The sequence below is a fragment of the Petaurus breviceps genome, unplaced genomic scaffold (genome assembly GCF_028583685.1).
Source record: "Petaurus breviceps papuanus isolate PSGF00001 unplaced genomic scaffold, PetGlider_PUasm1.0 90895, whole genome shotgun sequence".
Lineage (NCBI taxonomy): Eukaryota > Metazoa > Chordata > Mammalia > Diprotodontia > Petauridae > Petaurus > Petaurus breviceps.
Genome location: NW_027187372.1, coordinates 29,860,762 through 29,932,850, shown reverse-complemented (window position 1 = coordinate 29,932,850; position 72,089 = coordinate 29,860,762). Strand labels below are relative to the sequence as shown.

At 41.9% G+C, this 72,089-nt stretch overlaps 2 protein-coding genes across 3 annotated transcripts in view; both read left to right on the top strand.

The window, feature by feature from the left end:
* The first annotated feature begins 22,377 nt into the window (after nucleotides 1-22,377).
* Nucleotides 22,378-51,847, top strand: REN (renin). The gene is made up of 9 exons (XM_069074340.1): nucleotides 22,378-22,481; nucleotides 28,421-28,553; nucleotides 29,489-29,612; nucleotides 30,283-30,401; nucleotides 31,833-32,029; nucleotides 41,190-41,309; nucleotides 42,125-42,266; nucleotides 43,288-43,386; nucleotides 51,474-51,847. The coding sequence occupies exons 1-9, from the start codon at nucleotides 22,408-22,410 to the stop codon at nucleotides 51,633-51,635; spliced, it is 1,170 nt and encodes a 389-aa protein (XP_068930441.1). The 5' UTR covers nucleotides 22,378-22,407; the 3' UTR covers nucleotides 51,636-51,847.
* A 5,036-nt stretch (nucleotides 51,848-56,883) lies between these two features.
* The window catches only part of ETNK2 (ethanolamine kinase 2), a 30,384-nt gene continuing 15,178 nt past the window's right edge, over nucleotides 56,884-72,089 (top strand). For both annotated transcript variants that reach the window (XM_069074645.1, XM_069074646.1), the window contains exons 1-5: nucleotides 56,884-57,564; nucleotides 60,415-60,674; nucleotides 64,994-65,116; nucleotides 69,494-69,636; nucleotides 70,802-70,885. In XM_069074645.1, the coding sequence (XP_068930746.1) occupies nucleotides 57,295-57,564; nucleotides 60,415-60,674; nucleotides 64,994-65,116; nucleotides 69,494-69,636; nucleotides 70,802-70,885 (880 nt within the window). In that variant the 5' untranslated portion in view covers nucleotides 56,884-57,294. The remainder of the gene's footprint in view (nucleotides 57,565-60,414; nucleotides 60,675-64,993; nucleotides 65,117-69,493; nucleotides 69,637-70,801; nucleotides 70,886-72,089) is intronic.

Here is a 72,089-nt window from a genome sequence, read left to right as displayed (position 1 = left end):
AATGGCAGAAAAAGGACTTCCTTGGGGCACTGGCTTCCACCTCCCCCAATTCATGTTAAAGGAAACTCTGAACAAACTTTGGAGCTACATAACCCACAAGATGACACAGAGAATCTAACCTCCCACTGAGGAAAGCCCAGCAGGCCGGCAGGAATCAGCTAGCACACCACTCTTGGAGCCAAGTCCAGCCCCCCCACAGGCCAGAGATTTTAGCCCCAGGGTGGGCCTGACCAATCACTGGCTGGAGGGACTCCAGATCACCAACAGCTGTGGTGGTTTCCAGAATTATCAACACATAGATGTGAAGGACAAAGGGAGAGGTCAGTGCAGTGTGGACTTTGGGATCCAGTAGTTGGGAGTGCTGTCAGCCTTTGCCCCAGGGGTGAGAAGCCGCTGAGGGGCCACGACCCTGCAGCCACCCCCACATGGCAGCTTCAGCTCCTGGCCTGAAGAGTGTAGGGGGACCAAGCAACCAGTCTGAGGGGTAATCACTCTTGCTTTAACCTGCTTGGATTTAGACTTCAGTCTAGGGTGGAGGTCCTGGGATGTGCAACCAGCTTGCCAGAGTGTGTGTAGGCTTCAGAGAGGGCATCCAACTAATACCTTTGGCAGCTGAGAAAACTCCAGCATTTGGGACAAAGCTCCCCTGTCTGGTGGCAGAGTCCTACTGTGGCAAAAAGCCCAGGGGTCAAGTGATTGAGTGGTGACATGAGCAGGCAAAGAAAGCAAAATGAACAGAGCAACCCAACTTTACACTCCTATTTTGGCAACAAAAAGGATCTAAGCATGGAACAGGAGGAAGACAGTGAAGTCAGAACTCCTGCACCAAAAGCTTCAAAGAAAAATACAAGTTGGTTACAGGCCATAGAGGACCTTAAGAACCAGATAAGAGAAGTGGAGGAAAAATTGGGGAGAGAAATGAGAATGATGCAAGAAAATTATAAAATGAGAGTCAACAGCCTGACTGAGGAAAATAACACCTTAGAAAATAGACTAACTCAAATGGCAAAAGAGACTCAAAAAGGCAATGAGGAGAAGAATGCCTTAAAAAGCCAAATTTGCCAGATGGAAAAAGAATCTCAAAAGCTCACTGAGGAGAATCATTCCTTCAGAATTAGATTGGAGAAAATGGAAGCTAGTCACTTTATAAGAAATCAAGATACTATTAAACAGATCCAAACAAATGAAAAAATAGAAGGCAATGTGAAATATCACATTGAGAAAACCACTGACCTGGAAAATAGATCCAGGAGAGATAGTTTAGAATTTATTGGACTACCTGAAAGCAATGATCAAAGAAAGAAGCTAGAAATCATCCTCCAAGAAATTCTCAGGGAAAACTGCCTTGATGTTTTAGAACCAGAGGGCAAAATAGAGGTTGAAAGAATCCACAGATCACCTCCTGAAAAAGATCCCATAAAGAAAACTCCTAGGAATATTATAGCCAGGTTCCAGAATTCCCAGATCAAGGAGAGAATATTAGAAGCAGCCAGGAAGAAACAATTTGAATATTGTGGAAACACAATCAGGATAACCCAGGATCTGGCAGCTTCTACACTGAGGGATTGAAGGGCTTGGAATATGATATTCCAGAGGTCAAAGGAGCTGGGATTAAAACCAAGAATCACCTACCCAGCAAAACTGAGTATCATGTTTCAGGGAAAAATATGGTCATTCAGTGGAATAGAGGACTTTCAAGTATTCTTGATGAAAAAACCAGAGTTGAATAGAAAATTTAACATTCAGATACAAGAAGCAAGAGAAGCAGGAGAAGGTAAACAGGGAAAAGAAATCATAAGGAACTTATCAAAGTTGAACTATTTACATTCCTACATGGAAAAGTGATAATTGTAACTAATGAAACTTTTCTCAGTATGAAAATAGTTGAAGGGAATAGAAATATATATATATATATATATGTCTATATAGGAGGGTATATGGGCATATGTGAATGTGTGTATATATGTGTAAGGTATACATAGATAGAGGGCACAGGACCAATTTAATAGGAAGGGATGATACTTAAAAGGTGATATTAAGAGGTGAGAGACAAATATAATGAGAGGAGATGGGGAGAGACAGAATGGGGTAAGCTATCTCATATAGAAGAGGCAAGACAAAATGGTTAAAGTGGAGGGAAAGAACAGGAAGGCAAAAGGCAATGGGTCAATCTTATTCTCATTGAATTTGGCCCAGGGAGGGAATGACATACACACTAAATAGGGTATCTCACCCTACAGGAGAGTAGGGGGGAAGGGGATGAGAGGGGGGATAATGAAAGGGAGGGCAGGCTATGGGGGGGAGGTAAGTTGGAAGCACCCACTTTTGAAAAGGGACAGGATCAAAGTAGAGAATAGAACAAGTGGGAAGTGGGATAGGAGGGAGGGAAATATAGTCAGTCTTTTACAATATATCTACTATGGTAATGTTTTGCATTAGCTACACATGTACAACCTATACTGAATTACTTATCTTCCCAGTAAGGGTATGTGACAAAGGAGGAAGGGAATGAATCTGGAATTCAAAGTTTTAAAATCAAATGTTTAAAATATATATATATATATATATTATTAATATTATTTTATATGTAACTGGGAAATAAGACATATAGGCACTGGGGCATAGAGATCCACCATGCCCTACTGGAAAAGTCGAAGGGGGTATGGGAGAAGATATGGGAGAGAGCAGATTGGAGGAGGGGATATCCTGTGGTACTGCTATTTTGGGGCAGTGGGAAGGGGAAAAATGGGGAGAAAATTTATAACTCAAAATCTGGTGGAAATGAATGATGTAAATCAGAAGTTAATAAAGCATTTGGGAAAAAAATCACTTTGGTTCTCTGTGGAGAATAGATTGGAGTGAATTTTATAACTCAAAAGCTTGCTTCCAAATGTTCACTGCAAGATCATTGATCAGTCACCTGTATTTGGAAAAGAAACAAACTAGAAAAGGAAGCCTAAGACCCAGGCTTTCAAGGTTGTCTAAGTAGGATTTTATGTCATCTGTGCATATTGAAAATGTAAGTGAAAGACTCCCAGGGTTGAGGATGGGAACCCCATAGGGAGACACCAATGAGTACTGGCCTGATTGGCAAGTAGAAAAAGAGAATGCTTGAGAGTAGAATCATTCCCTTTAAGATCCACCAAGTGAGCTGCTCCTCCTGGTTTTAAAGCAGATTTGACACAGCCTCCATCTTCCTCCTTGCCTTTAGCTATAGTGAATTAGAGAACCAAGAGCTATTCAGGATGTGCTGTAACATCCCAAAGCAATAAGCCCTTCAATGTTGAGCCACATAAGAACAAAATGAGACTGTCACTTCCCATATTCTGAACATCATTCCTTTCTTAATACAGGGTAAGATTACATTAGCTTTTTTGGATGTCATGTCATACTGTTGATTCATTGAGCACGTGGTCCACAAACCCCCCAACCCCAACAGATCTTTTTCAGATGAATACCTGTCTGGGCATACTATACCCAATTTCTTATGGATGTTTTTTTTAAAAACACAATTGTAAGAATTTATATTTATCCTATTAAATATCAAATAAAAAACAGACTTAGCTCAACATCCTAGCCTATTCAGATCATTTTAAATCCTTCCTGTCATCTAATCCATTAGCTATCCCTCCCAGCTTCCCATCTTTGGGTCATCTTTAAAGGTAATAAGCATGACATCTATGTTTTTAATCCAAGCTGGCTAAAGAAAAAAAAAAGGTAAATAGTATAGGACAAACACAGATAATTAGGGCACTCTACTAGATACCTTCTTCTAAGTTGACCTAGCCTGAACCCTTCCCAGACTGATTGTTTTTGCCTAGGTAAAAGAGACCATTTGGGGTGGGGGTGGGGGGCTCATTTCTTATCTAGCCTTAATCACTGAATGGGTGTTGCCTCAGACAAACTGAGACCTGGAAAAGACCTTAGCTTAAAAAGACCAAGGTCTCCCACTGCATCTGGGGCCATCTTCAGTCATCCTGATCTATATTTTACCACTGGACCCAGATGGCTCTGGAGGAGATAGTGAGGCTGGTGACTTTGTACAGCCCAGCCTCTCTTCAATTTGATTCACTTACAAGTCATAACATCATCTTCCTGATGTCATTGATCCTCTTCAAGAATGAAGGTCAAACAACACACAACACTTTGTAACCTGAATCCACCTAAGTGTATTTGTCTAGTCAATACCTCTCCATCTTGCCTACAAGGATAACATGAGAGACTTTGTCAAATGCTTTGCAGGTCTTGGTAAATTATATTTATAGCATTCCCCTCATCTAGTAACCCTATCAAAATGAGGAAATGAGGTTATTCTGACATGACCTGTTCTTGAGGAAATCATGCTGACTCTTAATAGTTATTAACTACAATGGTACATATTATAAGATAGGATTGTAGTTCTCAAACTTTTTGTTCTCAACAACCCTTTACATTCTTAAAAATTATTGAGGAACACCTGACCCCATGCATTTGTTTATTTTGGTTATATCTCTTGATGTTTGTCATATTAAAAATTAAAATATCTTAGTATTATTATGGAAATAGTTTTGACCTAGTAAGTTTGAAGGTCCCAGCAAGGGGGCATGGTTTTGAAGTCTGAAAGCTGGGAACAGGCCTGCAAGGAGAATCATCATCAGCCGCGGTTGCTTCACAAAATATAAACTGCAGGAAGAACTCACCAATGGGAGAAGGGAGTCAGGTAAGCCTTATAAGGGGATGTTCCATGTTGAGAAGACCTTAGAGATGGATAGATATTCTGTGGTGCGGAGGCCTCAGGCTCTGAGGGAAGTTACAGAATGAGACAATGGTTTTGAAATCCAAGAGTCAGATAAAGGACATGGAAAGGAAGGAGAAGTGGAAGAAGAGGCAAAATCTGAAATCTGTGGGTTATAGCTTTTGGACACATAAAGGTTATTTTACCTGGCATAGGAAGAAGGCACCCCCAATGTGAAGAAAAGTATTATTTTTCATCTTAAAGGCTTGGTTTATTTATATGCTTTGCTATATGGCTTTTGATAACCCTAGGCAAAATGGATTTTCACAGGATTTAGAATTAGAAGTTTTAGTCCAGAGGTACTTAACCTTTTTTGTAATATGGATCCCTTGGCCAGTCTGTTTAAACCTATGGATCTCTTCTCAGAATCATGTTTTTGATGAGGAAGAGATAAGTGGGAGGGTCACCACACCTGTAACCCCAGCTGCTCTCAAAGCTAAGACTAATCAGTGTTTGAGCTGAGAAGTTCCTGAACTACTGTGTACTAGACTGATCTAGTGTCTGCACTAACTTTGACATCAGTATTGTGAGCTCTTGGGAGGAGTGGAGGGATGTGCATGTGACACTAGGTTGCTCATGGTAAGATGAACTGTGTTGATCAGTATTGGAATTTGCCCATGAATGGCACCTGCATTTGAAGACTGAGTGAGGTTGGGAGATCCAGTCTTTGAAATAAAACAAAACAAACAAAAAGAAAACATAATACTTAAAATAAAATACAGAGCATCGCAAAGGAAACCAAGAGTTAGTGAAAATAAAAGTATAATTGCTTTCTAAGTTCACAGAGCCCCTAAAATCTATCCATGGACCTCAGGTTCAGTCCCCTTGTTTTATAGATAAGAAAACTGAGTCTTAGAGTTATATCTTCACATGTACCAAGTCCAATAGATAACGAAAAGAAGAACTAAGATTTGAACCCAGGTCCTCTGACTATAATTCCTCTGCTGTAAAAGATATGCCACCAATACTTAAGTATTTTTCATTCCCTTAGGGTGTTATCCTGGAGAAAGAAATGGCAAACCCCTCTAGTATCTTAGGGCAGCTAGGTGATGTCATAGGGTATAGAGAGAGCCTGGGCCTGGAGTCAGGAAGACCTACCTTTGTGAATTCAAGTCTGACTTTACTAGCTCTGTGTTAACCCTGCTTACCTCTGTTTCCTCATCTGTCGAATGAGCTGAAGAAGGAAGTGGCAAACCACTCCAGTTTTTTTTTTTTTTTGCCAAGAAAACCCAGAATGGAGATGCAGAAGGCTGGACACGACTGAGAAACAATGAAATGACAACAACAAAAAAGGCGTCATCCTACTACTTGTTTCCAGCCCCTCATCCCCTCTGCTCCATTCACTTTCAAATTCCAAAGGTAGGTCAGCATTGCCTCCATGTTCTTGGGTTTTTCCAAGAACGGTGAAGCCTGGAGAGTCAGGAAGGGACCATTTCAACCCTAATCTGAATTCTGATTCTTTCAAGGTTCCTTTTAAAAATAGTAGACATTCTCCTTCTGGATACCTCCTTCTTCCTATCCTTGAGACCCTCTAGTCCCAACCTCTGACTTCTTCCCCAGCAGTCTTCATTAAATTGTTCATTTCAACGGGGACCACCCACACAATACTGGCCCTGAATCTAAGTTATTAAGCCCTTATTTGGAGTTCTTTCTTTCCCTTCAAGGCCCAGCTGCTCAGAGCTCTGGACTGATTGAAAAATTCTTTGGAAGAACCAGCTGGGGCCCTCTGGGAGTTAGAAGCAACGCATAGGGGAGGTGGGGGTGGGGCAGTTAATTAAAGCTGATGGAAGAGAGGCCTGCCAGGTCCATACCCATTCCTTCTCTTCCTGGGTTTGCTTTAAAAGGTCCAGCATTGTGCTTAAATATTTATGAACCCTACAAGTACTTAATCTTCCCTCCCCCACAATAGGTTTTATCCTCTGAGTTTGGGCCTTTGTAGATAATTCTCATTTGAGTTGTTTCTATCACAAGTAGTTCCATGTTTTCAAAACCCACAGCTTTGGGGACCTAGGATCCTTGCTTTAGGACTGGAAAAGGCCATAGAGGCATCTAGTCCAACTGCCTCATTTCATATATGAGGAAACTGAGAAATTGTGTGACTCACCCAGAATTACACAGGTAATAAGATAAAGTCAAATTTGAACCCAAGCAGAGAGTGCTCTTTCCCCTATAACACACTGGCTTCCTATCGCCTTCACCCTAAGCCTCCTCTCTTGTCCACCAAGGATTGCTCATGATGGCCACCAACCTTTGTAATCTAAGATGATGCTCTTTGTGCTAGCTTTGAGCCAGTATTGCAGAGAAATAAATTTTAGCCCCCCCATTAAAGTATAATTATGCAAAAATAAGTAGGTGTTGAAGGCTCACTTTCAGAGAGATCCTGGGCTCCACTTTGCCTCATGGGGAGGGACTCTCTTGCTTCTAAGTGCCTCCTTCCTTTTTTTTTTCCCACCAGAAAGCTAATAGGACTGAGTCAGAATGAATTTATACATCTCCTGGCTGATTCTCAGATGACTGGGGCTGCCCTAGGTCCCATTAATGAGGAACAAGTGAAATACAACCATCTTCCCACCATTTCCTCCACTTTGTCCCTTTACCTTGTTCCTCAGAGTTGACGTAGCTCGAGGGCCCTATTGGCCTTGCCAGTGGAAGCTTGAGGTGAGGCTTCTGTGGGAAAAACTGGACCCTTGAGATGAAGGGCCTGGGAGATGACTCTGATAAAAATCTTTACACAATTGTGTTCTCTTCCTTCTCATCACAGTCAGGGCCCTGGGGAAGTTAGAAGGCAAGCAAGGTCACCAGCTCAGAAAGAAAAGCTGAAATTCTTATAGCAATCTCCCACTCTCTTTCCTCATCCATTCTCTGCCCTTAGGAAAATGGTGGAGGCTAGTGGCTATGGTACTGAACTGGGTATAGGGATTCACAGAATCATGGGATCTTGTACTTAATGGCTGTGTGACCCTGGGCAAGTCACTTAACCCTGAATGCCTCAAAAAAAAGGAATGATGAGATCTTGGTGTTGGAAAGGACATCATCCATCCATATAATGTAGAAATCTTTTTTATGTTATCTTTTACAGCCTCTGTTTGAGCATTTTCATTTACATAAAACTCATTAATTCATGAGACAACCAGTTCCATTACTGACCAGCTCTTAGTTCTTAGAAAGTTCATTCTTTTATTGAGCTGAAATCCTCTACTCCTTGGTCCCGTTTTTGTTGTCTGGGCCTTGCACAAACAAAGAAGCCTTTCTTCCACATAAAGCCCTTAAAATATTAACAGGCCCTGACTCACATTTTTAGAAGTAGAAGGGACTGGGGCAGCCAGGTAGCACAGCGAGTAAGAGCACCAGCTCCAGTGTTGGGATGACCTGGAGATCGAATCCCGGGCTCAGAAACTTAGCACCCACCCAGAAACACCTGGCCGTGTAACCTTGAGCAAGTTACTTAACCCCAATTGCTTAGGGGCAGACAGGTGGCTCAGCGAGTAAGAGTACCAGCTCCAGTGTCAGGATGACCTGGGGATCAAATCTGGGCTCAGATACTCAGCACCACACCCAGAAATAACTGGCCGTATGACCTTGAGCAAATTACTTGTGTAATCTTAAGCAAGTTACTTAACCCCAATTGCTTATAAAAAAAAAAAAAGAAGTAGAAGGGACCCTACAGACCATTTCATTCAACCCAGTCACTTTGGAGAACTAAGGCTCAGGAAAGTCAAAGGTTAAGAAATCAAGAGCTCAGAGAGACATCAGAGATGATTGTAACAGCATACCCAGGATGGCTGCTAGCACAGGTTCTTTGATCTGATTTTCTAAAGGAAAACTACTCAAAAGGGGTCAACCATCTTACTTTAATCAAACATACACACACACACATATATATATGTATTATATATGTATATTTCATTCACTTAGTTCAGGGAGAAAAATCAGTACCCTGAACTTCAGAGAAAATACAAACAGAAATAATAGCATTGAGATGAACAGATAGGGTTTCCAACAGTCTAATCAAATACTACATACATTACAGATCAACAGACAGATACAACTGTCTGACCATTATATACATACATAGTTAGTTACCAGAGAGAGAAGCACCAACATCTGGGTTTTCAAAGCCTGGGGGCTCCTTAATGGCTACCCAGAGTCTCCTCTGGCTACATCACTCAAATACTCTTCCCATGAGTGAGCCCCAAAGCAAAATGCTAACCTCAGAATATATATACCCTTCTTCAGGGTCAGAGGGCATCACAACACTCATAACCCACGGCCTAATTACAGAGTAGGAAAAGGTGGGGGCCTTCCTGAAAAACTAGCCTCACTAATCAAACTTCTCTTGTTGGGCTCCACATGAGGCCTATTAATAGGCAGGAAAGATCTTCAACTCCCATTAACATTACAGTGATCTAGCCCAGCCCCCACATTTTACATACAGAGAAACTAAGGTCCAGAAAGGGAAAGTGATACCGTGTTTCCCCGATAATAAGACACTGTCTTATTAATTTTTTTTGGACAGAAAAACACCAGAGGGCTTATTTTCAGGGGAGGGCTTATTTTAATGAACATTGACAGCAATTTTAATAAACAGGTAAATGTGAACAAAAAAATGTACCTTTATTCAATAATGAATTCAATAAAGAACAGGATGACGCGCTCACTGCTGCAGCTCTGATTGGATGCAGCTCGGAGCACAGCGTGCGTTTCAACGGGGGGGGACGGTGCATACAGAGGGTACCGTAATGTAGCGTGTAGCGTAGGGGATCACCTTCACTACAGTAGCAATCTCAATAGGGCTTATTTTGGGGGGAGGGCTTATTTTTAGAGGAATATTACACAGTAAGGGGAGGGCTTATTTTCGGGATAGGTCTTATTATCGGGGAAACACGGTAGTAGCAAGGTAAGACTTGAACCCAGCCCTTCTGATTTGTAGGCCAGTGCTCTTTCCACTATCCTATAATGGGCCAGGCCTTCCCTGGTGTTTCTTCTCTAGGCTGAGTATCCTGAGTTCTTCATCCATTTCTCATGTGAATCTAGGTTCAGGGGACTTGGGTTCAAATTCCAGTTCTGCGACTTGCTACCTATGTGACTTATTACCTTAGCCAAATCACGTCTTTGGGAGGTCCCTGTTTTTTCAGGTATAAAATGAGGAAGCTGGAGTATGACATCTTTAAAGTCCTTCCCAAATCCAGACCCTTTGACATTACACTTTCAAGTTCTACAGCATGGTAACCTTACTTGAAGATGTTCATCATTTATCCATCAATGCCTTGCCCAGCTTCCCATCCCTCATCAGCCTCACCATCTGACCACCAAGCATACTCCCTTGGGAGAGAACTCAAATGCATTCTTTCTGTGGCCTCATACCTCAGCCCAATCCTTTGCCTTTCAAAGTTGGAGTTCCTTGTAGATGTTATCAAATCATCTCATTAACAAGGCTCCATCCAATAATGTTGTTGATGAATTGTTTCAATCATATCTGATTTTCTGTTACCCCATTTGGAGTTTTCTTGGCAAAAACACCAGACTGATTTTCCATTTCCTTTTCCACCTCATTTTGCAGATGAGGAACTGAAGCAAACAGAGTTAAGTGATTTGCCCAGGGTCACACAGTTAGTTAAGTATGTGAGGCTGAATTTGAACTCAGGTCTTCCCGAGTCCAGGGCCAGTGCTCTGTCCAGTGTATCACCTGGCTGCCCACAATAAAATCACAGAATTTCAGAGAAGAAAGATACTATAATATCTTGACCTGGATGAAGATCCCTTCTGCAATATACCCAATAGGTGACATTTGTTCGAAGCTCTTCAGTCAGGGTGAGCTTATTACCTCCTGTTCCAGGGGTAGGGAACCTGTGGCCTTGAGGCCACACATGGCCCTTTAGGTCCTCAAAGGTGGCCTTTTGATTGAATCCAAACTTCATAGAACAAATCCTCTTAGGGTTTGTTCTGTAAAACTGGGACTCAGTCAAAAGCTTGCACCCAAGGACCTAGAAGGCCACATGTGGTCTCGATGACCCAGCTTCCCCACTCCTGTCCTATTCCATTTTTTGGACAGCTCTAATTGCTGGGAAAATTTCCCCTGACATCAAACCTAAATTGGCTTCTTTGTCACTTCTTCCCATGGCTCTTGATTCTACCCTCTGAAGCCACGTAGAAGATGGCTTAATACCTCTTCCACGTGAGCACCTTTCAAAAGCTGGACATTTATGAGGTTTTCCTCCCATTTCCAATCCTCAAGACATGCTTTCTCCAGGTGAAACATTCTGTTTCTTGGACACATGAATTGGAGACAACCCTGGTTACTCTTCTTTGGGAACTCTAGAGCTGGTCAATATCCTTCCTAAAATTCTCAGATTTTCTAAGATTCTCAGAACTGAATCCAGTCCTCCAGATGCTGAGATCTGACCAGGACAGAGGACAGGGAGACTAGCATTGCTTAGGACACTATGTACCTCTCGACTCAGACCAAGATTGTTTTACCTTTTTTGGCTAATATTTGGGGCTCATATTAAACTTCTAAACATGTAAAGCAAGCTAGAAGAAGGAAGTGGAAAACCACTCCAGTATCTTCGTCAAGAAAACCCCAGCTGGAATCATAAAGAGTCAGACATGACTGAAAAAATGACAAAAATTCCTCTAAAAACTCCCTGATATTTTTTCACACAAATGACCATTGAGTTAGACCTGGGCCTCTAGGTAGCACAGTGCTTGAGTTGGAATCAGGAAGACCTGAGTTCAAATTCTGATTCAGCACTAAATAATAATAGCTAACATTTATATAGTGCTTACTATCTGGCAGGCACTATACTGTTTTACAATTATCTCTTTTGAGCCTCACAATAACCCTGAGAGCTAGGTGGTACTATTAGTCCCATTTTATAGATGAGGAAAATGAGGCAACAGAGGTTAAGAGATTTACCCGAGGTCACAAAGCTAGCAAGTGTCTGAGGATAGATTTGAACCAATTCTTCCTGACTCCAGACATAGTGCTCTGTGTACTATGCGACTACCCAACTGCCACCAAGTTACTGACCCTTTCAACTTCACTTTCCTTATCTGTAAAATGAGGGGTTTGGATTCCACAACTTCTAAGAATCCTTCCAGCTCTAAACTCATGATCCAATGCCTCTCCACTTCTACTTGTGAAGTTGGGTTTTTTGGGTTTTTTTTTTAACCCTAGTCCTGCAGTTGGGAAGAACATTTCTTTTGCTTTTGCTTTTGCTTTCTGGAGGGAGGAAGGCAGGGCATTTGGGGTTAAGTGACTTGCCCAAGGTCACATGGCTAGTAAGTGTTAAGTGTCTGAGGCTGGATTTGTACTCAGGTCCTCCTGACTCCTGGGCAGGTGCTCTATTCACTGTTCCACCTAGCCACCTCCAGGAAGAACATTTCTTTATAGCTCTGAGTACATCTTTGATTTTGTCATTAAAGACTTTTTGGTTGCCTGACCTTGCTGCACTGCTTCTTCCCAATAGTGCTCCCCAAAACTCCTTGACACCATTTAGTCCCCCCCCAAACCCACGGACACTGAAATGCCTGAATATCCTTTCTTAGCATCCATCCCCCTCTCCTCCAAACCCCATCATTCACCCCCATTCTATTACTACAATGTTCTCAAACAAAACTTGGTTTTATTTTTTTCGTGGCACACAGTGTTCTTTGCCATGAGCAATATTGTTCACTGAACATGTAAGCTGTCAACACTGTGGGAGAGTTGGAGACTCATGTATGTTTCCCTTCAATATGAGCAGTCTTTTTATATTCATTGCACATTCAAGGTCTGATGTGTTTTGAGGTTAGTATGTAAGTATAACAGACCAGCTTTGTGTATCATGCAAATACTATACTTAACTGTACTACATATGCTAGGTAAAGTAAAATTTATATCAAAATTTACTTAATGGATTTTATTAATATCTTGTGTTTTTTACCTTACCTAGATATCCCCTTATATGCCTACCCTTTTCCTCTCCCAGAGAACCATTCCTTCTAATAAATATTTTTATATAGTTCAGAAAAATTAATTAAAATATTGAAAAATATGACATTATATGCAATGTTTAATAATCATGTATTAAGTGTCTACTTTGTGTCAGGTACTGTGCTAAGCACTGAAAAGGGGAAAAAAATAGTTCCTGCCCTCAAGGAGCTTATATTCTAAATGGGGAGGGAGAGAGGAGAAAACAACATGTACAAAGAAACATATAAAGATATGTATACATATCTTTGTATATATGCACATGTATCTTTATATGTATATATACATATGTATCTTTGGATATATGTACAAATATATACATATATCTTTATATATATATATATATATATATATATATATATATATATATATACAAAGATACTTACAAAGTAGTTACAAGATAACCTTACAGGGGATGGCACTAGTAGATGGAATGCTAAGAGTAAGGATCTTCTGCTGAAGATGGAACTTTAATGGAGTCTTGAATAAAACCAGGCATTCTTAGAGTCTGAAGTATGTGGGGAAAGCAACCCAGGTATTGGGGGCAAGGGACTAGCTAATGCAAAAGCTCAGTTAGAGGAGCTGGAGAATTGTGTGTGAGGATTGGTGAGTAGGTAGCTAGACCGTAGAGTGTGGGGAAAGGAGTAGTGTTTAAAAAGTCTGGAAAGGGGGCAGCTTGGCGGCGCAGTGAATAGAGCACTGGACCTGTAGCCAAGAGGACCTGAGTTCAAATTTTATCTCAGACACTTGACACTAGCTGTGTGACCTTGGAAAAGTCACTTAACCCCAATTACCTTGCCTTTCCCCTCCAAAAAAAAAAAAAGAAGAAGAAGAAGCCTGGAAAGATAGAAAGGGGCCAATTTGTGGTGAGCTTGTGGACCAGACCCTCCCTCCTATCTCTGCACAGAATTGCTGGGGAAGTGTCTTCTAATATCTTTCCTTTAGGATCAAGATTGTTCTTTTTGAAATTATTTATTTATTTTTAGTTTGTAACATTCACTTCCATAAGTTTTGAATTTTCTCCACCTCCCTCCCCAAAACAGCTTGCAATCCGATATAGACTCTACATATACCTTCTTATTAAATATATTTTCACATTAGTCATGTTATATAGAAGAAAGAGAACAAATGGGAGGAACCATGAGAAAGGAAAAATAAAACAAAACCAAAAAAAAGATCAAATATCTGCATTCAGACTCCATATTTTTTTTCTCTGGATGTAGATGGCATTTTCCATCAGGAATCTTTTGGAATTGTTTTAGGTCCTTGCATTGGTGGGAAGAACAAAGTATATCAAAGTCAGTAATCAAACACTGTGGCTGTTGCTGTGTACAGTGTTCTCCTGGTTCCGCTCATTTCACTAAAAATCAGTTCATATAAGTCTTTCCAGGTTTTTCTGAAGTTCACCTTTTTATCATTTCTTATAGCACAATAGTATTCCATTCCATTCATATACCACAACTTGTTCAGCCATTCCCCAAATAATGGGCATCCCCTCAGTTTCCAGTTCTTGGTCACCACAAAAAGAGCTGCTATAAATATTTTTGTATGTGTGGATCCTTTTCCCATTTTTATGATCTCTTTTGGATACAGCCCTAGAAATGTATTGCTGGATCAAAGAGTATGCACATTTTTATAGCCCTTTGAACAGAGTTCCAAATTGCTCTCCAGAATGGTTGGATCAGTTTACAACTCTACCAATAATGAAATAGTGTTCCAGTTTTCCCATATCTTCTCCAACATTCATCATTTTCCTATTTGTTCTTTTTTTAATTTAAAATTTTCTGGTTACATTTTAAGTTCTGAACTCCTTCCCTCCCCACACCACATTAGAGAGGCCACTATTTGACACAGATTCTCTCTCTCTCTCTCTCTCCTATGCATTCTTCTATAAGTAAGATATATATCCATCTTTCTCTGGAGATGGATGACATCTTTTTTCTTAGGTCCTTTGTGATTTGAGTACTTATATTACTCAGAAAAACTTAGTTGTTCATAGTGTTCTTTGAACAATATTGCTATTATTGTATATAATGTTCTCTTGGTTCTGCTCATTTCACTCTTCATTATTTCATGAAAGTCTTTTCTTGTTTTTCTAAAATCAACCTGTTCATCATTTCACATAACACAGTAGTATTCTATAACAATCATATACCACAACTTGTTTAGCCACTCCCCAATTGATGGGCATCCCCTCAATTTCCAGTTCTTTGCCACCAACAAAGAGAGCTGTTATAAATATTTTAGAAGTTCTCCCCACCCCACCCCTGATCACTTTGGGAAACAGACCTAGTGGTAGTATTGCTAGATGAAAGGGTATACATAATTTTATAATTATTTGAACATAATTCCAGATTGCTCTCCAAAATGGTTGGATCAATTCACAGTTCCACCAACAGTGCATTAGTGTCCCAATTTTTCCACATTCCATCCAACATTTGTCATTTTAGCCAATCTGATAGATGTGAGATGATATGTGAAAGTTGTTTTAAATTGCATTTCTCTAATCAGATGATTTAGAGAATTTTTCATATAACTATATATGTAAACATCTATACACAAACATATATATATATAATATGTATATATGCATGTGTGGAGAGAGAGAGAGAGAGAGAGAGAGAGAGAGAGAGAGAGAGAGAGAGAGAGAGAGAGAGAGAGTCTGATTTCTTCATTGAAAAACTACCTTTGTCATATCCCTTGACCATTTATCAATTGGGGAACAATTCACATTTTTATAAATTTGACAAAGTTCTCCTTTATCCAAGAAACTGTCTGCAGAAGTTTTTCCCTCAGATTTTCTGCATTCCTTCTAATATTGGCTACATTGGTTCTATTTGTACAAAACCATTTTAATTTAATGTAATCAAAATTAACCATTTTATGTCTCACAATGCTATCTTTTATGTATTCATAAACTTTTTCCAATTTATTTATTTATTTTTAGTTTTCAACATTCATTTCCACAAGATTTTGAGTTACAAATTTTTCTCCCCGTCTCTCCCTTACCCCCACCCCAAAATAGCAAGCCTACTGAATACCCCTTTCCCCAATCTTTTCTCTCTTATATCCTCCCCCATCCCCTCCCCTAACTTTCTAGTAGGGCAAGATGGATTTCTATACCCCAGTGCCTATATATCTTATTTCTCAGTTGCATGTAACATGCATTAACATTTGTTTTTTGAAACTTTGATTTCCAGAGTCTTTCCCTTCTTCCCTCTTCACCCACCCCCACTGGGAAGACAAGTAATTCAACATAGGTTATACGTGTAGTTATACACAAATATAAAAACATTTCCATAGTAGTTATATTGTGAAAGACTAACTATATTTCCCTCCAGTATATCCTGACCCCACTTATTCTATTTTCTACTTTGACCCTGTCCCTTTTCAAAAGTGTTTGCTTCTAACTACCTTCTCCCCAAATCTTCTCTCCCTTCTATCACCCCTCCACTTATCCCCTCCCCCCTGCTTTCCTGTAGGGCAAGATTGAATGTGTATGCTATTCCCTCCTTAAGCCAAATTCAATGAGAGTAAGGTTGAACCATTCCCTTTCACTTTCCTGCTCTTCCCCTCCATTGTAATAGTGTTCTCTTACCTCTTTTATATGAGATAATTTATCCTAATCTATCTCTCCCTTTCTCCTTCTCCAAATATATTTCTCTCTCACCTCTTACATTCCTTCATACTCAACCCATCTTGTGCCCTTTGTCTATGTATACATGTACACACATATGTACACACTCACATATATATTTATATAAACATACATCCTCCTTTACATACATATATATGTATGTATATATATATATTCCCTTCAACTATCCTCATATTGAGAAAAGTCTCATGAGTTACAATTATCATTTTTCCATGTAGGAATGTAAATAGTTCAACTTTAATAAGTTCCTTATGATTTCTTTTTCCTGTTTACCTTCTCATGCTTCTCTTGCTTCTTGTATTTGAAAGTGAAATTTTCTGTTTAGCTCTGTTTTTTTCATCAAGAATGCCTGAAAGTTCTCTATTTCATTCAATGAACATATATTCCCCTGAAGCATTATACTCAGTTTTGCTGGGTAGGTGATTCTTGGTTTTAATCCTAGTTCCTTTGACCTCCAAAATATCATATTTCAAGCCCTTCAATCACTTAATGTAGAAGCTGCTAGATCTTGTGTTATCCTGATTATGTTTCCATAGTAGTAAAATTGTTCCTTCCTGGCTGCTTGTAATATTTTCTCCTTGACCTGAGAACTCTGGAATTTGGCTATGATATTCCTAGGAGTTTTGGGGGGACAATCTTTTTCAAGAGGTGATCCGTGAATTCTTTCAATTTCTATTTTTCCCTCTGGTTCTAAAATATCAGGGCAATTTTCCTTGAGAATTTCTTGAAGGATGATTTCTAGGTTCTTTTTTTAATCATGGTTTTTAGGTAGTCCAATAATTTTTAAATTATCTCTCCTGGATCTATTTTCCAGGTCAGTGGTTTTTCCAATGAGATATTTCACATTGCCTTCTATTTTTTTCATTTGTTTGGATCTCTTTTATAGTACCTTGATTTCTCATAGAGTCATTAGCTTCCAATTGCTCCAGTCAAATTTTGAAGCAATTATTCTCTTCAATGAGTTTTTGAAATTCCTTTTCCATCTGGCAAATTCAGCTTTTTAAGGCATTCTTCTCCTGATTGGCTTTTTGGACCTCTTTTGCCATTTGAGTTAGTCTATTTTTAAGGTGTTATTTTCTTCAGAATTTTTTGGGTCTCCTTTAGCAGGCTGTTGACTCTCTTTTCATGATTTTCTTGTATCATTCTCATTTCTCTTCCCAGTTTTTCCTCCACTTCTCTTACTTGATTTTCAAAATCCTTCTTTAGCTCCTCCATGGAGATGTGGAGATGTCTATACCCAACTCCTCCTGTGACCAATTCATATTTTTCTTGAAAGCTTTTGATGAAGGAGTTCTGACTTCATTGTCCTCCTCCAGTTCCATGTTTTGATCCTTTTTGTCCCCAAAAAAGGATTGTATGGTCTGATTGTGCTTCCTCATCTTGCCAATTACTTGACTTTTGAGCTCTTTGCCATGTAGAACTTTGCTTACAGAATGGAGAGAGCTTTGTCTCAAATTGCTGGGGTTTTCACAGCTGCTGGAGCTATTGGTTGGGCACCCTCTCTACAGCCACCATAAGCTCTGGCTCACTGGACCACCCAAGACCGCGATCCAGATCCAGGCAGGTCAAAGCAAAGAGTGATTACCCTCTGAATGGTAGCTTGGTCCCCCTATGATCTACAGAACAGGTAAGCAGCCACAAGCCAGCCACTTCTCACCTCAGGGGGAAGGGGCCAGACCACGATGTTCCTTCACCCTTACAACAGAATTGTCAACTGACTTTTTATTTCCTCTTTGGCATTTATGGGTTGAGGAGTCTGGAAACCACCACAGCTGCTCGTGATTCACTCACCTGAAGTCTACTCTGGCTGGTCTGGACACTGGTTGGGGCTGCTCTGAGGCCAGAACCACGGCTCACTGGGAACTGCACTCAGCTCCCAGCATGTTCTGATAGACCTTTCCTGTCGGCCTGCCAGGTTGCCTTCAGTGGGAGATTTGTTTCTCTCTGTATCTTTGTGGGTTCTGTAGCTTTAAAATTTGTTTAGAGTCATTTTTTTACAAGTATTGGAGATGGTTGAAGCAGGAGCCCATGTCAAGTTTGTGCTTTTACTTTGCCATCTTGGCTCTACCCCCTATGTATTCATAAATTATTCTTTTATACACAAGTTTCATGTTCTTCTAATTTTTTTATGATAGCTCCCTTTACATCTAGGTCATGTATACATTTTGACCTTATCTCGGTAAAGGGTGTAAGATATTGTCTATACCCAATTCCTGCCAGACATGCCTTCCAGTTTTTGCAAAAGTTTTTTTTACCAAATAGTAAATTCTTATCCAAAAGTTTAAATCTTTACATTTTTCAGACAGAAGGTTATTAACTATTTATGGTTGTGTATTGTATGTCTACTCTGTTCCATTGATCCACTTTTCTGTTTCTTAGCTAGTGTCAGATAGTTTTGATAATACTGCCTTATAATATAATTTAAGATCTGGTACTGCAAAACCTCTTTCCTTTACATTTTTTCCCATTAATCCTTTTGATATTCTTGATTTTTTATTCTTACAAATGAATTTTGTTATTACTTTTTCCCAAGTCAATAATATATTTTTTTGGTAATTTAATTGGGATGGCATTAAATAAGTAGATTATGTAAAATTCTCATTTGTATTATATAGGCTCTGCCCACCTATGAACAATTGCTATTTCTCTAATTATTTAAATATGACTTTATCTGCATATAAAAAGTATTTTATAATTATGTTCATGTAGTTCCTGGCAGGTCTTTGTCTTGGCAAGTAAACTTCCAGTATTTTATATATTCTGTGATCATTTTAAATAGGGTATCTCTTATTATCTCTTCTTGCATAGTTTTGTGGGTGATCTCTAGAAATGCTGATGATTTGTGTGCATTTATTTTATATCCTACTAATTTGCTAAAAAAAAATTATTGTTTCAACCAACTTTTTAGTTGAATCTCTAAGATTCATATCATCTGCAAAAAAGATTGTTTTATTAACCTCGTTGCCCCTTCTGATTCCTTCAATTTCTTTCCCTCCTTATTGCTATTGCTAGCATTTCTAATACAATATTGAATAAAGGTCATCCTTGTTTTGCTCCTGATTTTATTGGGAAGGCTTCTAGCTTATTTTCATTGCAAATAATATTTGCTAATGGTTTTAGGTAAATGATTCTTAGCATGTTAAGGAAAAATCCATTTATGCCTATACTTTCAAGTGTTCTTAAATAGGAATGTGTTGCATTTAGTCAAAAGCTTTTTCTGTATCTATTAATATAATCATATAATTTTTGTTACTTTTGTTGTTGATGTAATCAATTATGTTAATAGTTCTCCTTATTGTTAAACCATCCCTGCATTCCTGGTATAAATCCCACTTGGTCACAGTGAATAAGCTTTGAGATATATTGTTGTAGTCTCCTAGCTAGTATTTTATTTTGGATTTTTGCATCTGTATTCATTAACGAAACTGGTCTACAATTTTCTTTCTATGTTTTTGCTCTTCCTGGTTTAGGTATCAGTACCATAGTTGTTTCATTTTAAAAGTTTGGCAGGACTCCTTTGCTTATTATTCCAAATAATTTGTTTAATATTGTAATTAATTGATATTTAAGTGTTTTATAGAATTCAATTATAAATCCATCTGATCCTGATGCTTTTTTCTTAGGAAGCTCATTTATGGCATATTCAATTTTTTTTTCCTAAAATAGGTTTATTTAGATATTCTTAGAAGTTTCTTTTTTTCTCCCCCCACCACTCCCTATCCTATAGATGGCTTCCATTAGACACAAATAGGTGCGTGTATACATATACATATATATGTAAAATTATTCTATACATCTTTCTATTTATCAGTTCTTTCTCTGGATGCAGATAGCATCTTTCTTCACATGTCTTTTATTTCAATTGTACATTTATAATAGTCAAAATGACTTAGTTGCTCAAAGTTGTTCTTAAAACAATATTGCTGTTACTGTATATACAGTGTTAACCTGGCTCTGCTTCGTTCTTTCTTGATCATTTCGTGCAAGTCTTTCCATGTCCTTCTACTATTGATCTCATCATTTCTTACAGCATAGTAGTATTCCATCACAACCATACATCACATCTTGTCCATCCATTCCCCAACTGTTGGAAATCTTTGCAATTTCCAGTTCTTCCAGCCACCACAAAGAGAGCTGCTATAAACATCCCTGCTATAAACATCACTATTTAAGAATTTCCCTCCAAGTTGTTTTTACTCACTATTTTCTTCCTCAGCCTCTCTTTTTACCTTATCCCTGTTACCTGAAGACATAGCCTTGTTTGTAAGTAACAAGGAAAGAGCAAGTAGAAATGGCAAGACTGAGGATGACCTAGGGAGGAGGAATGGATTGAAGAGACAAACTATGGGAGGAGACCAGATAGGGGGAGGAGAGGGATGGAATTAAAGCTCAAGTAGTAGAGTTACTTCTTCCTTAGGGATTGAAACAAAGCAGGAAAGAATGAGAAATGCTATTGAGGGAGTTTGAAGTAGAGAATGGGGGGAAGAGGAAACTCACAATAGATGACCTCAGTTTTCTTAAAAAAAAAACTGCCTGTATAAAAAGGATGGGGAAGAGAATAATATTAATGATGATGTTGTCAAATGACAGAGGGCAGCCTTATTTTGGATGCATGTAGAGATGTGCTACTGTTGACTTTCACAGAGGAGTGTCCTCTGTAAGGATTGGGAGGGAGAGGCCATCATTAGGGGGAGAAGGGAGCAAGACTGAGAGTCTAGGGACTCAAAAGTTTCACTTTCCAATTTTCCCAGGTAAAATTTACCTTGGTACTACCCAGAAAATAAGCATTGTGCCTGAAGGATTTCTTCCACATTATAGAAGGGGAAATGAAGACCCATAGAGAATAATGAATTTCCTCCATAATTACCTAGTACAGTTATACAGCATATTTGTGACAAAATCAAGACTGATAACACTTGTGTGGTCAATCATGGAGAATGATAATAAAACCTTAAGGGCTGTGGGCTGGGAGAGAGAACCTAGACATGGGAATTCAGAAACCTGTGTTCTGGCTTGATTCTCTCCTGGGCTCACTCAGTTTCTCTCTGTCTCTCACCTGACATCACCTACAGTGTGGGACCCAGGGACATCCTGTGTTACCAATGATAATCATTCAATATAGATTTGAACCCTCAATAAGGGCCAAAGCCTGAACTAATCAACCTGAAGAGCTTGGACATAACAGCTTCTTTGTTCTCTGAGTAAACTGAGAGTTTAAGTTTACTGGTTATGTTAACAGAAGCTTATGTTAACATAACATTAGGTAGATGTTAACATTCCTATGTTAACAAAGTCAGATGGGGCTGACTTTATGGCCATTAAGGATGAGACCCTTAACCCGAGACACTACCCTGAGTAATGGGACTTTTTATCTTAATTTTTTTGGACATATACTATGTAATGGCATGTTAGTGGTAAAGAAAATACAGATATCTTGAGTCATAATTTTAATTGACACTTTGTCGGCTCTCTTATTTCATTGTATTTACCACCTATTCAATTAAGAAAGTTCTTTTCTCATACCATGATTAAACATATTTGGAGATCAAAAATTTGAGTGGCACAGCCACCCTGAATTGGGGATGGTTCTAAAATGCATTTAAACCTTCACATTCTTTTGTTCAGGAACTCAGGGTTTGGCTGGCTCCATATATGTATGTATTCAGCTAGCTTAAAAGGAATAAACAATATGGATTTACATATCAACTAGCCTATTTGCCTCCTTTAACCAAACTTTCAGGTCAACATCATCATGAAGGATTTGTACTGCTGACGTTGAATGGTGGTCTACTTTCCCACCACCCCTTTCACCTTGCTACACAAGACTCTGTACCCAGGGTTAGCCCACAGCTGGGAATTTATTACTCCTGTCCTATCACCTATAAATCAAATAAGATGAGGTTTCCAGCTATAATTCAGTGGTATATAAAAAGACATGAACCTTGGAAAAGAACAGGCAGTCTCAATCCCAGGTCAGACAGACAGACAGAGAGACAGAACGGAATGAATTGCTGGGAGCTCCTGCTGCTGGCCTGCTCCACTTGCTTCTTCAGTGTACCCAGTGATGCCTTACAAAGGTAATACCAAAGCCAAGAGGGTAGGAGGGGTGGGAAGGCTGGGCAGACTAACAGTTAGCAGGGGGGATAATGTGACCAAAGAACCTTGGGGAGAAGAGGGCTTTCCAGATGCCAAATAGGCTTTCCATCTGTTGTTCAGGAAGCAGAGTCAGGGGGCTCTTTCTGTCTAGGTAGGCAATGGGTCAATAAGCCAGTATAAAGAGCAGAAAGTTCCTAAGGCTGTAGATGATAAGTATAGAATAGTCAGTTTACCTGCACATGTTGACCATGTCAACTCTCCTCTCCCCTCACAAACCTGTGATGGTCTCCAGGGTCTTATAGATGGGGAAGCTGAGGCCCACAGAGAATAACAGATGCCCCTCACAATTACCTAGTACAGTTATGCAGCGTATCTACATAAATGACAAAATCAGGACTGATGATACCTGTGTGGCCAATTTCCACCAGGGTTTGGGGGAAAGAAACACCACTGATCTTGAGTCAGTGTCTTCAACCACAATGATCAGAATTGTAACATCAGTCAATCAACTAGCAAGCATCTTCAGATCCAATTCAATTCCACAATCAATCAATGATCTTTTATTTTTTTAGGAGTTTTCATTTTTATTTCATTTTATTTGCTTTTGGGGGAGGGGAAGGTAGGACAATTGAGGTTGAGTGACTTGCCCAAGGTCACATGGCTAGTTTTGTATTAAATGTCTGAGGCCGGATTTGAACTCAGGTCCTCCTGACTACAGGGCCGGTACTCTATTCACTGTGCCACCTAGCCTTTTATTAAGCACCTTTTTATTATGCACCAGGCACTGTGCTAAGTTCTAGGGTTACAAAGAAAGACTTGATCTTAATGTAGAATATAACTAACATTCTAATGTGGGGGGGGGGGGACAATATAAAAACATCTAGGGGTGTGTGTTTGTGTGTGTGTGTGTGTGTACATAGTACAGAGAAAGTATGTATGCAATGTAGATGAAAGATAATTTCAGTGGAAAGACACTAACAGTGAGGGAGATTGTGAAAGGTCTCTTGGAGAAAGTAGGATTTGAGCTGAATCTTGAAGTGGTATAAGAGAGTCCAGATGAATTATGCCAGCTTACACAGGGATAGCTAATTTTTTTTTCTGCTACTCACAAGCAGAGAAGGAGAAAAACTTCCAGCAAGGAGAGTCTTTGTGTATGGCCTCTCTGCCTACAGTGGGCAGCACAGGGTAAGAGTAGTATCCACATACCCTCAGAGCTCAAACTTCTATATTGTTTGAGACAAAAAGCCAGTAGGATTCCAATGGGAGACTGCCGTGTTATCTGTAGGACCAGTAAAGTGAGAGTATTTCTATATTACCTAATCAGGGCTGAGGAATAGGAAGCAGAGGAACAGAAATAAGGAATAGGGAAGTAGAGGACTTGGCCCTACTGGTACCATTCTAGTAAGAGTCTGAAAAGGGTCAATGCCCAATCCCTGGATTTATTAGCATCCTGGGGGCTGGGGCTGTACCAGGCAAACTTGTTTTTACCAATAGACAAAAGCCAAGGTGGAAGTGAATAGGGGAAATGCTCCAGGCATGTGGGAACAGTTAATGCAAAGCTGCAGTGTCTGGAGATGGACTGTCTTGTGTGAGGAACAACGAGAAAACAAATGTCACTTAATCTTAGAGCATGTTGAGGAGAGTTAAGGTATAAGAAGACTGGAAAGGTGGGAAGGGCCCAGGACCAGTGGTGGGGAAGCCTTAAGGCCACATGTGGACCCTCTAGGTCCTCAAGTGTGGCAGAACAGAACAAGAAGCTCTATGAAGTTTGTATTCAAAGGGCTATGCATGAGGACCTAGAGGGCCACATGTAGTCTCGAGGTCACAGGTTCCCCCCCCCAGCCCTGGTCCCCATCATGAAGGTCTTTGAAAGTCAAACAGAGAACTTTCTATTTAATCCTGGCTGGAAAAGAGAGTCCTTCTGAAGTTTATTCAGTTGGGAGGGTGATGTGGTATTTCACCAATGCAATACCCTTACATGTGGTCAGACTTTTGCTTTAGGAAAATTATTTTTGCAACCAAGTGGAGGATTATTGGAAGGAAAAGAGACTGGAGGCAGGGAGACCAAGTAGAAGGCTCCGTAAGCCTGACCCAGAGTGATGGCTGGGAGAGTGGAATGTGAATGGAGGGAAAGAGGAGAGGTCATAGAGGAGAGATGTTGTGAAGGTTTTAAACAACAAGATTTGATAAGAGATTGACTATGTAGAGTGAGTGCAAGAGAGGAATTAGGAATGGCGTTGAGGCTGTGATTCTGAGTGACTGCTTTGGACAGCATTGGGAAGTTCGAGAGCAGGCAGACTTCGGGGAAGGGAGGAAGAGAACGGGCTCTCTTTTGGACATATTGAGCTCTATGGAACATCCAGCTGGAGGGGTCCAATAGATATGTTGGACATGTGACATTGGAGGTCAGGAAAAATTTCAGAGCTAGATAAATGGACTTGAGAAGTGTCTGCATAGAGATGCCATCTGGATCTATAGGAGCTGATAAGATCACCGAGGTAGACAGCACATGGAGCCTCAGTCACCATCCACATTCATGGGCGTGACCTGGATGGAGATCTGTCACCAGACACCAAGAAGAGGTCAGACCCCTAGGAGAATGGAGCAGTGTCTGGAAAAATTAGGGAAGAGAGATTATCCCCAGGGGAAGAGGAGCAACCATAATTGTACTAACTCTGTGCTACTTGTAAAAACAAAAATGAAAAGAAAATGGTTCCTATCTTCAAAGAGGGGAGAAAGTTAGCCCTTCATTATAATTATCTATTTATTATAATTTATATATTATAATCATAATTTTTTTATAATTAAAGATCGAGAGTGAAAGCAGCAAAGGAGAGTTCACAATGCTCTGGGAATATTGGATAAGTGAAACTGACCCTGAGAGCAGTTAGATGGCATAAGGCATAGAGTGCCAGGCCTGGAGTGAAGAAGACTCATCCTCCTGAGTTCAAATCTGGCCTCAGATACTTACTAGCTGTGTGACCCAATGGACAAGTCACTTAACCCTATTTGCCTCAGTTTCCTCAACTGTAAAATTAGCTGGAAAAGAAAATGGTGAACTAGTCCAGTAGCTTTGCTGAGAAAACCCCAAATGGGGTCATGAAGATTCAGTCATGCTGTGTTGGAAGAAGGCTGAGGTACTGCCTTCAAGCAGTTTACATCTGGTTAAAGAAACTATCGGAGGTGTTCTAATAAATGTTTAACCACTGACTTTTGGTGGGGGAAATGTACCCTTGGGAGATGGTAATCTGCTTTTTTAACTTTCTTTAGTATAGACAATCAATTACCCCTGATTCGTAGCATTTGCATATTTCTGGGGTGTGAATGCTCACACTGAAAATTAACAATCAGCTCTTGTGAGTCAATTAGAGCTGGATCCAGTACACTCCTAGAAATAGTATGCAAGAAACCACTAAGAAGTAATTAAATTAAAAAACAAAAAACTAGGGGCCGCTAGGTGGCACGGTGAATAGAGCGCCAAGTTCACATCTGGCCTCAGACAGTTAACACAAAAACTAGCCATCTGATCTTGGGCAAGTCACTTAACCGCAATTGCCCTCCAAAAACAACAACAACAAAAAAAAAAACCCTACTGAGACAAACCTAGTGATCTGTCCAGGGAGTGAGCAAGATTCAGACTCAATTCCTGCTAGAGCTGGGGCAAGGCCTGGAAGGCTAGGAGGACTTTCAATAGGCAGAGAGAAAGTAGGCAGCATGCTGAATTCCAGATGAAGGAAATGTCATAAGCAAATTCTATAGGCTCCAAGAGCTGATTGTTAATTTTCAAGGAAAGCATTTACACCTCAGAAACTGGCAAAGCTACAGATCAGGGTTTGATTTATTATTTTGTTGATTGTCTAGACTTAAGAACTTGATGGAGAAAAATGTTAATAATGCAAGTTAAATTTAAAAGTGTGTCTTATGTATGGTCTCCACCCCTACTCCTGAGAATCAGTTGTTAAATATTTATCAGCACACCCCTGTGTGAATGTGTGTTTGGAGTTGAGGGGTATTTGGGGTTAAAATGTGAATTTGGGAGAAGTTAGAAATAAGGATCATCTTCAAATAGGAAGGACTCCTCTGTGAATGAGGAAAGTTTATAACCAAACTTACAGCAGGGTGATTTCTTGCATTATGTCCCAGCTGTGGAGGGGGGTGTGGGACAATTGCTGGTGTGACTGGTACAGTGGAAAGAAGGCAATGTATTTAGAATCAGAGCATAGTATCTGGGTTCAAATCTTACCTTGGATATGACCTTGGACAAGTCTCCTAAAATCAGTTTCCTGATCTTTAAAATAGAGTATTGGTCTGGGTGGCCTCCAAAACCCCTTCTGGTTAGTTCTAGATTTGTGACCCTTAGACTGTCCTGGCTGATGAATATGGCAGGTCAGGGAAGCAACATTGAAGTTGACTGTTTGGAGCAAACGCTTTTCATCAGAGCTCCCAGCAATGGAACTGCTGACTCTTCTCCACAAGGCCCCTCCATCACCTAGTTCGCTCAATGCCCATACACCCATCTTGACATCTGAGAGCCCACCAGCCAGAGCCTTAGAGCTGGGCTGCTGTGAGCATTGACTGCCACCTACCGCTCGCATGTAGCAGCACAGCTTCCTCAACCCCAGTCCCTGCTTTCTGGATAACCCTCCTCTCTTCCCCAAGTGCCCTTTAGACTTTTGCCTGGTTTGTTGTTGTTGTTTGGGGGGATTCTAGGAAATCACTGATTCTCAGAGTTGAGATTCCTAAAGCCCTCATTTTACAGATGAGGAAATTGAAGCCGAGAAAGGGTGTGACTTGGTTAAAATCACACTGGTCCTAAGTAGCAAAGTTGTAGTTTGAACCCGGGTCCTCTGATTCTAAATTCAGATCTGTTCCCACTGTACTATTACCCCTTCTTTATTGGGATTAGTTTATTCAGGCTGACTGGTGAGGGAGAGGGAAAGAGGAATGACTCACAAAACTTTTGTGAAGATAATTCCTTTATTAATGTCTAAGTGATGCTTTTGAACAAAGGGTCAGAGAAAATCCTCCTTTTAAACAAGTAAACGAAAACATTCAATACAGAAACCTTTCCGGTAATAATAATTATTATATGTATAACATAATAATATATAATATAACTATGATGATTGGCATTTATATAGTGCTTTAAGGTTTCAGAGTACTTTAGCTATATTGTCTCATTTAGTTCTCACATCTGTGTGAGGTATGTGCTATTATTATCCCCATTTTATGGACAGGAAGAGGTTAAATGATTTGCCCAGGATCACAAAGCTGGTAAGTATCTGGTAAGTAGGCTTTGAACTCAGAACTCCCTGACTTGAAGTCTAGCACTCTATCCATTATAACACCTAGCTAGTCCCCAGTGGCTACAGTACTCAGCCCTAATGGTGACTCATATCTCTGGAAGTGTTATATTTTGTTACCTTGTGAAGAAGCAGTCATAAGGGCAGTGCAGGTGAGTATATGGGGGTGGGAGGCATTGCAGCTTTCATCTCAATACAGAAAATGAAGCAGGGGGGATTTAGATTAAATGAGAGAAGAAAGTTCTTGAATAAGTGTCCCTAGAAGATTTTTAGATCAGAGGTGTCAAACTTCAATAGAGATTGATCCCTTGGGGCCATATTGTTGACTTAGAAAGCCACAATCATTATCTGTGTTTCATTAGAGTTTTATTTATTTTGTTAAACATTTCCCAATTACATTTTACTCTGGTTTAGGCAACACCACTCATGGCACCCCTCTCTTACAATTTCTCTGGAGGTCTTTAGAAACAGACCCAGTTTTCAAATGCCTGGATGGAGAGGTTAGGGGTAGTCTTGAGTCAGGGCAAGAGAATGAGCGAAATGATCTTAAGGAATTGGGTAGGGGACCTTGAGAGACTCTAATATTCTTGCTTTTTCTTTGCTCTATTCCTGGACAGGATTGTCCTCAAGAACATTAATTCAATCAAAAAAAGCATGAAGATCAGGGGCAAGGATTTGGGGGAGTTCAAGATGAAGGAGAAGTCAGATGTCGAGCAGCTGGCCCCTGTTACCCTCACCAGTTTTGAGGATGTAAGTCCACCAGTATCCGCCCTTTTCCTTTCCTCCCCACGGGCACAAATTCGACCAGAATGTCTGGAAGATATGAAGCAAGAGTTTAAAGTAGTTAAGAAATGTTTTCGTCAGTGAAATGATAGCAATAGAGGAAAATAATTAGAAAAGAAATAAAAGTTATGGAAGAAAGACAGGGAATTAACAGTTTGGCACAAAGGGTACAAAACCTCGCCCAAGCAACAAACTCCCTAAAAATCAGAACAGACAAAATAAAAGTCAATGACTTTGTGAGACAATAAGAAATAGCAAAGCAAAAATCAAAAGACAAAAAAAGAGAGGAAAATCTAAGGTATCTTGGCAAAAATGACTGAACTGGAAAAAAAGATCAAGGAGGAAAAAAACTGAGAATTTCTGCCATGACCAAAAAGAAAAAAAAAAAAGATCCTAGACATCATATTTTAAGAAATCTTAAAAGAAATTGTCTGGAGTTCTTAGAACCAGAGGCCAAAGTGGAAATAGAATCCAATGGTCACCTTTTGAAAGAAACCCCCAAATGAATACTTCTAGGAATATTATAATCAAAATCCAGAGCTTCTAGGTCAAAGGAAAAAATACTGCAAGCAGCCAAAAAGCAAGAATAACAACAACTCTTGTTTTTATAGCACTCTAAGGTTTATAATGTGCTTTTGGTTATTCTTAGTAGTATGTAGTACAAGTACTATGACTCCCGTTTTACAGAGGAAGAACCTAGGGCTCAACAAAGTTAATTGACTTGCCCAAGACCACACAGTTTTTGAGAGCTGGAATTTAGAAGCAGGACAGTTTCTCACACTTTCCAGTACACAGTTCTGCAGCATTTCAGAACTGAAGGAACTCTGAAGAGATCTAGTCTAATCTGCTTATTTTATAGATGAGAAAACTGAGGTCCGTGTGTCTTTTTTTCATCCCCTCAGACCCAGTATTATGGTGAGATCGATATTGGCAGCCCACCCCAAACCTTCAAAGTCGTTTTTGACACAGGCTCCGCTGACTTCTGGGTGCCCTCCAGCAAATGTAGCCTACTCTACACAGCATGTGGTAAGAGCCTAACCTTGAAGCACCAAGGTCCAGATTCTCCTGTCTAGAAGGTCAGATCTCGTACTCGCCCCTGAGCCTTTTCCCTCCTATCCTTCCATTTACCCATCCATGCTTTCAAAAGGAATGGAGATAATTCTCACTTTCTAGAAAGAGGAAATGAAAGCCCAGAGCTATCAGATTTGTGTACAGAGCTCAGGAGTCCTGACTCCCAGCTCCTTGTCCCTTGAGACAGAAAAGTCAAAATGATAACAAGGTGGGGACGGGGTTGGGAACAAAGAATCGGATCTGATACCCTGGGGAAGCACCTGGCCAACCTGAAGGACGCATGTCTGGGTCTTTCCCAGCCTGTGACTAGATAGAATTGCCAAGCCTCTCCTCCTCCTCCTCCTTATTTTGTCTCATGTCTTCAGGCTCCCGTTCTCAGTGCCCCGGCCCCAGTGCCTTAATGGTGCCATGCTATAACCCTCTCCCACTGACACCTAGACCAACCCCATTCTTAGCACTTGATCTCCATTCAAGGAGCTCTCAGGTCTTTAGCCTCTCTCTCTGACAATCTGTCAATCAACAAGTACTTACTGAGTGTCTATTGGGTACCTTCCATCTCCATTCCTGCCTTCTCTGCCCTACCTGGTTCCTTCCTCTAACACCTGGGTCTGTGTCTCTCTACCAGTGTTACACAAACAATATGACTCCTCCAAATCCTCCACTTACAAAGAGAATGGGAATGAATTCAGCATCTACTACGCATCTGGCCGAGTCAAGGGCTTCCTCAGCCAGGAAAGAGTGAATGTGAGTCCCTCCCAAGGAAAGAGTGCCCCCTCTACCAATTCAGGATCCTGGAGGAATCCTTGTGGGGAGGGGGAAATTTGAGGAGAGGGAACGGATGCAGACCTATTCTCAGAACCTAGGAAGACTGATAACAATAGGGTTCTGCTGCTTCTGTTTGGTCACTGGGGAGTAAGTAATACAGCCCATGTACCTATTATAGAAGAAGACTAAACTACTGACTCAAAAAGAAAATATTAATTATTTGCATGGTATTTCGCATGTAATTTGCATGGGATTCACTTAAGATCAAATTACCTAGAAGTTCTAGTTCATTCCTTGTCCTTTCCCTTTTGTGATATGATTTGAGAAGATAACAAATCTCTCTCCTACATATCTCTTCACTGTTTCTAAAAATCCCCACTATCCTCATCTCCTTAAAGACTTTGGGAGGGCACTAGAATTTTTAGTAGGCTGGGGCATCATATGAGCTTGGAGGGGTAAACCACAGGCCAACTAATGTCTTAGCAAAGACGGACTTATGTATGGATCCACCTACTGTCTCCTAGCTGAGAGGAAGGTCCTGGGAAATGGATCACAGGAAAGGAGAATTTTGGAGGGCAGACTTGGAGGAAAAGGAAATGGGTAAAATCTGAAGCTTCCACCAAACACCCTCTGGGTGCTTTGGTGCTGTGGCTAGGTGGGAGTCTTTGGGAGTGGAATGAAGGCATTAGGGATAGAGTAGGGAGAAGAGGATGCCGAAAGGAGGTGGAGAAGGAAGTGAAAGATAGACTAACAGGTCTGACTTATTCCACTATGGCCCAGAGTCCAACCTGCCCCTTTCTTCCTAGTGTTCCTCTAGGCCCTGATCTCTTGGGGTGACTTTAGGCCAGGTCATTCCTGAGGGCGAAGACCCAGCATAGCTTATACTGTGCAACCTACAGCTCCTTCAACATTTTGATCCAGGTGAAATCAGGTTTTGATGGATAGCACGGGCAGCCTGGAAGAGGACAGGAAGTCATAAAAGGGTGGTCTGGAGCCTAGGGAGCATGTAGGGAGTGATAAAGGGTTTAGATTGTCAGACAAACAAACCCACTGGGTGAGGGGAGTTATGGCCAGAGTGGGAGCTCTAGAATTTTAAAAAGCTGGGTTCAAATCTGAACTCTGGTGCTTATTGTGTGACCTTGGGCAAGTCATTTTATCTTCCAGGCTTCAGTTTCCTTATTTGTAAAATGAAGGGGTTAGACTAGATGACCTCAATACTTCCTTCAGATTCTAAACCTATCTTCCTACTATCAATTTCTCTTCTTTTCCCTCCCTAATTCCTCCAAATCTAACTCTCTGTGTCCCAAATCAGGGGCCAATATCCTGAATTATTGCAGCTCAATCCCAAACCTGGCTGTTCTGGAAATATGCCTGGCCTGCCTGACAGCTCTCTGATTTCCTTATCCATAGGTTGGAGGGATCAAAATAACCCAGTTGTTTGGTGAGGTCACAGTTATGCCCGTGCTCCCCTTTGGACTGGCCAGGTTTGATGGTGTCCTGGGCCTAGGCTACCCTACCCAGTCAGTGAGTGGAATCACTCCTGTCTTTGACAACATAATCTCCCAAGGAGTGCTGGAGAAAAATGTCTTCTCTGTCTACTACACCAGGTGAGGCTGTTCTTTTGGGAAGGGCTTCTAGAACCCAGGGGGGAGAAAGGAGGGAATTGTGCCTATGACTGACCCCTCTACTGGATTGAGATGGGCAGGAGGCCTCATTTCCAAAAGCCTGGGGGAAACCTCTGTGGAGTCCAGAGTTCCTCAGAGAGACAGTTGAACCTTTGACCCATGCTAATGGGAGGGCATCCCATAAGCCAAATGAGATATCATGGAAAAGTTATATTTATTTAGCTTGGGAAAACGTGGTTTTGTAAAATCACACAGGTACATGTGACTTAGCATTTGTCTAAGCTTTGCACTTTATAAAACACTTTATGCCCATCTATTTACCCCTTAGGTCACATTGTGAAATACACAGAGCATGGATTATTATCCTTATTTTATAGGTGAAAAAAATAGCAGTTCCTAGAGATAAAGCCAATTAGGATTATAAAATCTAGAAATGAAAAGGACCTTAGATCTAGTTCAAGGGTTCTTAAATTGGGGTCCATGAATCCCCAAGAATTCTGTAAAGAGGTTCCAGGAGATTCATGAACTTGGATGGAAAAAAATTTGTGTTTAGTTTAGTATTTCCTTCAATTATTCAAAAACATTATTCTAAGAAAGGGCCCTTAGGCTACACAGACTGTCAAAGGGGTCTAGGACACAAAAAGGTTAAAAATAACTGATCTAGTCCAGTAACCTCATTTTACTGATGAAGAAACTGAGGTCCTGAGAGGGAGAGTACCTTGTTATTGTTCTTCGATGGAGAACTATAGAATGAAGTGCTTGGCAGATAGTGTTTTGTGTGATCTTCACAACAGCTCAGTGAGGTAGATGTTATTATCCTTGCCCCATTTTACAGGTGAGGGCAGTGGGGTTCAGAGAGGATAGCTGTGACTTATCCCTAGTTAGACAGCTACCATGAGATGGTAGACTCATCGAACCATAGACTTGGAGCGGAAGAGGGACTTAGAGGTCATGGAGTCCAAGCCCTTCATTTTTTAGATGAGGTAACTGAGGCCAAAAGGTTAAGTAAGCTATTCAAGTTCACACAGGTTAAAGAGCAGAAGCAAGATTCATATTGAGAACATCTAGCTCCAAATCACATGTTCTTTCCACTATGGCATACTGCAGGGTAATAGCCAAAGCCAGTTCTCACCTGACTCGAGGTGGAGGGGTCTTTCTGTTACACCTCTTGAATTTGCCCAAGATCTCACAGTTGAGTAGAACTGGGATCCAAGCTCAGGTCCTCTGATTGCAAATCCAATCTTCTTTCCAGTGCACCTTATTGTCTTTCTTTACCCAAAGTCAGAACTAAAGCCCAGGTCTTTTGGCTCCAAGACTGGTGTTTACCTAAGTATATGGGGGAGATGTATATGGAAAAGACATTCCAGGAAGGGAAAATGTTGTGATTCTCTGTAATCTCTATAGATGTGTATGTGTGTGTGTATGTACATGAGAGGTGATATAAGATGGTGGGTAAGAGTGCTGACCTCTAAGTTGAAAGGCTTGGGTTTAAGCTCCCTCTTTGATACCTACTCTGACTTGGAGCTAATCACTTTCACCCCTCAGGGAGCACGGGGGGGGGGGCAGCTCTCTAAGACTGTAAGCAACCCACCAGTTGCCAATCTGCTTTGATAGAAGGATCTCTCTCCCCTCATCAGGAGCTCCCTAGGTTAATTAAATCACAGGTCTTTAATACATCTCCCCCACCACCACCAAAAAAAAAGGAAGAACTCAACAATATAGCCAAAGATTAACATGGTGTTTTACTGATAGGTGCTCAGTAAATATTCGGTGACCAAGTGTATATCCAGGGGTGGGGAACCTTTGGCCTCAAGGCCACATGTGAACCTCTAGGTCCTCAAGTGCAGCCTTTTGACTGAATCCAAATTTCACAGAACAAATCCCCTTAATAAAAGGATTTGTTCTGCAAAACTTTGACTCAGCATAAAGGGCACCAAGGACCTAGAAAGCCCCATGTGACCTCGAGGCTGATGGGTCCCCACCCCTGTTAAACAAATTCCTTTCCCTCTCTTGGCCTCACTTTCCTCCTCTGAAAGATGAGAGGTTTGTATTAGATGATCTTTGAGGTCCCTTATGACTATAACATTCTATAAATGACACAAAGACAGACATGTTGGGATATAAACCCACACAGACACACATAAACTTATGCAAGTATATAGCCATGTGAAGACCCAAATACTCTCTCAGACCAGTAGAGCTCTTTCCCCTTCCCATCGCCATTAATCATCATTGACATTTCCACCAAGTTCTGTTTACTGACATGGTATAGTGAATAGCGTACTGGGACTGTAATGGAAATGCCTGCCTACAGGACTTATTAACTTGGAGATTTAGGGCAAGTCATCAACTTTCTCTGAGACCTAGTCTCTTTATCTATAAAATGGAGATAATAAGAATTCTTGCATTGTAGAATTGTTGTGAGGAAAGCTTGATCAGTTGCAAAAATTTGAGGTTTTATGACCCAACTCACTGGAAATCTAAAGAAGGATAATAAAACATCCCAGAGAGCATTGAAGGCCTTTTAAGTACTAGCTAAAGAGATATTCTATATACACATAAGATCATAGATTTTTCAACTGGGAGGAATTTTAGAGATCATCTTTATAGGAATAGAGGTGGGGTTCCTGGACCAAGAAGGGATTTATGGACAGAATGGGAAAAAATCTTTATTTCAACATTATTGGTTGCCTTTGAAATCTTATGCATTTTATACATTTAAAAAACTTTTTTTGAGAAGGGATCCATTGGTTTTACCAGACTGCCCAATGCATCCATGATGCACAAAAAAGATTAAGGACCCCTAGTCTAGACTAAACATTTTATAGATGAGGATATTGAGTCACAGAAATGTTAAATGATTTACCCAAGTCCATACAGGTAGAAAGTAGAGCTAGGGTTAAACCCAAGTCTTCCACCTCCAAAGTTAGCATTTAAACATAGCTACTTAACAAGACCAGACAGCATATGGTAAAAGTGACGGTGGCAGTTAGGGGAAAGCAGTGTAGTAAGGTAAAAAAGAGCCCAAAGACTGCAATCAGAAAACCTGGGTTCTAATCCTGGCTTTGCTACTTACTTAAGTAACCTTGAAATAAGTTGTTGCTGTTTTTTTGAGGGGGGAAGGCAGGGCAATTGGGGTTAAGTGACTTGCCTAAGGTCATATAGCTAGTAAGCGGTAAGTGTCTGAGGCCAGATTTGAACCCAGGTCCTCCTGACTGCAGGGCTGGTACTCTATTCACTGTGCCTTCTAGCTGCTCCGAGATAAGTTTTTAACTTCTATGAACCTCAGTTTCCTCTTACATAAAATGGATAGATTATGAGATCCTTGAGTTTCCTTCCAATCCTAGATTCTATATATAGAATAACCATCAAGTAAAACTGAGGCCTTTGTAGAAGGTCTCCAGACACAAGAGAGATTAGACTTTGGCCCTGAAGGAAAGGTAGATTTTAGATAATAGGGGGAAGAAAACTTTGTTAAAAGAACTTTGAGGCAGAAAGGCATGTGCCATGTTGGGGGAAGGGCAGAAATAAGGTTGAGTAGAGAATTTGTTTTAGAGAATAGCAGGAGATAAGATTGAAGAGGAAAATGCTAAATATTAAAAGGCGAGCTAGGTGAAATTGCGGATTACTTTAAATGCTGTGATGAAGCGTTTGAACTTGGTCTCATGAATAAGGAGTGGATATTGATGGGTTTTGAACTGGGGGTGGGGGAAGAAGAAATCATGTATAGAAAGCTAATTTATTAGAAAATTAAACTGGCAGCTGCTCTGCCTGGGATGGATTGGAAGGGAGAGACACGAGAGGCAGGGAATGCAATTAAGAAGCTGTTAAGTAGTCTAGGGGTGTGATGATGAGGACCTGGACTGAGTGGCAGCAGTGGTAGTGGCAGTGGAAAGGGAGGAAGATGGATTCTGAAACATGGAAAAGAAAGACTCCAAAGGATATAATAATGACAGAAGGGGCAAAGAGAATTGTCAAGAATGACTCTTGGGTTTTTAGCATGGGTGAATGAGAGAGTAGTGATGTCCTGATAAGTAAGCAGTGAAATACAGAGATGGTGGACTAATATGGATAGAAAGATAATTAGTTTGGCTCTAGGCATATTGGAGAGACAGCATAGAGACAGACATAGGAGATAGAGAGCAAACTAGGAAGACCTGAGTTCATGTGCTGCCTCTGATATTTGTTGGCTTTGTGACCCTGGGAAAGCCACTTAACCACCCAGTCCTCTAGGCCACTGGTGTCAAACACAATCTCCCAAGCTGTCACAATACTCTAGAGCAGGGGTGGGGAACCTGTGGGCTTGAGGTTACATGTGGCCTTCTAGGTTCTCGGGTGTGACCTTTTGACTGAATCCAAGTTTCACAGAACAAATCCTTTTATTAAGGGGAGTTGTTCTATGACATTTGGATTCAGTCAAAGGCTTGCACTTGAGGACCTAGAGGGCCACATGTGGCCTCGAAGCCGCAGGTTTCCCACCCCTGGGCAAGATACTTACCTCATGCCCAAGTCAGTGTCACTCTATTACAAGTATTATTGTCCTGTTCTTCAGATGAGGGAACTGACATCCAAACATCACTTGCCCAGATTCTCTTTTGCTAACTAAGAGAGGCATAAAACTCTCTAGTTACCAAGGCATAGGAGGAAGAGAATTCTTTTAGTGAATAGCATCTGATCTTCTCTCAATCAATCAACGAGCATTTATTGAGGATTCTTCTATGTGCCAGGTACTGTTGTTGCTAGGCACTGGCTGCAGGTTCCCCCGCCCCCCTCCCCTCCAGTATAGTCCAACTGGATTAAAATATAATTAGGAAGTAGTTAACAAAACAAAAGACAGTAAAACATAGATAATGTTAACATGTGGTTTTCCAAGTCAGTATGCAACCCAAAGGGATCTTTATGTATGGCTCAGTGACCCTACTTATGTTTTAATTGCTCTAGATGGTTCACTAAGATTACAGAGAAGGCAGAGGGAGTTCCCTTACCCTGGAGATCTCTATAACAATGGAATTACAGTTCCTATCTCTATCCTTCAAAACTCTGGGTTCATGCAACAACATTCATTTGAAAGGCATTTTTAAGTTCTTGCTGGATATGGACCACTATGCCATGTGCTGGAGGAGTGATAAAGGTTAGGTCAGATGTAGTTTCTCATGTTAAGGAGTTAACAGACTGGTTGGGGAGTAAGACACAGGCAAGAAAAATTGCAATACATGACATTGCACAAGTGCATCAGAGAGTGCAAAGCATTTGAGATGATGGGAGGTCATACAGATAGAAATGTTCATCTAGTAGGAAGATGGAGTGAAATTGGGGTAGAGAGGGAGATATGATAGTTGTATGCGTAGAGGTGACAGTTGGAACCATGGGAAAGGATGAGAAATCTGAAGGAGAATATAAACCAAGAAGAAACAAAATATCAGTGCTGACCATGGAGCCTTGGCATATATTTACATGGATAGAAACTTGTGCTGGCAAAAGACCCAGAGAAGTAACCAGTGAAGTCGAAAGAGAACCAGTTCAATGTCATATCATGGAAGCCCAGAAGGAAAAAGGGTCAAACAAGGAAGAGAGGTCAAGGAGAATGATGACTTCGAAAAACCATTGGGTTTGAGGATTAGAATATCACTGCCGACCTTGGCAAGGATAATCCTAGTATTACAAGGATAAAGTTAATATTGGTAGAAGTCAGGTTATCAGGAGTTAAAAAGATGGAGTGAAATATCACCCTGTGTGATTAAAGAGACATCGAGTGATGAGGAATGGAAGGCAGAAAGGATAGGAAATTGGTTATGAAACGGGAAAAAAAAAAACCAGCGAGTGATAACTCCAGTATAGCACTGTTCAAGAGAAATTTATGTAGTTGTTTTTAATTTTTTTAAAAAGATACTGGAGAACTGAGTTGTTTGTGGGCAGAGGAGAGTCAGTGGAGAAGAAAACATGGAAAAATGGAAAGGGGATGATTGATGGAGAAAGGAGAATAAGAGGAAGGTGGGCAGGAATCAAGAGGTAGAGGGAGTAGCCTTGGAAAGGAGGAAAGACAGTTGTTACTCTATGACTAGACATCAAGGAGAAAGAATGGTTCTAGATGGCATGGCTATATGTGCAGGTGACACAAAACTGGGATTGGATATGCAACACTCTAAAATGACGGAGTCAGGATCCCAAAAGATCTCAATAGGCCAGAACGTTAGGTTACATCTAATAAGATGAAATTTAATAGGGGTTCATACAAAGTCTTGCATGGTTTAAAAAAATCAGCTTTGCAGGTACAAGATAGGGGGTGGCACTTTTACTGAAAAATATCTGGGGGCATTAGTGGATTAATGAGTCCACTAATGATCAATGAGTCCAAAAAACAATTGTACTTTGAGGTTGCATAGCTTCGAAGAACAAGTAGGTGATAGTCCTGCTGCCCAGTCCTCTGACTTGAAAAGATGATATCTGGAATAATCCCTTTGATTCTAGTCACCACAGCGCAAGGAAGATGTTGATAATCTGGAGGGTATCCAAAGGAGGTCAACCACAATGGTAGAATACCTTGAGTGGTGAATGTTTAGCCTGAAAAAAAAAAAAAAAGACCAGGATGGAGGGTATGGGAAACATGATAGCTATCTTCTAGTACTTGGAAGGCTGTCATGTTATAAAGGGATTTAAGTTTATTCTATTTATTCCCAAAGAGCAGAACCAGTAGAAATGGAAAGAAGTTATAAAGAGGTTTGTTAGGCTGTTGACAGGAAAAAAAAAATTCTTAATGACTAGAGTTGTCTGAGCGTAGTATAGGTTGCTTGGGGAGATAATGGCTCCCTCCCCTGGAAGATCTTAAAAGCAAAGATTGAATGGACACTTTAATATATGGGATAATGGGGACATCATTTAGGTATGGGTTGGACGAGAGTAGTGGTATCAATCTCAAATAGAAAGGGTACATAAGGATCCCTATGCAGCATATGTTGACTTAGAAAACCAAAGATTGACATTATCTGTGTTTTATTCTATTTTCATTTTGTTAAATATTGTCCAATTACATTTTAATCTGGTTCCTAACTCAAGTATTGTGGGACACATGGAGCCATGTTTGATACCTACCTCTTGACGCCTTTTAGATGACCTCTGAGGTCCCCTCCAAGGCTAAAATTCTATGATTCCATGAAGATGCAGAGAAATTTTGAAGTGAGATGAAGGTACTTTGCTAAAAGATCAGCAGTGACCTAATCTCAAACCCAATTGTTTTTTTCAGTTCTCATTCTGTTTGACCTTTCTGCAGCATTTGACCCCATTGGCCTTCTCAAAACTCTCTCTTCTCTGGGCTTAGATGACATAGCTTTGTCCTCATTCTCCTCCTACTTCCCTGGCCGCTTCTCTATGTGTTTTTCTAGCTCTCATTTTTTTCTGACTTTAATTGTGTTTTTATTTTTTTCATTAAATATTTCTCATTTACATTTTAATCTAGTTTAGGCCCCTGGTATTTGGGAGTTTGTCACTGCCTTAAATCATAAGAGTAAATAAAAATGTGATAGGCCTAGAAGAGAAACACTTGTCACACCTCAACTTGTTCTGGGAGGCTGTAATGGAACAAGATGTCCCATTACAGAGTATTCAAACCTAGAATGGAATTGTATACCATGAATGGCCTTTATGGGCCCTTCTAACTAAAATATTCTATTATTCTAAGATTCTAAGATTTGACCTACCCTACTGATGTGACATTAGCTCCCATTTTAAATCAGAGAGCTGTATCACCAGAAAAGGACATAGACTAGGTAAGTCATGAGGATAAGTTATAATAGATGAAGAGCCTGAATATTCTTCTGTACCCATGTGAGTTCTGCAGATTGAAAGGAAGGACACTGAGAAGGTCTTCTGAAGACTTCTTACAGGGAACCATGGACCATAGTTGAATGGAGCGTAGATGGGTTGTGGTTTGTGATCTATACCTTTGGTGGGAGTGTCTACTTCTACTATAATAAATTACATATCAAACAAAGGAGGAAGGAGGTTGAAGACAGAGAGAGTTTGAGGTGCAGAGATGAGGAGGGAGTTTATAATGGAATATGTATACAGTAGCAGATGTGCACACAAGTGCACACACTCATGCAAAACCTTGTTCCCATTCAGTGTTCTGAAACACACCCTACCCTTTTCCAAGGGAACCAAACTTGGAAGCAATAGCCAATGAGATGTGTTCTGAATCTGTGAGTTATGGTGGTTGAAACACACTGCTAGAGGTATCTTGAGGATTATGAGATCCCGACTGTGAAAGGGACCAGGGATGGGAGTGGTTAAAGAATTCCTTCAACTTTTCCCTGTCTCTTTACAGGAATTCCAGTGAGGAGACAAGCCCACCTCCACATGGCTCTGATCCTCCAGCTTCTCTGACCCTGTTCTTCTTTAGCAGCATGACCCCAAGTCACACATTCTACCAGCCCAGAGAGGCCCCAAAGAGGCCCATAGCTGAGGCTCATCAGAGTCTGCATGCTGATATTCTTGTTCCCACCTTTTAGGTCACAGTTCTCTGCATTCCTAACCTGCCTTCCTCCTCAGCCTTTCCAGAATCTTTTCCCAGGAACCAAACCCCACTCTGTGGGTGAAAGTGCCTATGGGAAGAGAATGAGTGCTAATTTGAATCTCATTTTCATGGTGCTCATTTGCACATTTCCATCCCTGTTCCTTTTCTACTAATTCCTGCAGTGACTGCTGGGTGAGGTTGGGCTGACCCAGCCTAGAAAAATTAGAGCCGTCCAAAAGTGGCATGGGTTGATTTGGGAGGAATTGAGTTGTTCCATAATGGGGTCTTATAAATGAAGGGTCAATGGTCATTTATAGGAAGCCCTGAGGAGGGATGTGATGGTATAGTGAGACCATGAGGTCCCAACTATGTGACCCAGGAAAGGAGGAGATGGGATCCTGAGGAAAACTCATATTCCCTGGCCTTGCCTTCCCATGCTGCTTACTGCCTCCTATCTCCCATGGCCCTTTCCAATGCTTAGCATAAATAATGTCTGACATTCAGGAGATGCTTAATAAATGTTTGTTGACATGACTGTCTCTTTTCTCCAACTCCCTTCCCCAATTTTTCCCTGACCCTGGGACCCTGGGTCCTTGGGCCACAGGGAAAAAAAGACTGTCATCTATCCTCCAGGAGTTCAGAGCTGTCAGGTGGAGAGATTATACTAGGAGGCAGTGACCCCAAATATTACAGCGGGACCTTCCACTACGTCAACACCAGCCGTCCAGGCCACTGGCAGATCCAGATAAAGGGGTGAGGAATCACCACTGATGCTAATTTCATCCCACCTCTCCCCGCCCCTGAAATTCAGACACATCTCGTGTAGTCCAACACAAGAGCTCAAGTTATGGACTTCTCTAAACTCAGACACTTCTGGGTTGAGTCTTAACTGTCCACTAATATCCTTCAGCAGGGACCACTGCCATAGGCTATTAATATAAGTAGATGTTCATTCATGAGAAGGAAGGATGAGGAGGCAGAGGGAATTCTCAAGGTATCTGGAGAAATGTAAGGATGAGGAGGTATTGACCCTACCAATGCAAGGTATTGGCAGCTTGATAAAAATAAGAGTGCTGGAATCAGAACCAGGAAACCTGGGTTTAAATCCTGAATTTGGCAGCTACTGGCTCTGTGTTCTTGGGCAAGTCATGCTCTCTGAGCTCTAGGTGCCTCAGCTATAAAATGGGAATAACAGTACTTCTACTATACCTCCTTTGTAAGGTGGTTATGAGAAAATACTTTGCAAACATTAATTGCCATAGTGACTTCCTTCTGCCTCTAATCCGAGGAAGCTCTGGCCCCACTTCCTCTAGGAAGCCTCCCCAGTTTCAGCTCATCTATTTTCCATCTGTTTGGCACACTTTCTGAATTATTCTACCGTATATTTGGAACATTACATCTCCCTCCTCCTCTACCCAAATATCAACTCCCTGAAGGCAAGGGACTGTATCTGTTCTTTGCTCTGTCCCTAAGCTTCTACTCTGAGGCTCTAAGTCTCTTGGGGTGGGGTCAGTGGCTGATCCTGCTGGCTTGTGAGCCCTCTGTCTGTCTCTGGCCTTCCCATACAGGGTGGCTGTCAAGTCCAAAGTGATGTTCTGCCAGGAAGGTTGCACAGCAGTTGTGGACACTGGAGCCTCCTTCATCACAGGTCCAACCAGCTCCATGATGGAACTGATGAAGAAGCTGAGAGTTAAGGAAGATGGAGACCAGGTGAGCAAGCCAAACTGGGAAGAAGAGAGTGGGTGGCTACAAAAAAACAAAGTCTGGTTAAGAACCAGGACCCTGAGGACCCTTCCCAGAGAATGCAAAGAGCAGCAGGGGGCTAGTTCAGAGGCGGTTATCCCAAATGTGGGTGTCCCATTTCAGCCTGTCCCTCCCCCTACAGAAGCAATATTTACTCCCAGAGTATCATAGATATGGGGGGGTTTATAGGAACTGCAGGTGTCTTCATTCTATCCTGTGCAGAAATTCAAACCACAGAATCCCTTACAGGTGTTCATCCCCCTGCTTCTGGAATACTTCTATTGATACCAACTTACACAAGACAGCCATTCCTATTTATTCAGGCAGTTTGAATGTTAGAAAGTTCTTCCTTAGATTGAACCAAAATCTGCCTCTCTATAACATCCAACTATTGCAGTAGGTAGAATTTACAATTTTTCAAAATATATTTGAAGGGAGAAATAAAGATTTGTTCTACTTGGCCCCAGAGGGCCATTGGTAAGAGCAATTCTGACTCTTCGTGACCCCATTTGAGGTTTTCTTGGCAAAGATACTGGAGTTGTTTGCCATTTTCTTCTAAAAATTAGGGCTGCCCCAAAAGTGAAATGTGCTGCCTCCACTGAGAACAAATCCCCTATTACCAGAGGAAGCATATGATCATCTGGTAATCATTTGATGTAGAGTGAAACTAACTGGAGTTTATTTGACAGAAATGTTTGACAAATTAAATAAAAATACAGTATGACATAGATAATGTTACTTTGTGGTTTTCTATTTAATTTAGACACCATTGCATAGAGGTAGAGGAGCTTTCTACTCATATTATAGGTGAAATTAAATGACCTCTGAGGTTGCTTTCTACTCTGACTTTGTGTAAGCTCCCAAGACCAGGCAGACAATGGGAGAGGGAACCCAGATGAATAACTCAGCCCTTTCTTACTGACCTATGGACCTACCAACCTGGAATGCCTGGATTTCACATGGGCTTTGGGGCCCTTTCTGCCCACAGTATCTTGTAAAATGTGACCTGGCATCCACGCTCCCGGATATCTCCTTCTACCTTGATGGTGAGGCTTTCACATTCCATAGTTCTGACTATGTCTTAGAGGTGAGTTTCTGGGTTATTTTTTTTTATCTGATGCTCTGTCTCTATCTCTCTTTCTTTGAAGTGAGAGGTTGTGGGAGATAGGGATTGGTTACAGGGTTGGGAGCCAGGATTTATTATAGAGCTAACAGTGTTCCTGCCCTCCCTCCACTAAAAAAGGATTCATTTACTAACTAGCCCCAAGGTGGTAGGAAAAGGGGGAAGTTCCTAGGATCATACATTTAAAGTGTGAAGGGACCTCAAAAGCTGATTCTAGACTGATCTCATTCTACAAACAAGAAAACTTCGGTTCAAGGAATTTATGTGATTTGTCTATGGTTACAAAGCTGGCAAGTATCAGAGGTGGGATTTGAACTCAGATCTTTCTGACTCTAGGTTCAATGCTTTACTTTCTACAAAGAAGAATGTCATAACAGAAATAATAACTCACATTTCTTTGTCACTCTAAGGGTTATCAAGTGTTTTTATCTCAACAACCTTGTAAAGTTGGTAGTATAAATATTATTCCCCTTTTACAGATGAGGAAACAAGCTCAGAGACATGAAATGACTTACCCAAGGTCATACAGTTAGATGGAGAAAGCGCTCTGAACTGGGCCTTCTCTTTTTATACTCTTTCTTGGTGAACTCAGCTCCTGTGGGTTCAATTATAATTGATACATGAAAGGGGCAGTTAGGTGGTGCAGTGGATTAAGCACCAGAGTCAGGAGGACCTGAGTTCAAATTTGGCCTCAGACACTTACTAGCTATGTGACCCTGGGGAAGTCACATAACCTCAATTGCCTCCCAAATAATAGTAATTGATGCAAGAATCACTCCTAAGTGACTGTAACTAATCCTGAAGGTTAGTCTCACATCTCCAAATTCCTACCAGACACCTCCACCAGAATGTCCCATCAGAATCTCAAACACAATATGTCCAAAATGTACATTTATCTTTCCCCTTAAAACGTTCCTCCTCACTGTACATCAAGACTACCAGCCTTCAGTCACCTGGGTTCAAAAGTACTGCATTGTCCTTGTCTTTTTCCTTTCCCCTCCCCACTTCCAGCTAATCAGTTGCTAGATCTCCTAGATTATACCTTACCATCTCCTCTGTCCAGCCATCTCTCCTTTCTACTTATACAGACACCACATCATCTCTCACTTGGTGATTGCGAAAGCCTCTTTTTAATAAAGGTTTTTATTGATTTTTTTTACATCACCATGGTAATCTCAAGTATCCTTCCCCCTCATCTTCCTCCTCCCAGATAGCCATCCCATATGACAAATAGCATTGTTTTAGAAAAGAAATAAAAAGTTAGCACAACTTATCAAAATGTTGAAAAAGTCTGAAAACATGTGCCATGTGTTCATGTGGACCTCCCACCTCTCTGAAAGGGTGAGTGGGGGGGGGGGGGTCCTCTCATGTCTCTTCATTTGAGTCCAGAGTGATCTTTATAATTTTGTTGCATTTACTTTAGATATTTTTGGAGCATGGCTCTTATTTCCATTCCCATTGTTGCAGTTATTGTACATATTGTTTTCTTGGCTCTGCTTACTTCACTCTGTGTCAGTTCATATGGATCTTTCCATGCTTTTCTGTAATCATCACATACATCATTTCTTATAGCACAGGAATATTCCATTAGATTTATGTACCACAATTTGTTTAGCTATTCCTGCCATTTATGAGAATCTACTTTGTTTCCAATTCTTAGCCATCAGAAAAAGTGCTTCCATAAATAGTTTGGAGGATATGGGGACTTTTTTCTTATTGATAACTTCCTTGGAGTATAAACCCATTAATGGAGTCTCTGGTTCAAAGAATATGGCCATTTTAGTCACTTTATTCCAATAATCCCAAAATATACTATTTAACAGAATGATTGTCCTCTTTCACAGGTCTACCAACAATGTAATTCAACAACTCCCTTCAGCACTGACGGTGGCCCATTTTTTGTTATTTTTGGACAAATTGCGGGGTGCGAGGTGAAACTTTAGGGTGGTTTTGATGTACATCTCTCTTACTGTTGGTGATTTGCAGCAGTTTTTCATGGAGTTGTAGATGCTTTGTAGTTCTTCTTTTGAGAACTGTTTGTTCATACCCTCTAACCATTTATCTATTGGGGAATGTCTGTTCATCTCTCGTGTGTTCGTTAGCTGTTTCTATGTCCTCTATGCCGCGCTCTTTTCAGAGAAATTTGACACAAAGCCAACTACTTCTCTTTTTATTCTATATATATGCTTTAATGTTGTCTGTACAGACGTTTTTTTCAGTTTCAAGAAACCAATTATATGCTTTATCTTTTGTAACTGTCTTTATTTTTTGTTTAATTAAACTTAATTAATTTGTTTAATTCTCCTACCCATGGCCATGAGAGATACATGATGTTTCTCTTCTAACTTTTTATAGTTTTAAAAAATTTTATGTGTCTTTATTACCAAATTCACATATTCATTTAGAATGTATTGCAGAATGTGGTACAAGATGTTGGTCTAAGCCTAAATTCTGCCAGACTGCTTTCCAGTTTTGCTAGCAGTTTTTATCAAATGGAGATTTCCTAAGGCAATCTATGTTTTCCGCTTTGCCAACACTGGGGTATTGAATTCCATTGTTTCTGAATCTTCTTTCCCTCCCCCAGCTCTCTCTTCTTTGGCCAATTCCAGATAGTTTTAATGACTGCTACCTCATTATATAATCTGTGGTCTGTTAATACTTTCCCTCTTTGTCCCTATTTCTTTCCATCGTTTCCCTTGATATTGTAGATCTTTTATTTTTCCAAATGAATTTTGTTATTATTTTATCAAGTCTTATAAAGCATCCCCTTGGTGATTTGATTGAGATTGCATTAAAAGTGTAAATTAATTTTGGTAGCATAACCATTTTTATTATATTGGCATGGCCTAGCCATGAACATCAAATATCCCTCCAGCTATTTAAGTTCTTTATTTCCTCAAGAAGCACTTTGTAATTGAATTTATGCAAGTCTTCTGTGCACTTTTGGAGGTTGATCCCCAGATATTTTATGCATTTTTAAATTATTTGAAATGGGATTTCACTTTCTATTACTGATTCTCATGTTTTGTTATTATATAGGAATGCTATGATTTTTGAGGATTTATTGTAACCTGTAACTTAATTGAAACTATTGTCTCAATTAGTATCTTTGTTGATTCCCAGGGATTTTCCAAGAAAACATTATGTCATCAACAGAGATAGTTTTATTTCCTCTTTATTCCTTTAATTCCTTCCTCTTGTCTTTCTGTTATTGCTAGCATTACCAGAGCTGTATCAAATAATAGTGGAGTGAGCATCCTTGCTTCTCTCTTCTGTTTATTGGAAAAAGTTCCAGCATATCCTCATTGAATATAGTGATCTTTTGGTTTTAGATAGATGCTTTTTACAATATTAAAAAAGACCCCATCTATGCCTTACTCAGAAGTCTATTAGCTGTGTGACCCTAGACAAGTCATTTTAATCTTTGTTAGCCTCAGTTTCCTCATCTATAAAATAGAGCTAATAATAGCAGCTCCCTCCCATAATTATTGTGAGGATCAAATGAGACATGTGTGAAGTCCTTAGCAAAGAGCTTGGAACAGAGAAATCACTATATAGATGTTAGCTATCATTATTACTAATTATGTTGATTACTTTCCTAATGCTTAACTATCCTTGAATTTCTGGTATGAATTGTACTTGATCATAATGATGGAATTCTTGGATAAATTACTGTGATATTTGATAAAATTTTGTTTAAAATTTTTGAGTCAATGTTCATTAATGATATTGACTTATAGTTTTCCTTTTGTGTTTTGTGATTTTGGCATTAGGACTATATTTCTCATAAAAGAATTCTGTTAGCGTGCTTTATTCCTCAATTTTTGAGAATAATTTGTGAAGTATGAGTATTAAATATCCTTCAAAAGTTTTTAAAAATTCTTCTGTGAATTCATCAAGACCAGTTTTTTTTCCCCTTTTGTAGTTCCTTTATAGATAAATCTATTTCCTTTTCTAAGATTGGGTTATATAAAATCTCTGTAAGGTCTTCCAATAGTTTGGGTATTTTATGTTCTTGAATGTATTCTTCTATTTCTTTTGTGTCCTCAGTTCTGTTAGTATACAACTGTGCACAGTATTTTCTGATTATTCCTTTTATTTCTTCTGGTTTTGCTGTGATTTTACTTTGCTCATTTGCTATTTTATTGATTTTATTTTCTGCACTCTTCTTTTTAATAAGATTAGCTAAGGGTTTGTCAATTGTATAAGTGTTCTCAAAGAGCCAGCTTTTAGTTTTATTTATCATTTCTTGTGGGGTTTTTCTTTTTCTAATTTCTTTCTTTCCCCTCTAATTTTTAATATCTGTTCTACAAAAGCCTCTTAATTGGTTTCTTTGCTTCTGGTCTCTTCCCTCTCTGATATATTCACAGCTGCCAAAGTAATATTCCTAAGGCACAGTTCTGACCCAGTCACTCTTTTGCTCAAAAACTTCTAATGGCTCCCTGCTTCCTACGATATTAGCAATTTTCATGCCTTGTATAAACCTCATAGTTTACAATACTCCCTTCCCTCCTGGATAAAATGCAAACTTCTTTTGATTCCCACCTACCTTTTCCAATCTCATTTCATAGTACTTTCCTGCACAAATCCTATGCTTCAACCAAACTGGAAGCTCAAACTTCCATCTCCATGTATTTGTAGAGTCTGTCCCCCATGCTTAGAATTCACACCCTTTCCACCTCCACTTTTTACAATTCTTGCCTTAATTTAAGGCTCAGCTCAAGTACAACCTCCTTAGGAAAACTTTTCTTTACCCTCCCTTCAAATTATCTCTCTCCCCTTCAAATTATCACATATTTATGTATCCATGCATGTGTTATATCATATCCAGTACAAAGTGGGTCCCTTGAGGACAGACACCTATAGCGTAGTACAACCAAACACATATGGCTTTAGGTTTCTTGAACTGAATTAAGAAAACTGGATTCTAGGATCTGTTTTCCCACTAGTTAGCTGTGTGACTTTTGACAGCTCATTTCCCCTCTCTGGGCCTTAGCTTCCTCATCTGTAAAATAAGGCATTTGGACCATAATATCTCTTGATAGCTCCCAGCTTGAAGAATCTTTGAAATAGCTTTCTTTTGGACAGGGTCAAAGTAGAGAATAGAACAAGTGGGGGGGGGGAGGGGTGTGGATAGGATGGAGGGAAATATAGTCAGCCTTTCACAATATATCCACTATGGAAATGTTTTGTGTAACTACACACGTACAACCTGTATTGAATTGCTTATCTTCCCAGTAAGGGTGGGTGACAAGGGAGGAAGGAAAAGAATTTGGAATTCAAAGTTTTAAAATCAAATATTCAAAAAATATATATGCTATCATTATTTTTTTACATGCAACTGGGAAATAAGATATATAGGCACTGGGGTATAGAGATCCATCTTGCCCTACTGGAAAGTTGGAGGGGGGATGGGGAGGATATAGGAGAGAGCAGATTGGGGGAGAGATATACAGTGGGATCACTGTTTTGGGGCGGTGGGTAGGGGAAAGATGGGGAGAAAAATTGTAACTCTTGTGGAAATGAATGATGTAAACTAAAAATAAACATAAAATGCAATTAAAAAAAAAAAGTAATAGCTCTCTTTTCCAGAGAGCAGAGCATAAGGTAGGACAGGCAAAAGATAGTTGACCATGAGGCAGACAAAAGATAGTTGATCTTTGATTCTGGAAAAATTGTTTATTTCTCTAACTTCCCTAGTTTCCTCATATAAAAAATGATGTCAATAATTTTTTACTTTCACTACCTCAGAGCATGTCTAATATAGAAATGTGCTAATTACTTATATTTAATATTAAATATTTATTCTATTCATAATATTTATTATACTTATAAAAGTATTTCTGTTTCTATTACATTTATAATAATGACTATAAGTATTTCTTCTTTTTATAATTATTACTATTTTAAATTATATTATATAAAATATTATATATAATGTTACATATTAATACATTATAATAATTGTTGATATTATTAAGTGCTTCACCAAGGGACTGCTTCAAGAATTTCTTCTCAGAATTCAACTGTTCAATTAAAAATAGCCTAAGATGCCTCCAACTCCTTGAGTAAACCAAGTACCAAAGAATTGTGCTCCTGGAATGGAGGAGAAGATGTTCAGTAATGCAGATATGCCCACAGACACTATTGATTAAGAGTGTGGAGATGGTCTTGTTCAGGACAGGGTCAGTCACCCTGGGTTCTTTTCCCTTATGAGCCTCAATCTTGTTAGGTGCCCTGACCTTTTTCCATCCAGACTAGAAGAGAGTCAATCCTGTATTTCTGGAGCAGAAGCTAGAACTGGATTGGCTATCCTGAGTGGAGTAATAGGAAATAATAACTAACATTTATATGTCACTTTAAAGTTTATAAAGCATTTTACATTTATTATTTCATTTGTTGAGATAGCTTTACGCTGGGAACTTTCCTGAAGGCTATCCCCTCAAATGAAACCATTAGTAGGGGATAGAGGCAGACAGGGGGAATAATAAAAAATCAGTAGCAATGTCTGGATTTATCAATTTGAGAGGAAACAGGAAGATGGTGGGATTTATGGAGAAAGGAGAAGCCAAAATGGTAGAAGGGGTGTAGGGTCCTGAAAAGATGGGTAGGTGACAGATGCCATAAAGACAAGAATGACTGGGAAAGCACATTGCTTAACACATAGTACATGGTTAGATGGCACCATGGATAGAGTGCTGGACCCCGAGTAAGAAAGACTCATCTTTATGAGTTCAAATCTGGCCTCAGACATTCACTAGTTATATGTCTCTGGGTAAATCATTTAACCCTGTTTCCCTCAGCTCCTTCATCTGTAAAGTGAACTGGAGAAGGAAAAGGCAAACTGTTCCATTATCTTTGGGGTTTTCTTAAAAACTCCAAGTGGGGTCAAAAACAGTTGGAACAACTGAACAACACCAAAAGACATTTAAAGGTTGATGGGTAAATGAATGAATGAGAAGTTAGGAAGGGAAAAGGTCAGTGCATCTCAGTCAAAGAAGCTAAACAGGAATTAGAAGTAAGAAACCAACAAAAAAGAGGTTTTATAGGCATTCTTGAAATGGACAGGGATTGGACTAGTTCATTGATTTCTATCTAAAACAGAAACAGATTTCTGTGATGTTGTTCAGTCATTTTCGGTCATGTCCAACTCTTCATGACCCCATTTGGGGTTTTCTTAGCAAAGGTACTAGAGTGGCTTGCCATTTCCTTCTCCAGCTCATTTACAGCTGAGGAAACTGGGGCAAACAGGGTTAAGAGACTTGCCCAGAGCCACACAGTGTCTGAGGTTAGATTTGTCTGGGTCTTTTTTTTTTTGGCTTTTTGGAGGGGGGAGAGCAGAGAGCAATTGGGATAAAGTGACTTGCCCAAGGTCACACGGCTACTGTGTTAAGTGTTTGAGGCCGGATTTGAACTCAGGTCCTCCTGACTCCAGGGCCGGTGCTCTATTAACTGCACCACCTAGCCACCCCCTGAGGTTAGATTTGAACTCAGGACAATGAGTCTTCCTGACTTCAAGCCTAACACTCTATCCACTTGGCCACCCAGCTGTCCTCTGTGGGCTTCATATTAACTTCAAACCCCACAAATGAACATTATGTTGTGTTTTATTTTGTAAAACATTTCCCAATTACATTTTCATATGGTTAAGGTAGCACTGGGGAGTTTCACATGTGGTCCACAGCAGTGACACCTCTGAACTAGATAAATTCTAGGGTCAGCTAATAATGGAGATAATTTGAACAATGGAGACAAACATGAATAGACTGACACAGGAGGCAATGGGTCCTCCTGTCCCCCAATTCTAGATTTCTTTAAACACAAGGCTATATCATAGATGGTACAGGTTGAACCAGATGGGTTCTGATCTCCTTTCTAACTGAGCTTCTGTGATCCTATTCCTTCCAGTTCCAAGATTTTGTGACTTTATTATAAACAGGAACTAAATGGAAAAAGATTTGCTAAAAGTTGGTGTCAGGGGAAGGGGGAGAAAGTGAAGGACTATGTGAACTTATTAAGGGGCATCAGTCCAAACTAGTCTCTTCTTGCAGGATATGAGAAGCCGAGATAATTACTGCTTGCTAGCCTTCCGTGGCCTGGATATTCAACCCCCCATGGGACCTCTATGGATTCTGGGAGCAACCTTCATCCAAAAGTTCTATACTGAATTTGACCGGCAAAATAATCGCATTGGTTTTGCCTTGGCTGTCTGACTTGCCTCTGACCACAGCCCAGGTCACGGGGCCAAGAGACAGAAAGAAATGTTGCCTATGACCTAGCCCACATCTCTCTTATATCCTTCATTCTCCCTGTTGTGCTTGGTTCTGGGGCAAGGTCCTCCATCACAGTCTCTTCCTCTCTATTCCTCTAGGCCACTGTTAACCTTCTGCTTTAACTGAAAATAAAGTTTCAATGTTCAAAGCTGGTACTGTCTATGAGATGAGAATGGGGCTTAGCAGGAACTGGGAAGAGAAGCACTGCCATCTATTTTGAATGTAAGACAGTGATCACGATGAATTCTTAGACAAATCCTTGAAGGCTAATAAACCCTGACACCCAAATGGACACATTTATCACCCTTTGTTATATGATCATCATCCCTTATTAATTGCAGCACTGCCCCTTCTCCATCTGTAAGATATACCATTTGAGTTGATTTTTCCAGCAGTGTGAAAGTATTTTCTTTGTTTCTTAAGTTGTCATGGCCAACAACTGGGCAACCTACTGATGACGATCCTCTCCATACCTAACTGGACTCAGTCTATGGGAAGGCGACTCTGTTGGTTGCCATGCTCTCACCTGGCTCCCCTTGCAACCAAGGGCAAGCCTTTGAAAACCAGCTGGCCCAAGCAAAGGGTATAACCCGTGAATGAGCTGCATGGCAGGAAACCTTACCGGCTCAGACAGGGATTATCCATAACCTTGAGGCTCTTCTTAGTAACTGAGCTAATCAAGTCCAGACATGGTTGTATGAATATTCCCATACAGGTACTCATGTACACAGAACCGGAGACAATCACATACAGATGCAAAGAGATACACGTATCTTACGTGCTGCACAGTGTATCCATGTGCATTCATGACACACAAAACAAAGGACAAAGTCACCAGCACACAGGGAAAATATGTACACTGAACCAGAGACAATCACATACAGATGCAAAGAGATACACGTATCTTATGTGCTGCACAGTGTATCCATGTGCATTCACGACACACAAAACAAAGGACAGAGTCACCAGCACATAGGGATAAGATGTATGCACATACAGAATTAGAAAACCTCAAGACACTAGTCCATGCTCATTGCTAAACATAGGAATCCCTACTATGCTGACCCATAACTAAGAATTTTAGCATCTGTGGCAAATACCACAAACTGCATTGGAAGCAAACAGCATGAACAGGTGCTTACAGTTGAGGTGGAGGGAGAGAGAGAAGGCTGCCCCATGTTAGGCAGACAGAGTATTAGCGTGAGGCCAGTGCTGGGGAGGCTGCAGCACAGGGAAGGAACAAGGTGGGGCAGGGTAGAAACTCACCCTGAAGCACCATCATGATGTGAGCATCTTATTTAAAAAGAATTAATTATTTTTCTCACTAAGTGCTACGTTCTGTTGTTTCCATGCTGCTAAAGACTACAAGTACTGTCTATACCAGGGGTAGCCTTCTAGGTTCTCAAGTGAGGCCCTCTGACTGAATCCAAACTTCCCAGAACAAATTCTTTTATTAAGGGGATAGACTCTACACCTTCCAAATTTAGTGTCCTAAGACAAAGTCTTGGTAACCTCACCTTAGTTATGGGTCTGCCTCTTCAATGAGTGGGTTAAAAACGCAAAGTCAAGTGCCAAGAAGCACATGCCCACAGGGTCAATGGCGAAGGCTCTTGGGTAAGTCTTGGGTAAGATTTGTGAATTGTGCCCGTGATACTGTCCCCAAGAGGGCTTGAACCTTTTCTATAATACACTTGGCTTAGATGACATCACAAATAAACACACCTCTTGGCCAGAGAGGACTGAGTCTCCAGGCATTAACATTTTGTACATTCAAAAAAAAAAACCATATTGAGAAATCTATCAGGCTCCTGCATGTTGTGTCCTATCTTTGACTAGTCCCCATACTGCAATACTCAGGAGGACCTGCCACTTCATCAATGACATGGATGTTCCCTCTAATGAAGCATGTTGAAGACCATTCCTACCTGCTCTACCGGTTAGAGCCTCCCAGAAATCCACTGCAGTTTTGCCTGATGTACTGGGAGCCTTCCTCTCATTCTCCTGACAGCATGAATATGAATAGAGCATGGGAGCCATTCAGATAAGGCGTCAGAAAAGTGGTTGACTATTCATCCTACTTGAAGCCTAAATTCTTCAGACAAATACATAAATTAGCAGATATTAGCCCAACAGGATAGGGAGAAGTCATCTCTAGGAGAGAGACAAGAAGAGATCTCTCCTGGATATAATCTTTTCTCCAGTCCTGTCCCCCACTCTGTTTTCATTCCCCCACCCCACCCCCAGCTGGGGCTGCTATACTCATTAGGTCCATAGCATTAGGTGGACACAGCTCTAGAGTTGGCAGAAATGGAATAGAATCAGACTGAAGGTAAGTATCCTGGCCCCCATTAATTCCCTTTCTCTTGTTGGTTACTTATCTATCGATTGGAAAGGGAGAGGGAAGGGGGCCATCAAGGTCCAAATTGAAAAAACACAGACACACACACCAAAAAAAATGAGTGCATCAAACAAAGGAGATACTTAACAATTTAAAAAATTCATTTAACAGTCATTCAATAAACATTAAGCACCTGCTTGTTCAAAGAACTGTGCTGAGCATTGAAAGTGATAGAAAGTTTAGAAAAGATAAGATTCCTCCCCTCATGAAGCTTTTAGTCTAATAGGGGAATCAGACCCAAACACAGATAGCTACAATAAAAAACATTACATGATATAATTGAAATTCAAAACCAAGTACTCTGTGAAGTACCAAACTTTCTAGTCACTGCTCTACCAGATGGAAAGGGAGAAAGGATGGGGCTTTTCAGACATAAACAAAGTGTGAGCAAATGGACAGAGATGGGATGATGGTAGTTCAGGGGGCAAGTTGGGAAGGTTTGGTTGGCATCAGTTTGTAGGCATTCATGCCCAACAAAGGTGTTTGAATTTTATTTGAAAATCTCTAAATATTATTTGTTATATAGGATGGCTATATATTTGTTATATAGGAAGGGAGAGGAGGAAGGATAGTGGGAGAAATTCTGGTGATATGAAAAAGATATAGATAAAATGTATTTTAAAAACCAAAATGAATATTGAGAAATTATAAAGAACAAGTTTGACCCAAAAGAAGAAACATGAAAAGATATCCTCTTCATAATTCCTCCCCTTTTAGAGCTGGGAAGTTCATGGGTGTGTAACATTGCTTATTGTCAGGTTTTTTTTTTCCCCCAATATGTTGGTTTTAGTTGATATTGTTTATTTTACTTATAATTTTAAAAATTGTTTATTATATAGTATAGCTCTCTTGAGTAGAAGAGTGGGATACAGAAGGAAATCCAGGTGATATAACGACAAAAGATATCAATAAAATATTTTTTGAAGTATTATACATAAAAAATCATTAAAGATTTTTGAGCATAGGGATATGATCACATCTACAAACAACAAAAAAGATTATTCTTGCATCCCTCTGAAGGACGAATAAGATTACAAAAGTGGGAAGATTACATGAACGTTAATGAAGTCCTATGATATTAGCTATATTTAGATGGTGGCAATGGTAATAGAAAAAAAAATGGGATTCATTTGAAAAGGAATTTTGAAATAGAATTAACAGGACTTGGTTCACTGACCAAATATGTGACGTGAGGACAAAAGACCAGTAGAAAATAATCACAACCTTTTAAGCAGAAATAATAAAGTCAGAAGGACAAATGCCTTTAGGGGAGGGGCAGAAAGGATAATAATATATTCGAGTTTGGATATATTGAGTTGGAATTATCTTGTAGTTACTTAATTATCCCTGTTGTATCCTACTCCCCCGATAGAATGTAAGCTCCTTGTGACTAAGGACTATTTCCTTTTTGTCTTTGGTTTTTTTCCCAGTGCCTAGTATACAGTAAGGCACCTCACAAATGTTTATTGAATGGCTGAACTGATTGTGTTTGTCCTTCATTCTGGAAGAAGACAACCAGAATGTCCTCATCAGGGAAAGATGACATGACTTGCAGTTGACTTGGATTTGAATGAGGGAGGATTGTGCAAGGTCACCAGCCTCATTTTCTTCTCCAGAGACATCTGGGTCCAGTGGCTTGATATTCATCAGGAAATCAGGCTAAATTGAACTGAGGTTTGGGTGGGAGGTGGAGGCTTACATGTCCTGTGGCCACTTGGGCATTCAGGACTGGAGGTTTAGAGCAAAGGTCACTGCTGGAGATTTGGATTAGATTTAAATTGGTTAAAATTAGCTAAAACTCAGTGGAAAGCTTCTTGAACAAAGACCAAGAGTGGCAACAGCATGGGGTCAACAGAGAGGATACAAGTTGCCATCTTGTTCCCCTCCCACTGTAGCTTCAGGCCTTGTCAGTCATCAGGTGGTTATGGGAGAACAGTAAGGTCAGTGAAGATAACAGTGAGTGCTTCCACCGCTTAGCTCCAGACCCCCAGAGGAGCAGCAGCATCTCCAAGGTCTGCCACAGCCAGCTTCACTCCAAGTCAGGCTGGCACACGCCCTCCCAGGAAGTGATTAGGAAGATTAGCTCCAGATCAGCGGTCACTCCCAAGTAGAAAGTGAAATGCCCCCTGTCCCTTCATCTCTGGTGGCTACAAAGCTTGAGTTAGGGTTTTCTGTTTTGTAATGGGGTTTTTTGGTTGGTTGTTTGTTTTTAAATATTCCTTTCCCCCCTCCCACTCCCCATCACTTTAACTAAAGACTGTGGAGTGGCAAGGGGTTCTAAGGCAGGAAGCTTTGGGCATGGCTTTGGAGGTGCGATGACTCTGCCAGGCGGGCTAGAAAAGGAGAGGAGGATGTCTAAGGTTGAGGGGGGGAGTGGCACTCATACTGGGTTCAAGAAGTTCAGAGTGAAGTTTCCCCTAGGAAAGGGACTCATTCTTGGGCAGAAATCTGCAGGGCAAGTTTAAGCTGACCTGACTGCCAGCCGGAAGCTCATTCTCCCGCCCTGGCCCAGGAGTCCCCCGGCTTCGTTCTACTATCCGCGCCCCGGCAGCTAGATGCTGAAGCTGCCCGGGATTTACACGGAGGGAGCCAGGACCAGTCCTCCCCAAGTAGAGAAGTAACTCCCCCCTGCAGGGCCAAAACATGGGAATCCAGGCAAGGCCGGAGAATTCTTGGAATCAGGGGACCCTCCGCGGGGAGGGGCGGGGAGAGGAGGGAGGAGGTGGAGCGGGGGTGGGGCGGAGAAGGCCGGACAGTGCATGCCCCTCCCCCAACCTGACCAACCCTCTAGGGGGGCGTAAGGGGAGCCGGGGGAGGAAGCGGAGGGAGGGGGACTCACTCCTCCTCCCTGAGCTCCAGGTTTCTGCTGCTAGAAGCCCGCTGCAAACCCAGTGAGACCATCCACCATCACGGCAGCTTTCTTCTGGCAGCGGGGGCGGGCGCTTCCTCGACTTCACTCCCCCTGGCCCCTGGTCCCCGGCCCATGCCTCCGGCTCGTGATGTCACAATCCCACCCGGACCGAGCGTTCCACTCCGGCTCCCAGTTGTCCAGCTGGGAAAAAGGAGATTGCTCAGGGGAAGCTCGCTCGTGAGTCATGGACTTCTCCTGGCTCCTCCTCTACCACTCCCACTCCCTCGCTGGCCCCCCCCACAAGGGCTAGCGTTCGCTCCTCGGGCTCCGAGGGGGTGGGGCTGCTGGGAATGGCTGTTCGCCCTTCTCCTCCTCTGCCCGGCTCCCTATTTTACCTGAAGAGGCAAAGATCTTGCCCACAGTGCACATGGGGCATGGAGGAGAAGACAGCGGCGCAGTCGGGGGCCAGCGGAGCCAGCTGGGAGCTGCCAGGGCCCCGGAGGATATCTGCGGTCCAGTACTTCAATACTGCAGTGGACCAAAATCACATCCTTCCCGGAGCCCTCCGGCTCATCCAGGAGCTGCGCCCGCACTGGAAGCCCGAGCAAGTTAAGACCAAGGTACGCGGGCGAAGGAAGGTGCAGGCTGGGCGGTGGAGGGGCAGAGCGAATCCGAGAGGGTCGGGGGTGGGGTGGAGTCCCCCAACCCCTTTCTTCCGCCCCCCCCCCCCCACTCCCCAAGCCACCCGGGGAGGGAGAAGCAACACGTTTCTGGGGATGAAGAGGCTGGAGAGGGGACTGGGGGCTGATCCGGAGAGGAGGCGGGGATGCTGCTGCCTGTGTGTGTCGGAGCTACTCGAGAGCTTCTCTGCAGGAGGCATGGAGTGGGAGGTGGTTGATTTTTTTTTTTTCATTTTGGTTGGGGGACAGAGGAAATACAGGGTTCGCTCCAATTTCACTCTCTCTCTCTCTCTCTCTCTCTCTCTCTCTCTCTCTCTCTCTCTCGCACACGCACACATACACACACACCACGCCCCCTCTTGCTTGTTTCTGCCATGCTCTGTAGGAGAGGGTTCCACTGCCTGGGGATGCCACCCTTACTCGATGGTATCTGGTGTACCTGTTATATATACCGGATATAGAGGGCTAACTTCTTTTTGGGAACCCCAATTGCACTCCCTAAACCCATAGTCTTTGCCATCCAAAGACCATAGTCCCGGGGTTCTTGCCTTGTAACCAGCAGTAGAGATTCCTAGCTGTACCCCCTGGGCAAGAGACACGGTCTCCCTAAGATTAGGTTCGCTTCACCAACCTTCTGACTTGTAAGCAAAGTCACATGCAAGGAGAGGAGTGGAAGGTATAGGGAGGAGCCCCCAACAGGGTATAGGATGTCTCTTACCCAAGATTCTCCAGCTGACACATCTTTTCTCCAGAAAAAAAGACATCACCTGTGTGCACACACCCCATTACACCCCAGGGCCTGCTCATTGAGAGGAGAACATCCAGTCTTCCTTAAGAGGAATGTTAAAGACTGCGTCCCTCCGACTTCTTTCATAAGAATGGCCGAACACTCTGTACCAGTGGTTATGTGAGAACATTGATCAAGGAGTGGAAGGTGGGTAGAGGAGTCAACCATAGCCCCCAACAGAGCATATAATGACTCCTACCCAGGTAGAACTATACTGACTCTTTAGCCGACATATCTTTTCTCCAGGAAAGGGCATCACCAGGATACATACACCCCATTCCACTTGAGGGTCTGCTTGTTGAGAAGAGAATGTTTCATCTTCCCTGTAGGAATATTAAAGGCTGAGTCCCTCTGACTTGTTTCATAGGATTGTAGGACACTGTTCCAGTGGTTATGTTGAAACATTGACCAACGATTGGAAGCTGCGAAGAAGGTCCAAGGTGGACTATAAAAAGTGACATTTCACAATGGGGAGAACTTCTGTGTGTCCCTGCACATTTGATATGTACAAGGGAGGACTCATTTAGAGGAAATAGGCAATATACATGTAGTAGAAAGAACAGTTGACCTGGTTGGGTTCTTCTAGCCCTAACTCTACCATTAACTATGTGGCCTTAGGCCAATAACAATGTCTCTGAGCCTGTTTCCTCTTCTGTAAAATGAGTAAGTTGCCATGATCTCTTAGGTTTCTTCTAACTCTAAATATTCTTATTCAATGAAGTGTACCTAAATTCTGTGCTATTCTGTGTGTCTTACTTCCCCCTTCATAATCTTGGTGAGATCAGTCCCTGTGGGCCATCTGTGCAACCTTGGGAATAATTGCCTTCTCTCCACCTAAGACAACGTGCAGGTGTCTCATTGATATTCCGATGACATTGCTCCCTGCTTCAGACAACCAGCTGAGTAAAGGGTAATAATAGTATTCTATAGCACTTTAAGGCTGACCCTGAGATTCCCTCCATCAACCTTACGAGGTAGGTAGTACACATATTTTCTCCATTTTACAGATAAGAAAAGTGACACACTCAGGTTAATATCATATAACCAATAAGTGTCAGGGCTGGGATTTGAACGCAAAACTTCTGAGTTCAAGGCTAGCATTCTTTTAGGCCTAGTTGAGAGAGACCCCTGTCTGAAGGGGTTCCTCTTTTCTCCCTCTCCCTACTTTGCTCCCTATTTGTCTTTGAGCTAACTTGAAGGAGGAAATTCAGTTGCAGATAAGGGAGAAGAGTAAGGGCCTAACCTCTACAGCACCCAAAAACTCTCTCCATCCTGAGACCTAAGCTGTGTGGAAGAATCAACTATCACTGAAGATAAAGTGGCCAGTCTGCCATTTTTATAAGCTCAGCCATAGTTGCCTGTCACAGCTGGGGCACTGGAAGAAAAAGCAAAGAGACACTGATTGGGTTGGGGAAAAGTGGAGAGGGCTTTGGAGGGAAGGAAATACCCAATGGATTTTTTGGGACCTCTGGGAGAGTTATAGTAATTAGTCTCCACAGAAGTCCTACTCTGACCCCTCATCATGGCCTGAAGGTGACTCTGGGTTCTCAAAGGCTATGACAGCAGGAAACAAGCTCTGTCAGGTTCTCCTAAGCTGAGAAGGCTTCCAAATATGAGACCCATCATGGGCCATTGTCTATTGTCTGAGGGCTGTCCTAGCTAAGCTAAGAAAGGCTCAATAGAGAAAAAAGGTTGACCACCAGGGAATGGAACATTTTGGCCACAGCACCTCAAAAAACAAAACAAAACAAACAATTTAATGACTACTAAAGCAGGGAGAGGATACAATTCATATCAATTGGAGGGAATACCCATACTGACCAAATCCTGAATCTTTTGGAAAATTTGAAATAGCAATGTCGATATAGACTCTATTCCCATTAGCACATAAATTAACAGTGACTCCAGTGGAACTCTGAATGGGGATATGGGGCTGGAAAATCCAGCAGCCCTTCTCCTCCCATCCCCCTCAGCTCCCCTCCCCCCTTTCCTTAATTGTATAGCGCTTCACTGATGGGATCACTAACAAGCTGGTGGCCTGCTTTGTGGAAGATGACATGAGGGACGCAGTGCTGGTCCGTGTCTATGGGGAGCGCACAGAGCTTCTGGTGGACCGGGAGAATGAGGTCAGGAACTTCCAGCTCCTTCGGGCCCATGGCTGTGCACCCAAACTCTATTGTACCTTCCAAAATGGCTTGTGCTATGAGTTTCTCCCAGGCATGGCTTTGGGGCCCGAGCATATCCTCGAACCCCGGCTCTTCAGGTGAGGTGGGCTCGGGAGTCCAGGGAGAGGTTGGGTAAAATGTGTATTGGTGGTGGGGAACCACTGGACTCAGAGATGGTATATTTATAATACACTTCTGTCTGGTCTCATCTTAGTCCACTGCAGTTGTAAGCTCTTGTCGACTTCTTGGCAGGTTCAGGGATATGGAGGAGAGGAGAGGAATGTGAGGTAGAAATTGACAAAAGAACCCTGGTTTCTTGGGTGTATTTTGTTTGAGTCAATGCAAAGGGCAAGGAATTAGTAGAGGAAGGCTGCATACCAGCCTCAACCTCTAGATTTACCCACATTTCTTTAAAACCTTAGACGTGGCTCACTAATTCAACATCTTCTTTCAGCAAATATTTTATTGAGTGCTTTATAGAGCTAGGCACTATATCCAAATCCCTAAAGTGCTTGGGGTTTCTCTCCCCTCCCTTCCCCTTGCCACTAGCCCAGGTATGTATGGAAATTGGGACCCATCCCAAAACTGGTATGTATCCCAACTGAGCTCTCCCTGTGAAGAGTGATACAACTCTCAAGTGGGCTTCCCTTTGGATCCCTGGGCCTGGGGATTCTACAAGCTGGGCTTTCCTCCACAAAACCCAGATGCCTGTACTTAATTATTTCAAGCCCAGATGTGAGCTACTACTGGGCCAGGGCTTCTATAGAAAGGGGACTCGGAGATGCTCTTAAGCTCCTCCCTACTGTTCTATTGAACCCAACACTAAAAGCCAAGCTGGGAAAGGTAGCAAAGGAAGAATCTGAGTTCTCCACAATGCACAGCCAGCTGACCTTCACCCAAAGAGGTGGTGAGAATAGCCTACTAAGGTAAACCATCAGGCATTGCTAAGAGGCAGTATGGTCTAGTGGTTTTAGAATCTGGGTTCTAATTCCAGTTTTGCACCTCCCATAGTGTCGAGTCCCTCCTTCCACTCTCTTGCCCCCTTCTGGGCAGTCTCTTTCTCTCTCTGGCTCTTAGTTTCCTTAGTAAAATGAAGGTGTTAATCTCCAAAGTTCCTTCAGTCTCTAAATTCTGACCATCATTCCTAGATCCATTGGGGGATGGGTTCTGGGGCAACAAAATCTATTCAATCTGGAGATCTAGTCTTGGGAGCTCCTGGGGTCTTGAGTGAGAGGGAGGACTGGGGAGATGTGGGAACAAGTGCAGACTAAGAGACATACACTCTGCCAAACAACTGAGTGAACTGAGAAAACAGAAGACACGTGGAAGGGGCTTCCCTACCCTCTCCTTTGGGGAGGACACCTCTGTGAGGGAACTGATCATCATAGGGTACTGGAGAATTGCAAATGTGTGAAAAGAATTTCTTTAGAAAATCACCCATGAGGGAGCCAGTGAAAGTTGCTTTCACCTCTTCAACCTCACCCCAGCCTTAAAGTTGAGGGCTAAGAACAGGAGGGTCTGACGGGCACATGGGAATAGGGAGTATAGTAATTCCTGAACCTGGCCCTCATTCATGCCCCAGCCCTATTCAATTATGCTGGGGCTGGGGTGGGGGTGGGGGGTGGCAGAAAGCTGCCGAGAGCCTTTTCCTTGCATCCCTCCCAGCTGTGTATCTGGAACTCAAGCATTGCAGAAACTTACCACTCCCACCCCCACCTGGGAAGACAATTGCCGTCTGTCATCCCTGATGGGAGAGATTACAGTTGTCAGAAAGGCTAGAGAAGGGATTTAGGTTAGCTAGCAGGAAGAACTTTCCTCTTTGAGAGAGGCAGAAAATCACACAAGGAGGGGCAGGTCAGTGCTAGTCAGGACCAGCTAGGCCTCCTCCTTCCAGGATTTTTCCCCAGAGACACCTGTCTGGGTCAGGGTGGATCCACCTGCCTAGAGGCAGGAGAAGAAAGAGAATGACCCCCAAAAGTGCTGGTCACCTGGGGAGACTTCTTTCTCTGCTTGCCCAGGCTTTACAGCTCCAAAAATGCTGAGTGCAGATGTCACGCTCATTGCTATTCCAGACAAGAGCCCCATTGATATTCAAGGAAACGCTCTGTGTAGAATCTTCCTCTGGGAAGGGAGATGGGGAAGAGCTGTGTTTTCAGGTCTGTTCCTCTGGCCCTGTGGGAGAGGAGCCCTGGCCCAGCTTTTCTCCTCCCACCCTGAGGCCTCCCTCTCAAGCCCTCAAGCTGGCCTTGATCTCTCAAACCCTCCATGGCCACCTCTCCCGCCCCTACCTTTTCTGCTGTATGAAGGGAGAAATGGTGGGGGAGGGGGCAGCAGAGGTGGTCGTCTCCCCCTCAGAATACCCAGGGTTGTCCCTTTGCCTCTGGGGGGCACTGTCAGCCCTGCCTCTTCCTGGAGCCAGGCACAGAGCGGGAGGTGGAGTGGGGGGGGCCAAGAGAACAACATGGTAACAAGGTTTCAGACAGCAAATGCCTTTGTTGTGCTCAGCCCGTGATTATTATCCAAGCAACAGGCAAAGGCAGAAAAGCAGAATGTTGGAGGCTTGAGGGGTGGGGGGTGGGGTGGGGGGAAGTGAAATGATGGAGGGGGAGGGGCCCCAGAGCTGCAGGGAGAGCATGGTGGTACCCAAAGGGATCCTAACTGTCTGGCAGGGCCCCAGGCTTTAGGGTGGGAAGCCTTCCCCCCCACTCCCCTCCAGCTCTTCCCTGCAGCCCTCTCTCTCTCCGGACCTTGGACCAAATCCATAATAGAGCTTGAAATAAGAACGTGGGCTTGTTGTGTGTCCTTGGCGCCCTGATGCCAACATCAACTCCCTTTGGCCGAGGAGAGGCTGCCTTGGGCCTACCTCCCTGCCTTGGCCAGGCTGATAAGAGGCGGGCACTTCCTGCCGGGTACCCCTCCCTTGGAATGAAGCATGCGCGTAGATTACCCTGAGAAGGCTGGGCAGGAGGAATATTCCCCCGATGCCAAGTCCCCTCTCCAGCCTCCCCCCTCACCCACTTATTGCCCGTTCTGTTATTATGTGAGGCTGGACAGAGAGTCATTATCATAATAATATTTCACATTTATGTAGAGCCTACAAAGCATTAGTCATATTTAGGTATGTATATATATATATATATATATATATATATATAAAACACTTTACATATGTTATCTCATCGGATTCTCATGACTAGCCCATGGGCAAAGTGGCTGTCATTATTACGTACAGAAGAGAAACTAAAGCTCTAACCCAAGTCCCCTGCCTTCAGATCTGGTGCTTAGAGGCAGACTTGTGTCTGGGGCCTGACCACATGGGCAGTGCCCACCAATGACTACTGTCACTATGTTACAGAAGAGGAAACTGAGACCCAGAGAGACAAAGTGACAAGGGGGCATGCAGCTATTAAATATGTGACCTGGGACTTGGATCTAGCTCTTCTGTTCCCTAAATCTAGCATTCCTTTTACTGTGCCAAGATAGTAATAAGAATGAGTGCTTACTGTGTGCCAGGAACTATTGCTAAGTGCTTTACAAATATTATCTCATTTGATTTTTACAAGAACTCTGAGATGTAGGTGCTAGTCCATTTGACAAATGAGGAAACAAGAGGCAGAGAATAAGGGACTTGCCCATGGTCATGAAGCTAGTAAGTGTCTGAGGCTGGATTCAAAGTCAGTTGGAGTCAATTCCTGAATCCAGATCTGGTGATCTATCCAACTGCCTGCTATATGGCATTGGGCAAGTAAGTCATTTAGCCTTGCTGAAATTAATTTTCCCATATGTAAAATGGCGTTAATGATAATTAAACCACCAACCTCCCAGGGTTGTCATGAGAAACAAAGTTTACAAACCTTAAGATAACATTAATAATATTTAATAACATTAAATAAGTAATTTAAACTCTGTTTTTATGCGTCCAAATCTAGTGATTTTCTGGTACACCATCCTGGTTGCCATGAGGTGAGGTGGTGAGAGAAGAATGGTGAAAAGAGTAGAAAAGAGTTACTGAATGACAAAAAAAATTACTGCCCCGAAGGTCCTGGCCCATCAGCTCCTGGTATTAGAGCTGGAAGGGATTTAGAGATTATTCAGTCCAACCCCTTCATTTTATAGCTGAAAAAACTGAGGCACCCAAAGGGTACTCAGTTTGCCATTAAATTGTGCATCTAAAGATTCCTTCCTCTTTCCAACTTTGGAAATGAAATCATAACCTCAAGCCTGAAGGTTCCATTTTGTTCTTCTGTCTTGCAAAAGTTCAGGGTCCTCCTGTTCCAAATAGCAAGTGGGTGGTCCTCCCTAAGCCTTTTCTCTTTTTGGTTCAGAAGGCAATGGGGTGGGATGGGGAGGAGTGGCATGGGGGTATCTGAGTGTGAAAAACCTCCATGGTGACCCTCGTATTTGTGCTTTACCATAGGCTGATTGCCTGGGAAATGGCAAAAATCCACGCCATCCATGCCAACGGCTGTCTGCCCAAACCGGGCCTGTGGTCCAAAATGTACAGATATTTCACTCTTGTCAAGGAATCTTTCAACTCCAGGTAAAAAAAGGAGCTGCGGTCAGAAACCCCTGAACTCCTGTTCCCAAGTTAGGTCTGGTTTAGACTCCTTACCCTTAGTGGACTTGGGAAATTAGAGCCTAAAACCCAAAAGAAAGACATCCCTGGACCATTGATCCAGAGCTGGCAGGGTCCTGAGCCCCAAGAGTGTTAGGTGATTTGTTTCAGGTAATGGAGGTAGGTAGTAAAGTCTCAGAAATGAGGTGCTAACTCTCATTTCCAGCTATTTTTCACACCCCTCCTTTGAATTCAGAGGCTATTTATTTGTCTTTTGCTAGGGGTGAGCTGGTCAGAGACCAAGTTCATGTCGAATTCTTGATCGACTGACAGCCTAAATCTTTTTTGATTTCTAGAACACTTTTATGTTCCAAGGTTTTTCACCCCTGTCTGATGAAATGCTTTCTGGCCTCATGCCTTCTGAGCAAGATTAAGAAGGTCAGGAAAGGGATCTCCTATTTTACCCAAGAGGAAGCAGAATTTGAGAAGATTTGGTTAATGGACTTGTCCAAGGTCCCTTACACAAGGAGTTAGTGCTTGAACCCAGGTCTCCTGATGGGCATTTCCCTCCGCTGATCACCTAGACTATATAGTGGGGATGAAACAGGATTGGGATCCTTCAGCCAACAAATCTATTCCCTTCCCTTTAGAATTTATCTACCTGCACTGGCTGATCATCCATTCTACCTCCAGGCTCTAGACCCTGCCCATCTCAGACAGATGACTAACTCTCTTCTCCTTTCCCCTCTCTAGGGAAGGAAGTGCCACTATCCATCTGCCATATCCCACTCTCCTTAAGGGTCCTTCAGTTTTTTAAATCCTTCCCTAATTTTCTCTAATCCATAACCCTGAGGCTCCTACTAATCCCCCCAAACCTTGTTCTTTCATCCCTGCCTTTCTACCATCTGCAGAGAAAGGATGAAATGGTCTTCCTTTTCCTCCAAGACAATAGCCTTCTCTTTTGTCTCTTTCCACTTTCACATAGTTAAGGCTTATGAAGCACTTTCCTTGCAATAACCCTGTGAATTAGATAGTACAAATGCTATTATCTCTATTTTACAGATGAGGAAACAGAGGGCCAAAGAGATGAAATATCTTAATAGCCCATGGTCACACAGCTTGCAAGTGATAGAGACTGGATTCTGAACCAGTTCTCTCAGGTCAATCTATCTAGGTCCAGCTCTTCCCCCCCACTGTCTATATTACCTCTCATGATAGCTCCCTGTCCAGTCAGTGTGAGCTCAGGCTCTTTGACCCAAAGGGACAAGAGAGAGATGGGGGGAAAGGATTATTCTAGTTAGAGAAAGAATCATTAATGCCATTCCTACTGTGACTTTTTCCCAGCCTTCAACCAAGGGTGACTTTATCCAGATCATCCCACTTAATCATTAACAAGCACTTATTTAGGGACATTTAGTGTTGGGTGACCTTGAAATGTCACTGATGGAACAATCCTAGCCTCCTTCTCTCTTCTCTTGTCCTTATATGTCTTCTATTTCAAATGTCTTTCATCCTGTTAATGGGGCGCTGAAAGAGCCCTTTCCCACCTTCCCCAATGACCAGAAAAGAAGAATGATGATAGCAAATGTTCAAAGTTGTGCTTAAACTTTTGCAAAGAGCTTTTATTCTTGGAACTGTAGAATGTCAATATTGACACAGAACTTGGAGATCATTTAGCGCCCCCCTTCTGGAAATTTTAGAATGCAGTCCAGAGAGGTAAAAATAAAATGAGGAGCTTGAATTTTATTCTGGATGCAGTGAAGAACCCTTCGATCAGAAGAGTTACCTGATCAAAGTGGTGATGTAGGAAGACTAATTTGGCCTTCGTGTGTAGGACAGATTGGAGGGAATGAGAGACTGGAAGCAGGAAAACTAGCCAAGAGGCTGTTTAGTAGCTCAGAAGAGAACAGGTATCAAAGGTCTGAGTTCATTTCAATTCAACAAGCATTAATTAAGTCTCTTCTATGATTAAGGCATTTAGCTGGATGCCCTGTGGGATACAGGGATAGAAAATGATATAGGCCCCCCTTCTGAAGAATTAGTAGGGGGAGGGGGACAAGTACACAAATAATTATGATGCAGGGGAGATCAAGACAAGGGCAAAGGGGAGGGCCAGGCAGCCAGGCAGTAGAATTGAGCTAGAGAGGTGACAGTGGATTTATGGGCAGGAAGGGACTAATTTGAGAAACATCTCAGAACTAGAATAAACACAATGTAGCTACTGGTTGATGGGAGTGGGGAGGGCAAAGGGAAGGTGATTTGACTTGAATTTTTGAACCAATGTGGTTGGGAAGAATAGTGATTCTGTTAATAAAAACTTAAGAATTCAGGGGGAGGCGCTTGCCCAGGAATGTGGTGAAGTTTGGCTTTTGACAGGGTGCATACAGGCAGGGATCAGCTCATCCATGGGAGAATCCATCCATTGTAGGGACAGAGGCCCCTTTCCTCTGCAGCTTCCTTCACTTTGGGTTCAAAGGTGAAAACAGTTCTTATGACCTTGAGGTTCCCTTTGGAATATCTCCAGTTCTGTGTGCAGGGGGAGTGCCAAGAGCTTTATCACCTTTTGTAGCTTCTTTCTCTCTTCTGCCCCTCTCAACCCTCCCCCTGGCTGCAAGAGTAATACTTTTCCACTCATGTGTTATGTGGTGGTGGTGGATACTAAAGTTGCCAATCCTGCAACCCTCAAATAGATGTGAAAAGGTCAAGATGGAAGATGGTAGGCACTTGAGCCAGTGTTTCCAAGTGCTGACCAGAGAGGAGGCAGGGCCAGCTTCCCCAGACCTTCAGTTTCTTCCTTCCATCTTCCTTCCACCAAGTATGTGTGTATGTGTGTTGGGGTGGGGGGCTATAGACCCTGTGATCCTAAAGGCCTTCTATAGTAAGTCTAATGTTCTGGTTCTTAGAAGCCATGTGTCCAGGGCTGGGGGTGGGAGGGTGGGCAGGAAACAATGATGACCTGATATCCCTGGGTACTTGGTCCAGTGACTTACCTCCTGGGGATGTGGCATCCTCAAAAAGTCATTGTACTCTAGAGGGAGTCCAGAAAATCAGGTTTCTAAATCTTCCCTCTCTTTCTTGTGCTGAACTGCCTTGGAAGATGAAACACAAATAAACAGATCTATGAATCAAAGAAAGACCGTGTTTAGCCTCACTTACCCAAGCCTCCTCCCCTTCACTGATTGGTTCACTCTGAACTTTACTGGGATTGGGCCAAATGTTTTACACTGTACACAAACCAATGTGCTTTTCTAGGAGCCAGAGTCCAGACCATCCAGCCCATTCAAACCCAACCCAATCTCAAAATGATCTTAGGCAAACAGGAAGGAACTGTTCTAGGTTATTTATGAAATTGACCCACTGCATCCATCAGACCTAAGATAACCTAACTGGCATCATTATCCCTGTATCCCAAGAAGTGTTTAAGGATGGTTGTTTGGGTCTCTGTTGTCTGTTGGGTTAAATGACATCCAACGTCCATTTCAACTCTAGCATGATTGAATATTCAACAAATTCAATTCAATTGAACAGACATTTATTAATGACCTATCTTCAAGGCACTGTGAATAGGCGCTGGGGATAAAAAGAATAAAAGATGATAGGGTCTCTGTCCTTAAGGAGGTCTTATCCTGCTTGGAAGGAATATGGCAAGTGCATAGAAACACATATATGATCTGGCTAAAGAGAAATTCAGAATGCTCTAGGAGAATTTGAGATGAGAGAAGACACTTTCATCTGGGAGGAAGATGGAAAGCTTCATGGAGCAGGTGGCATCTAAGCTGAGTCATTAAGGGAGAGAGAAGGAAAAGATATACTGAGAAACAGGCTCCTTTTGCCTCATGACTGGTCCATTTAGGACTAGACTTTAGCAGTGTTTCTTTTTCACTGGCAGAAGACTGTAGGTTGGGCTAACCCTGCCTCTTAAAGATTTTTCTTCTTAATGTCTTGAGAAATCCTTTTTTTCTTTTTTACCTTGTCACTGTAGTCATTCTGTTCTTGATTTGGGTTTTGAAGGCTTGATCTTTCATTCCTGATTCTTTCCCAGCATATCACATTGCTTGTCCTTCACATAATGTAATTCCTTAGATGTATAGAACCCTTGATTAAACCCAAAATATTTTCCTGTTATACCATTTGATCCTCATAATAGCCCTGTGATATAAGTAGGGGAGTCATTATTACTCCCATTTGACAGATCAGGAGACTGAGGTCCAGGAAGTAAAATGACTTGTCTAAAGGCATACAGCTGGTGGCTGGTAGGGATGGGACTAGAGCTCAGACCTCTGGGGGCTTGGTGCTATTTTCATCCCTTACTGTACTTTCCTGACCCTCCCTCACACCTGACCTCACATCCTGTTGAATTAGCCTTTCTCAGAGCATACCCAGTGTGGAGGTCCTTGAGCAGGAAATGACCTGGTTGAAGGAGCACCTTTCCCAGCTGGATTCTCCCATAGTATTTTGCCATAATGACCTGCTTTGCAAGAACATCATCTATAATGAAAAGAAAGGTGGGCGACTCTCCTTTTGTTTTTGGGGTGGGGAGGATCGTTGGAAGGAGGCAGAGGCGACTTGGTAGCAGGGACTTGGGAAAGGGTGACTTGCCACAGAAGTGAAAGCAAGAGCCAGCATGCTCTCTCTGTCTCCTTCTGTTCTATATCTTGACACATTTTCTTCCTCTCTATTTCCCTTTCCAACTCCCCTTCCCCCTATTGGCCCTTTCTCTCACCCCCTGTCATCCTTCTCCCCTACCTTTTTCTTTCCCCTTCCCTTCTCACTCTCCTCCTTTCCCTACTCCTTCTCCCCCTCCCTCTCCCTCTTAGTCCACAAAGGATCTTAAGAAAATGGGTTGGGGGTGGGTAGCTGGCACAGTGAATAGAGCACTGGCCCTGGAGTCAGGAGGACCTGAGTTCAAATACGGCCTCAGACACTTAACACAAAAAACTAGCCCTGTGACCTTGGGCAAGTCACTTAACCCCAATTGCTCTACCTTCCCCCTTCCAAAAAGCAGAAAAAAAAAGGAAATGGGTTGGACTTGATGTCTCTTGAGGTCCCTTCTGATCTTGAAGTGCTCTAATTTTAAGGTCATCTTATCCATTCCCCTGCCTCCAAGCATATACTTCCAGACCTCTAGAGAAAGAATCCCTCACTTTCCTAATACATACCCTCCTCGTAAGGATGGAGTTTATTTCTGATCTTAATCATGCTGAGTGCTTTTTTTAAAAGTGGGGAATGTTAGGGGGAACATAGAGAGTCATAAACCTAGGGCTGGAAGGAACATCAGAGGCAATCAAATACAACCCTTTCCTTTTATAGGTGAGGAAACAGAGACACAAGGGAAGTCAGTAATTTGCTCAAGGTCACATAGGTAGTAAGCATCAGGGGCAGGATTTGAATTCAGATCCTCCAACTCTGGATTTCTTCATGTGAAGGAAGGGAATTATGGATCTAGAGAGAAAAGAAGAAATGGGCCTGGAATGCTTGCTAAAGGGGCCAGTGGAGGGGATAGGGGAGCTAGAGGACAGGGCAAGAGTCGAATCAGTGTGTAAAGACCATGACACCCCCCCCCCCAAGCTGGGGCCCAGGTGTGTAGCAACACCCACTCAGAGCATTTTGTAAAGATCTTCTTGCCCCTTCCTGATCCTCATCACTCCTCCTCTTTTACCCCCTTTGCAGGTCATGTCAGATTCATAGACTATGAATATGCTGGCTACAACTACCAAGCCTTCGACATTGGCAATCACTTCAATGAGTTTGCAGGTAAGTGAGCAACCAACCAATGTAGAGTCTGTCAGAACCAGGACTCAGGGTAGGTAAGAAAGGCAGCTGCCTAGAGTGTAGCATGAAATGGGGGGTGGGGGCAGGAAAGTGGGGGTGGACAATGAGAAACACTTTTTCAGTATGACTTTAAATATTTTATGCCATAAAACATATCTCAGTGGCATTTAGGTTTTTATTTTGTGCTAAATCAAAGTACGTTGTTATAGTGAAAGTGAAAAGCTTCCTGTAAACAATCTCACAGGGAGGGATGGAGATACAAAAATGCCTTGGTCCAGAGCTATTGACTGCTCTATCATTTATTCCCTGTCCAGAGTCCTCCCTCTATGCAAAGCCCAACAATGCACCTTTAGAGTCCTGGCCCCCTCCCTCCCCACTCTGACTAGAAAGGCTCAATTCCTGTCCTCAGGGAGTTACCAGTACAATGAGGGATACAGGACACTCATCCGGGGTACAGATACAGACAGAGAAACAATGAGGTATAAGTTCTCAGTGGTGCACCAGAGGGAATTGTGTCTGGTTTTTGGTCCAGCAGGTTAAGGAAGGCTTTCTGAAGGAGCAGACTTCTTGTTTCGTGTGTGTGTGTGTGTGTGTGTGTGTGTGTGTGTGTATGTATGTGGGTGGGGGGGGGCGTGTTTTTAAAGTGTGCCTCTCATCACTTGCTGTCTTGAGATCAATCTATAGGCCTGTCACCAAGAATAAATTGAGTTCAGCCCCTGGGGACTTGGTCACTATAGTTGTCATTTGCCTCAATTTGAGCCCTCAGTATCCTAAGAGATCTTGAGCCTCATGGAGCCATGGGCAGTGGAGGGCCTGTGCCAGAGGATGCCCCAGGGTGCCCACGGTATGAGAGGTCCTACCCATCTGGGGACTTGGAGACCTAAGTGTTTGTTTCACAAGTGAGGTATCATCTTGATATGCCTCTGGGCCTGTTACTGAATGAGAACAGTTAAACACAGGTCTTCATGAATCTGGCCAGAATCAGCCCATTAGTCCTCCAGCTCCCCAGTGTTTGCAATGATGAGCTATGGAAATGGACTTCATTGCTCTAACAGCCTCACTATACTCAGTCAACAAGCATTTATTAAGCCTTTACTATATTCCAGGGAATGAGCACTGGGGACACATACACAAAAAGCAAAGACAGTCCCTGCCTTCAAGGAATGTACATTCTTTTTTTTTTTCC

Excerpts from the sequence above, each read along its gene's own strand:
- REN (XM_069074340.1), top strand. The coding sequence starts at position 22,408 with ATGAATTGCTGGGAGCTCCTGCTGCTGGCCTGCTCCACTTGCTTCTTC. Across the intron at positions 32,030-41,189 it reads TTCTCTGTCTACTACACCAG|GAGTTCAGAGCTGTCAGGTG; the intron begins GTGAGGCTGTTC and ends TCTATCCTCCAG. Across the intron at positions 41,310-42,124 it reads TGGCAGATCCAGATAAAGGG|GGTGGCTGTCAAGTCCAAAG; the intron begins GTGAGGAATCAC and ends CTTCCCATACAG.